Raw genomic sequence first — 72089 nt, 5'->3', positions numbered from 1 at the left:
AAGACAGTATAGTACCTGCATAAAAATACACACATAGATTAACGTAACAGATTGTAAAACCCAGAAACCGACCCATAACTATATGGTCAACTAATCTTCGACAAAGCAAGAAAGAGTATCAAATGGAAAAATGAGAGTCCCTTCAACAAGTGGTGTTGAGAAAACTGGACAGCAACATGGAATTGTAATGAAACTGGACCACTTTGTACAATACACACAAAAATAAATTCAAAATGGATGAAAGACCTAAATGTGAGACAGGAAACCATAAAAATCCTAGAGGAGGACACAGGCACCAACGTCTTTGACCTTGACCAGAGCAACTTCTTACTAAACATTGTCCCCAGAGGCACGGGAAACAACAGCAAAAATGAACTATTGGGATCTCATCAAGATAAACAGGTTCTACACAGCAAGGAAATAATCAACAAAACTAAAGGCAACTGACAAATGGGGGAAGATATTTGAAAATGACATATCAGATAAAGAGTTAGTATTCAAAATATATAAAGGACTTATCAAACTCAACAACAACAACAAAAAATCCATCATGGATAAAGAAGATGTGGTATATCAATACAATGGAGTATGACTCGGCAATCAAAATGAATGAAATCTTGCCATTTGCAACTATGTGGATGGAACGGGAGGGTATCATGCTAACTGAATTGAGTCAGTCAGAGAAAGACAAAATCATATGACTTTACTCATATAAAGTCTTTAAGAGACAAAACAGATGAACATAAGGGAAGGAAAACAAAAATAATATAAAAACAGGGAGGGGGACAAAACAGAAGACACTCATAAATATGGAGAACAAATTGAGGGTTGCTGGAGAGGTTGTGGGAGGAGGAATGGGCTAAATGGGTAAGAGGCACTAAGGAATCAAATCCTGAAATCATTGTTGCACTATTTGCTAACTAATTTGGATATAAATTAAAAAAAATAAAAAAACCAAACACGTTAATGAAAGAAAAAAAAGGAGAAGAAAATTACCTCCAGATGATCATGTCCACTATGAAAGCCGACATCTGACAGCATATTGAACAGAAAAATACGAAAACCATTCCTCCTACATCAAGATCAGACAATGATGATCACCCCCAACATAAGTATTCAACATGATAACGTGAAGAATAAACATGCTGCCTCAAACCATATCAACGTGTCACATGGCTGATTTGGATGAAAGTCACATGAGAAACAGCCAGTCCAAGGACACTCAGACCATCCTTTGTCCCTTGACAGCACGAAATAAATCTCCCTTGGGAAAACTCCCTTACCTGTTCCAGGAGGGAAGAACTATCCTTAGCACCAGAATAAGGAACACAGGGACAAGAAGGCTGTGAAAACAAACCTAGTTACTTGTTGACCAATTAAATACCCCCAAACCCACACCTTTGCCTTAACTCTTGCCAAATCGAATGTTTTGTTGTCTGAAAGTCACAAGTGCCACCTGCTTTGTACATTCTCTGGGTGTCATATCATTAGGAAGGCCATGCACTTGCAAAATGAAATTTATCCTCCCCTTGAGATCAGTCTTATGTCAATTGAATCCTTACACCAGGTAAAACCCCAGAAGAAGGGAAAAGCATTCTTCTCCTACAACTGAAAGAATTACTCACAAACTTTGGCAATAAAAAGAAATAAAAGACATTTAAAACAGTGAGAAGGAAGAAAAATTACCTGTTTGCAGATGACATGATCTTAAACATAACAAAAGCCTAGAGATACCACAAAAAATATTAGAACCAGTTTTTAAAAATGAGGACAAGTGCAGGATACATAATGAACAAAAATAAATAAATAAAAAATAAACCACCCGTGATTCTACAAAACAGCGTGGAAATATATGCAAAACAAATAACCAAATTATAGAAGTGAAAATTTCACAGAAAAAAGTATTTGGGATTAATATCAAAAAGGATGTAAAATAATTGTAGAGCGAAAATGACCAATGTTGATGAAAGACATGTAAAACTGCACACGTGCCTGCAAATATACCTGTGCTCACCAATTAAAATTATTCATATTTTCACAGCACCATCCACACAAACTAATGTAGAAATGCGTCCCCAACCCTGTCGTTCACTTTTACAGAATCAAATCTAAGTCTGAATCTTGATATATATGTCAGAGGACATGCAAATAGTGCCCTCTCTGTAGCCCTCGGTAGGCCCTCTGCCGCCTGCAGCTGGGAGAGGAGCCCCAGCCCCCGGAGTCCCAGGTGTTCCCATTCTGTGATCAGCACAGCAGAGACACCTCACCATGAGGTTTGTGCTTGGCTGGATTTTCCTCGTTGCTCTTTTGAAAGGTAAGTCATGGTGAATTAGAGACACTGAGTATGTGAGTGGACATGACTGAGAAAGAGTGGATGTGTGACAGTTTCCTGACCAAGATGTCTGGTGTCTGCAGGTGTCCAGTGTGACGTGCAGCTGGTGGAGTCTGGGGGAGACCTGGTGAAGCCTGGGGGGTCCCTGAGACTCACCTGTGTGGCCTCTGGATTCACCTTCAGTGGCTACGACATGAACTGGGTCCGCCAGGCTCCAGGGAAGGGGCTGCAGTGGGTCGCATATATTAGATATGACGGAAGGAGCACAAGCTATGCAGATTCCGTGAAGGGCCGATTCACCATCTCCAGAGACAACGCCAAGAACACGCTGTATCTGCAGATGAACAGCCTCAAGACCGAGGACACGGCCACATATTACTGTGCAAGAGACACAGAGAGGGGACCCCAATGGAAGCCCAGACACAAACCTCCCTGCAGGAGGGGATCAGCACAACCAGGGGGGCACACACTATGCACAATTCTGGTTTGTGTTTCCAGAGGCAGGTGCAGATGGAGGTTACAGGCAGGTTTCCTGTCAGGGTCAGGGGCTTCCTCTCCACACAGCAGTTTCGCCAGGGAGGCTCTCTGGACACAGGATTCTGTGTTTACCTACTAACTCTCTGAATTAGCAACTGTGTTGTCATAGGAAAACTACACTAACGTGCACAAAAGACACAGTTCTTTGCATTGCTTACTCCTGTCCCTCAATATGAGTGAATTGCAGATATCCTGAGGCACAACAGCTGAACATTTACAGGGGTCCCAGATGCACTCCCAGTGCAGCCAGGACCACAGGATCCCACAGCTCCTCCTTATCCTCACCCAGCCATTGTCCCAATAAAACAACATGACACTTCCCACCTGGCTGTTGCTACGCAGGACTTTAAATGAGCTACAGCTTTATCCAATTCCTCTAAAGAAGAGATAATTCATCTCCATTTATTAGGATTCTCCCGAGGCACAGGGCCCAAAGCACATTGGTTTACATGATTGAATACATTGAGAAGCCCCACCTTCCACTCTCACATGCTGGAGACCCAGGAAAACCAGAGGTGTAATTCCCGTCTAATTCTGAACTACTCTCTAGTCTCACAATGTGGAAAGCTGATGATGTAACTCTCAGAACAAGGGCCAGAGGAGACCACTGTTCCAGTTCAAACAAGCACATGGGAAGTAAAAATGACGGAATTCTTCCTCCCTCTGCATCAGATTTTCTTCAGAACCTTAATAGAGTGGGTGATGCTGAGGCAGACAGAAAACCATGGATAGAAATGCCAGTGTCTTCTGGAATAGTTAACAGACATCCACAGAAACAGTGGGGAAACTGGGCACCCATGACGCAGTCAAGATGACACATAAAGGTAATCAAGACAAGTCAACCTTCTGTAAATGTGCAGTTCAAAGACTGAAGGTTTAGAAGTCCATGCCATCACTGGGGTGGAACCTGGTGGGCATAGCAGTGCTCCTGGGGAGAAGCATCCCCGTGGCCCATAGGGAGTGCTACAGTTTGAGGATCCCTGAGTCACATCCGGTGAGACAGTTACCTTCTTGGAGTGCATTTTCATGGGGCAGGAGAGCTGACAGGCACCATTGCACTGCCCTGGTCATTAGCATAGGAGCCTCTGCTGAGAGCAGCTAAATGGACGCTGCTTCTTGTTGTTCTTCACCATGAACTCCAAGCCCTAGTGTTCATGCAACTGCCCTTCTGGGATAACCAGCTCCAACCACAGCATAGCGAGATGCTCTCCCAGAGGATCAGTGAGATCACTGTCATACTGAGTTCATACGATGTGGTGTATTCAAACCCAGCTAGAGCTCCTGAGATAAAACATAAGAGCCCTGAGATGCCAGGAGGGCCAATGGTTTCGACACAGACAGGATGAAGGCAGGGTTGTGGTGTGTCCTTGGCGTACCCTGATGACTTCCATAGGCAAGATGGAACCCCATGCACTGAAGAGGGATGCTGCTATCATGGGAACTGCACTGACCGCACTATGCGCTGCCAAGAAATCTTTGCAAATTCTGGAAAGGTGAAGATGTCTGCTATGCCATAAATCAAAAAAGCAGCCGATATGGACACTGCAGAAGACCCTGGGGAATTCAACGCTGAACCCTGTTCCCACACAGACGAGCCGTGTGGAAGGCTGCAGTGTAGGATCGTCACACATCTCCCTCAGCTGCAAGAGCATGTTGGATTCCATCCATCTGAGATCTCAGGGTTCTGGTGTTGGCGGCTGAATTCACATAGTAGCACAGGAACAACCGAGATTGGTCATGTGAGAACTGGTACCCCCTATGCTTCTGGAAAGCTCTGTCAGGACACCTACTGCACTGGCAGTGTGGCTCAGCTGAACTATGACTGTATCCCGGAGAAATGCAGTCACAGAGGGTCGTGTGACAATGACAGGAACTGCCATTGCCACATAAGCTGGGATCCTCCATGGTGCACTGGACGAGGCACTGTTGGGAGCACAGGCAGTGGACCCCTCCAAGAAGAAGGCGGCCAGTGAGGCAAAGTCATGAATCCCTGTTATATCTCAGAGCGGTTTTTGGTCCCATTTAAGCCATAATAGCTTCTTTCCTTGTGGTGTCGCCACAAACGTCAAATTATCAACCCCGAGAAAGTTAAGGGACTGATTGTTGCTGACGACAATCCATAATTAGCCTCCTGACTGCTGAACAACTATAGACAATCCAACTGGCACATGTGTGAAAATACAGTAATGAGGCTGCAGAGCTGACATCCACGTTTCGGGGGTCTGCAGGAGACACAGGGGTCCACAGGCACATCACGGCTCTGACACACATCTCTCATGGCTCACTGACCAGAACGCTGAAATAAAACTTAAACACTGCATGCTTGTGGCCTCTACGTATATATCTAAGCTTCCAAGAGCCCAAACTGAGCCCGAGATTATGTGCAGAGGACCTGAGTCAGCTTCTGGGCCTTGAACTGAGGTATATGCTTCCAGAATTAAGAGACGTTCACACAAGCTCTTTCAGGGACAAATTCATGAGTTGTCTCCAAAACTGTGCGGTTGCACACTGAACATTTTCTCATTCTCCAGGTAATCTGTCTTCCCCCGGTCCCAATGTGGGTTCAGGATAATGGAGGGCTACCACCCACCCACACTGCCTGTTCCACACTGGGGTGTCTGTGGCTGTGAGGGAAGGGGACTGGCATTAGGTTCCACCTAGCACAAGCTGTGCCTCCCTGGAGAGCAAATTTCAAATGTGGGAGACTGAGACCATGAGGTTTAAAGGAGCACCAAATGAAATGAATCAGAAAGGTAGGCACAAGTGCCTATGGATGACTCTGGCATCCAGTTGGAGCCCGATCAATGTGAATCCCTGCTCTCTTTCTCTTGCCTACTTTTCAGTGAGTTTAACCTTAGATAAGGATCTGCCTAGGATTCCCACTGGTTTTCTGAGAGCCTTCTCAAATAACCACACAGAGGTGAGCCTGTGAAAAGTTAGGGACTTCAGCCCCATCCATTCTCAAGTAATCAGGTACTTGCTACCCTGTTTTCTGTGCCCTGATCACTGGGACTGTGTGAAGGAGGCATGCCCTTCCCAAGGTCCTTGTGTACCCTTGCTTCTGGGCCCTGTGAGTCATAAATCCTGTGCCTCCATTTCCTTTGTTGGGGGTGCACGGAAACCCCACCTTGAGTCAGGAGGGCCCCATGCATCTCATGTATCCAAAGCCAGAGCTCAGATGCCTAGGGAGCTGCCTATCCACCCCCTGAGCAATGGCTCTTCCCTATTCCTTCAGCACGATACAGTCTACATGTTCTTAATTTTGTACAACAGCTGGGGTCCCCAACACATTTGTCCCCAGGGATGCGATTGGGGGCCTAGGTGGTGCCCTCCAACAATGTGTTAGCACTGAAAATGGCTCACTCGTTTCTCACCCCCACATCTCAGCTGCTCTGGGAAGGAGCTGGAGCTTGCCGGTGGTCTGTAGCTTTGCTTTGGGCTGATGCCACGTGTTGCCAGAAACCCCTACCCTAAGTTACCAGTGCCATAAAAGGTCAGACTCCCTGCAGAGACCAACAATCAGGCACCATCCTGGGGTTCCAGAGGTGTGTATTTCCTACTCATCTCCAAGTGAGATATTGCTGGACACCGAAGACCATATGCCTAGATTAGTGTCGAAGAAGACGCCAGCTGCTGGGTCCACTGTGTTGCAGCCAGTACCCTGGTGTTGTGTTTGCTTAGCCATGCCTACCTAGTGACAGAGGCAACTCTACCAGGAGCATCATGTCTCTCTGGGTGGAGGACACGACCAAGGCAACCTCCCCCTACTGGCTGTATTCGTCACTGCTGTTGACAATGGCTCCCTATTTGACAGGTGTTGAGGGGGACAGTGCAGCGTGGGAGGCCTAATCACACGTGTCTGGGAAGAGTTAACTTCTATCCCAGGTCTTCACTACACCAACATATCCACGGACCAGTGTGAAAGAGAGAAATGGTGACAGGCACTACACCATCATGAAAATGCAAGGTTTCCTGGAATCATTTATCCAAAGGGAGGGAGACAAGGACATTGATTGGCTCTAGTGGGTCTTCACAATTGGCTTCAAGCTGTTGCTTTAAGCACTTGACATACTACAGCTGTCTGGATTGGTCCAAGTGCCCCAGATTCATAAATCACTGAAAAGCTCAAAGTATCAGCGGCCTGTTTACTTAGAGACAACCTACAGAGCTTCCAGTCTTTTCACTGTATCAAAAGGCTCTGACAATCACCCCAAGGCACATGGCAAGAGACACACACCAAGGAAAAAGGGGAAGGCTCTGAGGAAGAGGCTCCCTAGGGCCCCAGAGCCCACAGAGGTAGGAAGAAAGAAGCTCTGATTCTCCGGACTTGGATTTTTATGGCACGACAGCACAGGCCCACTGGGAGAGGTCAAGCCCAGGTGATGCAATCCAACTCTAAGATAGAATGGGGACAATTCAATGGGTGTGGGTTTTGGGTTTTGTTGTGTTTTGTTTTGTTTTTGCCTTATGTCATGCGCCCATGAGCCCTTGTCCATTTCCACCTGGAGGAGAGGCACTTGACAATAGAATCTAAGGAGTTCTTCTTGAAGGACTACTCTGATCTTAAGCCTTGTGCCAATACAGTTCATGGAAATACCAGCTGTAGTGTAGCAGGCATTAGCATGCATGCCATAGTCAGATGTGAAAAGGAGAATTTTCAAGAAACCCAAGACTTCTTTTCTGCAAAAGCTGATGGGATCACCACCTCCATAGATAGGAGCCCACAGGAGGGTCCCAGCAGTGCCCCATTCAAGGGGTGGAACTTCAACCCAGATCTCTTGCTCTAGAGATGATGCCCACACTTCTCTTTATGCACAGCTCTGAGAAGAGGGGTCCCTAGTGACTTAATCTCAGGACAGCCTGAACACAAGTCAGAAACTTTGATCAGACTCTTTGGGATCTTCGAGAGAATGCTGTTCCTACCCTTCGGGTGGGTGCCATCACATCTCTTGACAGGACAGCCCTGGTAGTGGGGAGCTGGGATCCCAGTGGGTGGGGAGATGCCAAGGCCCCTGCCTAGGGACCTGGAGGTTTGTGGAGTATGTCCTTCCTCCTGGGACAACTGCCCCTACACTTCTGTAATTACCGTGTAGGACACAGACACAGAGAACACTTTATTTCTCTCATTGACCCTGAAGCCAAGGTACAGTTCTTCCCAGGAACCCCTCCAAATAAAAGTGTGGTGCCCTTTAGCTTACTAGGTATAAAGGGAGGGATAGTAGAAGGGTCTCATCATTGCTTTGATGTCACTATTGGAAGAATCTTTACTGAATCTCTTTTAGCAACTGTGGCCCCTTTGACCGTGCATTGTCTTGTTAATGATGTGGATGCCCTCACATGCCATCAAGGCCAGTGGGAACAAACCCAGTGCCTGGATTTCCTGGGGGGAACTACATATCAGGAGTCTGTAGGACTGCAAATTGCAACCCCCCCCCACATCCAATTAAGACAGTATATGCACATCAATATTGTGCGCAATAGAGGACTGAGTAATTGAACCCCATAATTCAAGATTTACTGAAGGAGGGGGGACATTAAACACACCATTTCTCCTTTCAGTCTACCCACTTGACGGGCATTAAAGCCCCCTCCTAACAGGTGGCGCTTTACAGTTGACTACTGAAATGTAAATTCCCAGCTGTCCATAAGATGGCTCACATTCCCAAGACTGTCTAGGCAGTTGAGGGTATCTAAAGGGCCACAGGGGAGACTCTGTCATGACTGAGCTAGCCAGTATGTCCCATTCAGCATCGATGACCAAGGAGTCCCAGCCACAGTCTGCTCTCAACCTATACATCTCTACCCTGCTGCCTTGGGAATTCCTAACAGTCCAAACAGTGCCAAGATGTTAGCCTGACCAGCTCATGTAGAGCCTGTCATGTGTTCCCACTGGTCTGGGCAAGTGAGGGTCACTGTCACTGGTCAATTAGCATGCATTCCTGAAAGTTTGTGAGACACGGGAGGCCTGCAGCCCTTCAGCAGCTATAAGGTGGGTTTTGTCACCTGACTGAGCTACTCCAGAGTTTCGGTCTACTCTCATATGACTTGTGCTGTTAGGAAGCCTTACCTGGAAGTGGCTGAGCTATGTCACTTGATGCACAGGTAGTCTGAGTGCCAATGAAACATTTTGTGATCTGGAAAGTTTTTGTGCCATGGGGGTTATGCTGGAGCACCTTGTGACCACCTGGCACCAGATTGCCTTGCTATGTCACCGAGAGAGAGAACCTAGCACCATGACTTCATACAAAGGAAATATTCTCTCCCAATACTTCACCTGAGCAAAGGACCATCCTGAAGCTTCCATCAAAGTTGTGGTCCCAATCAATGCAGTGGAAGGAAAGGCAGAGTGACATTGTCGTTCTGGTTGTGGATACCACACCCTTCCATTTGTCCATCCACATGGTGCATTCACCTGCTTGCATTGGCAGGAAATAACACGACTTTGGGGGCTTACTTGCTATCCTGATGTCAAAACAATTGACAATCAGACTGATTATTTACTGTAGACAGGACTTGGAAAACTGGTGTAAGGGTCTGTGTCTGACCTGCTGAGATAACTACACAGGTGAATGGGGCAGATGCAGTCTGAAGACAGACAGACATAGAGGTTCAGAGGGAGAGCAGGAAATGTAGTCAGTCTTTTAATAGTGGGGGAAAGGGTAGGCTCCATTTTAAAAAGTTTTTTTTTTTTTCCTGACAGGAAAGAGCCGGAAAATGAAACTCGGTGGAAATGCAGTTTTTTGATCCATGACCTACTATGTGATGCCATGTGTTTCCGGAGCCTGGGAATTGGCTCTGGGAATCCTTACCTATGGTCGTTGTGGGGATGGCCATCCAGGATCTTGACGATGGCATTTTCTGGAACTATTTTGTGCAGCTGGCATGAATCCAGAAGAATCTTTCCCTAATTCTGATGGCAGTGTAGTCGGTTAGCAGTTCGTCATAAGGTCCTTCTCAGCGAGGTGGCACTGGGTGCTCTCTGAAGACTTGATGAGCATCCCATATTCTGTAGAAAGGGTTGCATGGCTAGGCTGTGGCAGAGGCCATGTTCTTATTGTCTATGGATGATATAACCCAAGTGCACCTGTTACTTCTTGGACATGGCTATGCATGGCATCAACTTGGTCATATAAGTTATCATAAAGTTCACTCAATCAGGGAAGAAAGGGTTAAGGACTCCTTTCTAAAATACTGTTGCAAAGGGGGTCAGTCCCTGCCTGCTATTTGGAGCATTCCAAATCTCATTAAGGGCCAAGGACAATGATTCTGGATGTTCCAGGCCAGTTTCCAGGTGGATTTTTCCTGAAGGAATTTTGTGTCTAGTTTTTCATGTTCCATATCTGTTCCCCTAATCCACATATCCTCATCGTCTGCTTCTGTGATGATTAAGGATGATGTGGGGTAGAAAATTCTAATTATCACCCCAAGTCTTTGCAAGTACGTAGTTTGTCTATGTGCTGAAGTGAGTTCCTTGGTCTGGCTAAATCCATAATGGAATGGCAAATCCAGGAACCATTTCAGGCATTACATTCTTTACCACAGTCGTGGCAATGGCATGTCCAGTCAGTCAGCATCAGTCCATCCACCAAACAAGCAGCCATTTACCAATGAGGAACCCAATTTGTCAAATCCATCTGGAGAGCCCCAGTGGGCAGGGAGGGGCTACCCGCCCATAGACTTCCTTCTAGCTCTACAAATATTTGCTTGCCCCTTTTCTAGTATGGTGTAGCCCCCCTTGCATGCTTTGTTCTCTGTGACTTTGCTTTTATATCAAATCAATCATTCTGAAGTGAATGTCATCATATTCATCTTTCATGTTTTCTTTGAAGGCATTTAGGTTCAAGTGTTCTTCTTAATCCTTCATCCATTTTGAGATTTTTTTTGTGTCGACGTATATGTATGAAAAAAGATTATGGCCAAATGTTATTATTTTGCATGTATGTATCAATACTATTTTTTAATTCTTACTTTGTTTTTGAGGGAGAGAGACAGATCATGAGTAGGGAGGCACAGAGATAGAGGCAGAAACAGAATCCATGCCCTGAGCTGTCAGCAGGAGCCTGATGTGAGGCTCGAACCCACAAACCATGAGATCATGACCTGAGTGGAAGTGGGATGCTTAACCTACCAAGCCACACAGGTGCCCCTAGTCAACACCATGTTTAAGAGACACTATCCTCCCCCCACTGTGCATTGTTGGAAATCTCGTGCAGGATTTGCTGACTGCATCTGCAAACTTCTACTTCTGGGCTCCGTAATGAGCTCCACTGGTCTAAATATCTCATTTGATGCCAGAATCACACTGTTGTGGTTAATGTACCTCTGCAATATATTTAGAAAGAGAGAAGTGTGATGTCTCCAGGTTCTCTCGACGTCATGATTGTTTTGTTGCTTCCATGTGTTGTGTGCTTTCATATGAATTGTATATTTTTCAGGTTCCTTAAAAAACCCATTGGCATTTTTACTGACATAACAAGATAAACATAAAAATACCATAAAAAGATAAAGCAGACAGAAAATAGAGACTATCACAAATTCAGAAAACAGATAAATTACATAAAAATTTGTATTTGGAAAAGTAAGTAAAATTTGAAACAAATAGGTAGCCTGGGGAAACAGGGAAGACTCAAACAAATGCAATCAGAATGGAAAGAGGAGACATAACTGAACTAAAGACATGGAAACGATCATTAAAGAAAAACTTAGGTATTTACAGGCCAACAATTAGATCACCAGGAACAAATTACACATTTTATGCCATAAGGCAGGCCACCAAGACTGCTTCATGGAAAAATACAAAAGGAACAAAAGAAAAATTAATAAGATTTCTCTATCTAAAACCTCACCCTGCAAAAAATCTGCCTAGGAGTCCATGGCTTTATCAAAACTTCTACTAAGTATTTAAAGAGGAATTAATGCCAATATTTCTCAAACTATTACAAACCACTGATAAAAAAACAGCACTCCCAAATGAAATTTGTGAGGACAGCATTGTTTTCACACCAAAACCAAAGAAAGACACCACAAGAAGGGAAACTACAGGTCACTATCTCAAATGAACATACATGCAAAATTCCTTCACAAAAGGTGAGCATACTGAATTCAACAGAACATTGAGAGGATCATACAACATAATCCAGTGGGATTCACTCCAGGGATGCAAGGATCCTTCAACATACACAGATGCATAAATGTGACGTTCTCCATTAACAGAGGGAATGAGTGAATCAAAGCCATCATTAATTGATTCAAAAAAACATTAGACAAAATTCAACACATGTTCATCATTTAAAAAGAACCCAATTAAAAAGGGACTGAAGGAAATTACCTCCACATGATCATGGCCACTATGAAAAGCCCACACCTGACAGCATATTGAACGGTAAAATGCTGAAGGCTTTCCTGTCAAATCAGGAGCCAGGCAATGATGGTCACCCCTAACATAAGTGTTCCCCATGTAACGTGAAGAATACATATGCCACCTCAAACTATGTCATCTTGTCACACTGCTTATTTGGGTGAAAGTCACTTGAGAAAGAGTCCAAGTACACTCAGACTCTCCATTGTCCCTTGTCAGCAGGATATAAATCTCCCTCCCATGTACCAAGAGGGAAGAACCATCGTTACAACCAGAATAAAGAATACAGGGACAAGAAGGCTATGCAAACAAACCTACTTACTTGGTGACCCCAAACTTAACTCTTGCCAAACCCAATGTTTTTTTTGTCTGAAAGACACAAGTGCCACCTGCTTTGTCCTTTCTCTGGGTGTCATGTCATTAGGAAGGCCATGCACTTACAAAATGAAATTTATTCTCTCCTGTAGATAGGTCTTAGGTCAATTGAATCCTTACACTGGCTAAATCCCAGAAGAAAAGAAGGGAAAAGCTTTCTTCTCCTACCATTGGAAGACATAACCAGAAAAAAATAGGGAATAAAAAAAATAAAAGACATTTAAATCAGTAAGGAGGAAGGAAAATTACATGTTTGCAGGTGACATTGATCTTAAACATAACAAAACCCTAGAGATACCACAAAAAATATTAGAACCAGTTTTTTTAAATGAGGAAAAGAGCAGGATGCAAAATGAACAAAGAAAATAAATAAAAACAAACCACCTGTGATTCTACACACCAGCATGAAAATACATGCAAAATAAATAACAAAATTATACAAGTGAAAATGACAGAATAAAGTATTTTGGGTTAAATTTCAAAAAGTATGTAAAATACTTGTAGAGTGAAAATGATCTATGTTGATGAAAGACCTGTAAAAATGCACACAGGACTGCAAATACACCTGTACTCACTGAATACAATTATTCATATTGTCAAACACCATCTACACAAACTAAACTACAAGTGCGTCCCTAACCCTGTAGTTCACTTTTAAAGAATCAAATCTAAGACTGGAGCTTGATATATATGTCAGAGCACATGCAAATGGGGTCCTCTCTGTGCTGATAAAACCAGCCCATCCAGACTCTGCAGCTGGGAGAGGAGCCCCAGCCCCGGGAGTCCCAGGTGTTCCCATTCTCTGATCAGGACAGAACAGACACCTCACCATGGAGTTTGTGCTGGGCTGGGTGTTCCTGGTTGCCCTTTTAAAAGGTAATTCATGGTGAATTAGAGACACTGAGTCTGTGAGTGGATAAGAGTGAGAAACAGTGGATGTGTGACAGTTTCCTGACCAAGATGTCTGGTGTCTGCAGGTGTCCAGTGTGACGTGCAGCTGACGGAGTCTGGACGAGAACTGGTGCAGCCTGGGGGGCCCCTGAGACTCACCTGTGTGGCCTCTGGATTCACCTTCAGTAGATATGGAATGAGCTGGGTTCGCCAGGCTCCAGGGAAGGGGTGTAGTGGCTCACATATATTTATGATGATGGAAGTAGCACGTACTACGCAGACTCAGTAAAGGGCCGACTCCCCATCTCCAGAGACAACTCCAAGAACACGCTGTATCTGCAGATGAACAACCTGCAGGCCGAGGACAAAGCCACATATTACTGTGCAAGAGACAGGGTGAGGGGACCTCGCTGGGAGCCCAGACACAAACCTCCCTGCAGGAGGCGATCAGCACCACCGGGGGGCGCACACTATGCACAATTCTGCTTTGTGTTCCCAGGCGCAGGTGCAGATGGAGGTTACAGGCAGGTTTCCTCTCAGGGTCTGGGGCTTCCTCTCCACACAGCAGTTTCTCCAGGGAGCCTCTCTGGACACAGGATTCTGTGTTTACCTATTACCTGTGTGAATTAGATCATTGTTTTCCTAGGAAAACTACCCTAACATGCACAAAGACACAGTTGTTTGCATTGCTTTCTCCTGTCCCTCAACATGAGTGAATTACAGATTTCCTGAGGCACAATAGCTGAACATTTACATGAGTCCCAGATGCACTCCCTGTGCAGCCAGGCCCACAAGCTCCCACAGCTCCCCATTATCTTCACCCAGCCCGTGTCCCAATCAAACAACGTGACACTTCCTTCATGGCACTTTGCTACTCAGGACTTTAAATGAGCTACAACTTTATTCAATTCCTCTAAACAAGAGATGAATCATCTGCATGTATTAGTCAGGATTCCCTCAAGCAACAGAAGCCAAAGCACATTGGTTTCCATGACAAAATATGCTGAGAAGTCCCATGATCTACTGTCACAAGTTGGAAAGCCAGGAAAACCAGTGGTATAATTCTCGCCTGATTCTGAACTAGTGTCTAGTCTCAGAACCTGCAGAGCCTATGATGTAACTCTAAGAACAAGGGCAGGAGGAGACCAATGTTCCAGTTCAAACAAGCACATGGGAAGTAAAAATGAGGGAATTCTTCCTCCCTCTGCGTCGGATTCTACTCAGAACTGTGATGGAATGGGTGATGCCCAGGCAGAAAGAAACCATGGATGGAAATGCCAATCTCTTCTGGAAACTCATCACAGACATACACAGAAACAGTTGTGAATCTGGACACTCCCATAACGCAGTCAAGATGACACATAAAAGTAATCATGACAAGTCAACCTGCTGTAAATGTTGAGTTCAAAAACTGAAGATTTAGAAGTCCATGCCATCACTGGGATGGACCATGGTGGGCATAGCAGTGCTCCTGTGGAGAAGGAGCCCCGAGGCCCATAGGGACTGCTGCGGTTTGAGGATCCCCTGGGTCATATCGGGTGGGACAGTTACCTTCTTGGAGTGCATTTGGGAGACAGGGCATTGCCTCTCATGGGGCAGGAGAGCTGACAGGCACCATTGCACTGCCCTGGTCATTAGCATAGGAGCCTCTGCCGAGAGCAGCTAACTGAACGCTCCCTTCTTGTTCTTCCTCACCATGAACTCCAAACTCCTAGTGTTCATGCAACTGCCCTTCTGGGATAACCAGCTCCAACCACATCACAGCAACACACTGTCCCAGAGGATCAGTGGGGTCCCTGTCACATTGAGTTCAACAATTTGGTGTATTCAAACCCAGCTAGAGCTCCTGAGATAAAACATAAGAACCCTAAGCTGCCAGGTGTGCCAATGGATTGGACAAAGGCAGGGTGAAGGCCGGGTTCTGAAGGAAGCCTGGGACCCATGAGTACAGATTGTTCTCTCTATGTGAGGGCTTCCTGAACAGGGGTGGCTGGAAACTCCAACTGCAGGGACTAGAGAAGGAGTTGATGCCAATATTTCCTCCCACCAATTATCATGGACAGAATTCAGTGAGCAGCCCAACACCCCCCAGTAGATACTGAGCCACTGACACCAAGACATACCCACCTTTCCTTCCTCAGGTGCTTCCTTACTAGGGAAAGAGTGCCTACAACCCAGATCACCATTGCACCCCTCCCTCCAAAGACCACCATATACCCCCACAGGCACCAAGTCTACTGACCACAGAGTGAGGCATAGCTTCACCTCTAGGGGAAATAGGAATTAGCCTCTTTTAATAAGGAGACCAAACTCACCTAGTTAAAACTCACAACACTATGGACAAAGTTGAAAAAATCTCCCCTGGAGGCAAGGAGATCTCTGCAGAGGACTGACCTGAGGGACAGAGCAGCCAATACAAGACAGCACAGTGCACACAGCACATGCAAGAAATGCTTCCAGAATGTCAGGTTGTTAACAGTATGTAAACATTTCTCAAAAAAGACACTACTCTAGAAGCAGAAAACATAACAGGATTTTCCTAAAACACTTAAGAAAGAGGAGACATGGACATACAGAGTGATAGAGGAATTCATGCCAAAAGAAAAAACCATAAAAGGACATTGCCAGGGATATAATTGAAACACATATAAATAATAAGACTCAAACAGAATTTAATACCTATCATAAGGAAACAGAACTTTTAAAAACTATCATAAGGATACTACCTGTGCTTGAGAAAGCCTAGAAGACATGAGGATACCCTGAGTACAGATGGAAAAGACCTAAAACCAGGTCAGGCTGAAACTTTTAAAATGCTGTAACCAAGATGTGAACCTGATTGGATATAATGAACTCATGGCAAAAAGAAGCAGACGAATGAGTAAGTGCCATGGAAGATAAAATTTTGTGAGAAATGAAGCAGGAAAGAAGAGGAAAATTAAAATATTGCATCACAAACGTATACTTAGGGAATCAGCAACTCCATAAAGTGTAATAAAATTCTTTTCAAAGGAGTCCCAGAAGAAGAAGAGAGGGAGAAAAAAAGGGGAGAAGTTTTGTCTGAGCGCATTGGAGTGGAAAATTTCCACTAAATGGTGAAGGAAACAGACGTCCACATCTATGAGCCACAGAGAATTCCCATTAAAGTTAAAAAAAAAAAAGCAGGCCAACTCTGAGACATAACATAGTAAAATTCACAAAATACACAGATTAAAAAAACCCTATAAGCATGAAGTCAGAAGAGTTTGCGAACGAATACGGGAAGATAAAAAAAGATTATGGCAGAAGTGTCCAAAGAAACCTGCAGGAAAGAAGGGAGTGGCATAATATCCTCTCATGTTCAATTGAAAATCAGGCAGTCAATGGGGGAGGAGACAAGATGGCGGAACAACGTGGAAGATTTTTGTGTGTCTCGCGTCCATGAAATACAGCCAGACCAACACTAAACCATCCTACACACCTAGAAAACTGATTGAGGATTAACACAACAATCTGCACAACCTGAACCACAGAATTCAACAGTACGTGGCGTGGAGAGGGGACCTTGGGGAGCATGAAGCTGCAGGAAGGGAGGTGCTTTTGCAGGCGGAGAGAGGACGGAGACTGGGGAGTGGGGGAGAATAAAGGAAAAGCACCCCTCCCCAAAAGCAGCTGGAGAGAAAGTGGAAAATTGGAAACAGCCACAGGGACTAAACTAAAAAGGGAGAAAGGAGAAAGGAGAGTATGTAAATTCCACTAAGACTGTAAACAAGGGGAGTGCAAAGGCTGCAACTCCACAGCTCGATACCTGGAGGTGCTCTGGTGGGAAGGGAGAATCCCAGGAACAGAGTGGGGTCCGGGATGTTCTCAGGCCACACCGGGAGAGGCAGTTGCACTGCTGGAAGGACATTTGGAGGAGACTGCCAAAGCCCTCTGGTCCCAGCAGACCCCGGAAAACGGCCACATTCGCTGCTGCTGGAACAAGGTCGTTTAGGGTGAAGCCTGGTGCCAGACGTGTGTTGTGATTTTCCATAATCCATGAAACGCTGCTGCTACACTCTCTCGCGAACTCTTTCTGGGGCGGGCTGGTACCTGGCCAAAGTCTCGGGGCACCGACAACAACAGGGTCCAGCAAGCATTCCTAGGTGCTACTGATACTCGGCCATTGCTCATTGGGCCATTGCTAGGTGAGACCCTCCCACAGAGGGGCAGAACAGGTCAAAGCCGAGGTCCTTTGGACGTAAGGGACCGGGGAAAACAGCCGCGTCTGTGACAAAACTTGGGACAGAGGTGCGGCCTCGGGCCTGGTCACGGAGAGTGAAGGAGCAGGGAGTGGACAAGGGCTGAAGACAGAGGATGGGTGCGCAATTGGTGATCCAGGAGAACAGACTGGGTAGCTGGGTGGTGCCATTTTCACCTCTCCCGGCATGTGCATTCGCACCTACAAGCACCACAACAATCCACCCCAGGAGCCTAAAATCGCCATCTAGTGGAGAGCGGAGCCATTACACTGAGCCCCACCCAACTGGGCCAACAGGGCTCTTCAGGAACACAAGTCTCACTGCCGCTTACTTTATAGACTATAAAGAGCTACATAGACTGACATCTAGGGGATAACAAAGTAATTTCAGTCCTACTTCAATCTGTTAGCAGGTTCACCTAGTCAATTGTCTTTCTTTTTTTTCTTTTTCTCTTTTACACTTCTTTTCTTTATCTTCAAGGCAGAAACAGAAAAAATTATTTTTCTTATCAAATATTATTAAAAATATTTTTCTTTAATTTTTATTACTATATTTTTTACATTTCTGTACTTTTTTTTCAAATTCTATTTTACTTCCAACATTTTTTTTACTCTACTTCAGTGTATTCCCGTTTTCAAACTTCCAGTTTCCCTTTTATTTTTTCTTTCTTTTTTTTCTCTTCTTGGTTTCTGTAGTTTTTCTTGAATGCAGAATGAGAAAAACTTCATTTTACTTTCAATTTCTATTAACAATATTTTTCTTTAATTTTTTTACTACATTGATTGCTTTTATGTAAATTTTTTTCAAATTCTATTTTACTTCCATCATTTTATTTTAGTCTACGACGGTGTATTCACTTTTTGAATTTTCAAATAATTTCCTTTTTTTTCCTTTTTGTGTCTTTTTTCTCTTTTTTGTTTCCTCTCTTTTTTCTAGAATACAGAAAAAGAAAAAAATCACATTTATTTTAATTTTTATTAAAAATATTGTTCTTTATTTTTTCTACTATGTTCTTTACTTTTCTGTATATTTTTTCAAACTCTATTTTACTCCCATCCTCTCATTTTAGTCTACTTCATTGTATTCATTTTTTCAAATTCTCAAATTATTTCCTTTTTTTTCTCCCCCTCCCATTTTTTTCTCTAATCTGTCAATCCACTTTCAACACCCAGAACAAACACACCTAGGATCTAGCATATTCCGTTCAATTTGTGTGTGTGTGTTTAATTTTTAATTTTAATATTTCTGTAATTTTATCTTTTAATTTCAATTTTGTGACCTCATTAATTCCTTTTCTCCCTTCAAAATGACAAAACGAAGGAATTCACCCCAAAAGAAAGACCACGAAGAAACGACAGCCAGGGATTTAACCAACACAGAAACAAGCAAGATTTCCGAACCCGAATTTAGAATCACAATAATAAGAATACTAGCTGCAGTCAAAAATAGATTAGAATCCTTTTCTGCAGAGATAAAAGAAGTCAAAAATAGACAGAATGAAATTTAAAATGCTATACCTAAGCTGCAATCACAGATGGATGCAGCGTTGGCACGGATGGATGAGGCAGAACAGAGAATCAGTGTTATAGAGGACAACCTTATAGAGAATAATGAAACAGAAAAAAAGAGGAGATTAAGGCAAAAGAGCAAGATTTAAGAATTACAGAAATCAGTGACTCATTAAAAAGGAAAACCATGAGAATCATAGGGGTCCCAGAAGTGGAAGAGAGAAATAGGGGTGGAAGGGTTATGTGAGCAAATCATAGCGGAAATCTTTCCTAACTTGGGCAAAGACACAGACATCAAAATCCAGGAAGCACGGAGGACTCCCATTAGATTCAACCAAAACCGACCATCAACAAGGCACATCATAGTCAAACTGACAAAGTACTCAGGCAAGGAGAGAATCATAAAACCAACAGGGAAAGTCCATAACTTACAAGGGAAGACAGATCAGGTTTAGCAGACCTATCCACAGAAACTTGGCAGGCCACAAAGGAGTGGCGGGATGTATTCAGTGTGCTAAATCAGAAAAATATGCAGCCAAGAATTCTGTATCCAGCAAGGCTGTCATTCAAAATAGAAGGTGAGATAAAAAGATTCCCGTAAACAAAAATTAAATGGGTTTGTGACCACTAAACCAGCCCTGCAAGAAATTTTAAGTGGGAATCTCTGAGGGGAGAAAAGATGAAAATATATCTGTATAAATAAATAAATACCAAAATCAACAAAGGTTAGAAAGACCAAAGAACACCACCATAAACTCCAACTCTACAAGCATCATAATAGCAATAAACTCCTATCTTTCAGTACTCACTCTAAACGTCAATGGACTCAATGCCCCAATCAAAAGACATAGGGTAACAGAATGGAGAAGAAAACAAGATCCATCTATATGCTTTTTACAAGAGACCCACTTTAGACCTAAAGACGCCTCCAGATTGAAAATAAGGGGAAGGAGAACCATCTATCATGCTAATGTTCAACAAAAGTAAGCCGGAGTAGCCATATTGATATCAATCTAGACTTTAAAATAAAGACTGCATCACGAGATGCAGAATGGCATTATATCATTCATAATCAAAGGGTCTATCCACCAAGAAGACCTAACAATTGTAAACATTTATGCGCCAATTGTGAGAGCACCCAAATATAGAAATCAATCACAAACATAAAGAAACTCATCGATAAGAATATCATAATAGTAGGAGACTTCAACACCCCATTTACAACAATAAACAGATCAGCTGATCAAAAAATCAACAAGAAAACAATGGCTTTGAATGACACACTGGACCAGAAGTACTTAACAAATACATTCAGAACATTTCATCCTAAAGCAACACAATATGCACTCTTCTCCAGTGCACATGGAAATTTCTACAGAATAGACCATACACTGGGACACAGTTCAGCCCTAAGTAAGTACACAAAGATCGAGATCATACCATGCATATTTTCTGGCCACAATGTCATGAACTCAAAATCAACCCCAAGAAAAAATTTGGAAATGTAACAAATAATTAGAGACTGAAGAAACTACCAAAGAATGAATGGGCTAACCAAGCAGTTAAAGAAGAAATTAAAAAGTATATGGAAGTCAATGAAAATGAAAACACCACAACACAAACCTCTAGGATGCAACAAAGGCGGTCATAAGAGGAAAGTATATAGCAATCCAGGCCTTCCTAAAGAAGGAAGAAAGATCTCAGATACACAACCTAACCTTATGACTAAAGAGCTGGAAAAGGAACAGCAAATAAAACCCAAAACCAGCAGAAGGCAGGAAATACTAAAGATTAGAGCAGAAATTAGTGCTATCGAAACCAAAACACAGTAGAACACATCAATGAAACTAAAAGCTGGTTCTTTGAAAGAATTAACAAATTTATAAACCACTATCCAGTTTGATCAAAAAGAAAAAGGAAAGGACCCAAATAAATAAAATCAAGAATGACAGAGGAGAGATCACAACCAACACAACAGAAATAAAAACAGTAATAAGAGAATGTTAGGAGCAATTATATGCCAATAAAATGGGCAATCTGGAAGAAATGGACAAATTCCTAGAAACATATACACTACCAAAACTGAAACAGGAAGAAATAGAAAATTTGAACCGACCCTTAACAGGTAAGGAAATCGAATTAGTAATCAAAAATCTGCCAAAAGACAACAGTCCAGAACCAGATGGCTTTCCAGGGGAATTCTACCAAGCATTTAAGGGAGAGTTAACACCTAGTCTCTTGAAACTGTTCAAAAAATTAGAAATGGAAGGAAAACTTCCAAACTCTTTCTATGAAGCCAGCATTACCTTGATTCCAAAAACAGACACAGACAACACTTAAAAAGAGAACTATACACCAATTTCCCTGATGAACATGGATGCAAAAATCCTCAACAAGATATTATCCAACCAGAAACAATAATACATTAAAAAATTATTCACCACAACCAAGCGGGATTTATACCTGGGATGCAGGGCTGGCTCAATATCTGTAAAACAATTCACGTGATTCATCACATCGATAAAAGAAAGGACAGGAAACATATGATCCTCTCCATAGGTGCAGAGAAAGCATTTGACAAAATACAACATCCTTTCTTGATAAAAACCCTCAAGAAAGTAGGGATAGAAGGACCATACCTCGAGATCATAAAAGCCATCTATGAACGACCCAATGCTAATATCATCCTCAATGGGGAAAAACTGAGAGCTTTCTCCCTAAGGTCAGGAACAAGACAGGGATATCCACTCTCACCACTGTTATTCAACATAGTATTGGAAGTCTTACCCTCTGCACTCAGACAACACAAAGAAATAAAAGGCATCCATATTGCCAGGAGACGGTCAAACTTTCACTCTTCACAGATGACATGATACTCTATATGGAAAACCCAAAAGACCCCACCAAAACACTGCTAGAATTGATTCATGAATTCAGCAAAGTGGCAGGATATAAAACAAACACAGAGATATCGGTTGCATTCCTATACACCAACAATGAAGCAACAGAAATAGAAATCAAGGAATCTATCCCATTTACAGTAGCACCAAAAACCATAAAATACCCAGGAATAAATCTAACCAAAGAGGTGAAAAATCTTTATACTGAAAACTATAGAAAGCTTATGAAAGAAAGTGAAGAAGACAAAATATGGGGAAAGATTCCACGCTCCTGAATAGGAAGAACAAATATTGCTAAAATGCTGATAGTACCCAAAGTAACCTACATATTCAATGCAATCCCGATCAAAGTGATACCAGCATTCTTCACAGAGCTAGAAAAAATAATCCTAAAATTTGTATAGAACCAGAAAAGCCGCCGAATAGACAAAGAAATCTTGAAAAAGAAAACCAAAGCAGGAGGCATCACAATCCCAGACTTCAAGCTATACTTCAAAGCTGTAATCATCAAGACAGTATGGTACTGACACAAGAACAGACACTCAGGGGCATCTGAGTGGATCAGTCTGTTAAGCATCTGACTTTGACTCAGGTCACGATCTGGCAGTTCGTGAGTTAGATCCCACATCAGGCTGTGTGCTGACAGCTCAGAGCCTGAAGCCTGCTTGGAATTCTGTGTCTTCCTCTCTCTCTGACACTCCCCCGCTCATGCTCTGTCTCTGTCTCTGAAAAGTAATTTATAAATGCCAAAAAATATTAAAAAAAAAACAAGAACAGACACTCAGATCAATGGAACAGAATACAAAATCCAGACATGGAACCACAAATATATGGCCAACTAATCTTTGACAAAGCAGGAAAGATTATCCAATGGAATAAAGACACTGTCTTCAGCAAGTGGTGCTGGGAAAACTGAACGGCGACATGCAGAAGAATGAACCAGGACCACTTTCTTACACCATACACAAAAATAACTCAAAATGGATGAAAGACCTCAATGTAAGTCAGGAAGCCATCAAAATCCTCGAGCAGAAAGCAGGCAAAAACATCTTTGATCTTGGCCGCAGCAACTTCCTACTCAACACGTCCCCAGAGGCAAGGGGAAAAAAAGCAAAAATGAACTACTGGGGCCTCATCAAAATCAAAAGTTTCTGCATAGTGAAGGCAACAATCAGCAAAACTAAAATTCAACTGACAGAATGGGAGAAGATATTTGCAAATGACATCTCAGATAAAGAGTTAGTATCCAAAATCTATAAAGAATTTATCAAACTCAACACCCAAAACACAATCCAGTGAAGAAATGGGAAAAAGACATGAATAGACACTTCTCCAAGGAAGACATCCTGATGGCCAACCGACACATGAAAAAATTCTCCACATCACTCATCATCACGGAAATGCAAATCAAATCCCTAATGAGATACCACTTGACACCTGTCAGAATGGCTAACATTAACAACTCAGTCAACAACAGATGTTGGCAAGGATGCAGAGAGAAGATCTCTTTTGCATTTTGGGGGCAATGCAAGTTGGTGCAGCCACTCTGAAAAACTGTATGGAGATTCCTCAAAAAACTAAAAATAGAACTCCCCTATGACCCAGCAATTGCACTACTAGGCATTTCTCCATGGGACACAGGTGTTCTGTTTCAAAGGGACACATGCACCCCCATGTTCATAGCAGCACTATCAACAATAGCCAAAGTATGGAAAGAGCCAAATGTCCATTGATGGATGAATGGATAAAGAAGAAGGGGTAAATATATACAATGGAGTATTAATCGGCAATCAAAAAGAGTGAAATCTTGCCATTTGCAACTATGTGGATGGAACTAGAGGGTATTATGCGAAGTGAAATGAGTCAGTCAGAGAAAGACAAAACTCATATGACTTCACTCATATGAGGACTTTAAGAGACAAAACAGATGAACATAAGGGAAGGGAAACAAAAATAATATGAAAACAGAGGGGACAGAGCACAAGAGACTCATATATATGGAGAACAAACAGAGGGCTACTGGAGGGGTTGTGGGAGGGGGGATGGGCGAAACTGGTAAGGGGCACTAAGGAATCTACTCCTGAAATCATTGTTGCACTATATAATAACTAATTTGGATGTTAATTTTTAAAACTAAAAATAAATACTAATTAATAATAAAAAAATTAAAATATTTTAAGAGAAAATATTGCGTGATCATGCTGTTGAGGTAAATGTTTCTTAAAGATTATGCGAAGCCTCCATTAATAAAGGTAAAAAACCAAAACTGAAAAAAAAGAATTCTTCATATTGTCACACCGCCATCCACACAAACTAATGTAGAAGTGCGTCCCTAACCCTGTCATTCACTTTTACACAATCAAATCTAAGTCTGGAGCTTGATATATATGTCAGAGGACATGCAAATGGGGCCCTTTCTGTGCTGATAAAACCAACCCAGCCCGACCGTGCAGATGGGAGACGAGCCCCAGCCCCGGGAGTCCCAGGTGTTCCCATTCTGTGATCAGCACAGAACACACACACCTCACCATGGAGTTTGTGCTGGGCTGGGTGTTCCTGGTTGCTCTTTTCAAAGGTAATTCATGGTGAACGAGGGACACTGAGTCTGTGAGTGGATGTGAGTGAGACAGTGGATGTGTGACGGTTTCCTGACCAACATGTCTTGTGTCTGCAGGTGTCCAGTGTGACGTGCAGCTGGTGGAGTCTGGGGGAGACCTGGTGAAGCCGGGGGGGTCCCTGAGACTCACCTGTGTGGCCTCTGGATTCACCTTCAGTGGCTACGACATGAACTGGGTCCGCCAGGCTCCAGGGAAGGGGCTGCAGTGGGTCGCGTATATTAATGCTGATGGAAGTAGCACAAACTACCCAGACTCCGTGAAGGGCCGATTCACCATCTCCATAGACAACGCCAAGAACACGCTGTATCTGCAGATGAACAACCTCAAGACCGAGGACACGGCCACATATTACTGTGCAAGTGACACGGTGAGGGGACATCACTGGGAGCCCAGACACAAACCTCCCTGAAGGAGGGGATCAGCACCACCAGGGGGCGCACACTATGCACAATTCTCCTTTGTGTTCCCAGGCGCAGGTGCACATGGAGGTTACAGGCAGTTTTCCTGTCAGGGTCTGGGGCTTCCTCTCCACACAGCAGTTTCCCCAGGGAGCCTCCCTGGTTATATGATTCTGTGTTTACCTATTAACTCTCTGAATTAGCAACTGGGTTGTCATAGGGAAACTAGACGAACATGCACAAAGACACAGTTGTTTGCACTTGCTTACTCTGGTCCCTCAATATGAGTGACTTACAGATTTCCTGAGGCACAACAGCTGCACATTTACAGGATTCCCACATGCGCTCCCTGTGCAGCCAGGACCACAGGATCCCACAGCTCCTCCTTATCCTCACCCAGCCCTTGTCCCAGTCAAACAACGTGACACTTTCTTCATAGCCCTTTGCTACTCAGGACTTTAAATGAGCTACAGCTTTATTCAATTACTCTAAAGGAGAGACAAACAATCTCCATGTATTAGTCAAGATTCCCCAGAGGAACACAACCCAAATGTCATTGGTTTCCATAACTAAATATGTTGAGAAGACCCATGATCTACTGTCACAAGCTGAAGACTCAGGAAAACCCGTGATGTAATTCTTGTCTGATTCTGACTAGTGTCTAGTCTCAGAACGTGGAGAGCTGATAATGTAACTCTCAAAAAAAGGGCCAGAGGAGACCAATATTCCAGTTCAAACAAGCACATGGGAAGTAAAAATGAGGGAATTTCTCCTCCATCTGCATCAGATTCTATTCACAAACTTAATGGAATGGGTGGTGCCCAGGCCGAAAGAAACCATGGATGGAAATTCCAATCTCTTCTGGAACACATCACAGACATCCACAGAAACAGTGGTAAATCTGGGCACCCATGACACAGTCAAGATAACCTATAAAGTTAATCATGGCAAGTCAACCTGCTGTAAACATGGAGCTCGAAGACTGAAGATTTAAAAGTCAATCCCATCATTGGGGCGGAGTCTGGTGGGCACAGCAGTGCTCCTGTGGAGGAGGGCAGAGGCCCATAAGGGGAACTGTGGTCTGAGTATTCCCTGGGTCGCATGGGGAGAGAAAATTCCCTTTGTGGAGTGCATTTGGGAGACGGGGCATTGCCTCTCATAGGACAGGAGAGCTGACAGGCACCATTAAAATTCCCTGATCATTAGCACAGGAGCCTCTTCTGAGAGCAGCTAGCTGGACGCTGCCTTCTGGTTGTTCTTCACCATGCACTCCAAGCCCCTAGTATTGATGCAGCTGCCCATCTGGGGTAAATCAGCTCCAGGCACAGCACATCAAGACCCTCTCCCAGAGGATCAGTGGGGTCCCTGTCATATTGAGTTCACACAATTTGGAGTTTTCAAACCCAGCTAGAGCTCCTGAGATAAAACATAAGAGCCCTGTGCCACCAGATGGGCCAATGGCTTGGACGCAGACAGGGTGAAAGCAATTCTGACGGAAGCCTGGGACCCACAAGTGTTCTCGCTGTGTGAGGGCTTCCTGAACAGGGGAGGCTGGGACCTCCAACTCCAGGGACTAGAGAGGGAGCTGATGCCAATATTTCCTTCCACCAATCAGCATGGACAGATTTCACTCAGCAGCACAGCATCCCCAGTGCAAGCTGAGCCACTAACACCAAGCTCCACCTACTCCAGCCCCCATCAAGTGCTTGCTTACTAGGAAAGAGTGCCTGGCAACCAGACCACCACTGCACCCCTTCCTCCAAAGACCACCGTAAACCCCCACATGCACCAAGTCAGCTGATCATACAGTGACGCATATCCTCACCTCTAGGGGAGATAGGAATTAGCCTCTTTTAACAAGCAGACCAAACTCACCTAGTTAAAACTCACAACACTGGGGACAAGGTCCAACACTCGCCACTGTAGGCAAGAAGAAACTCTGCAGAGGACTGTCCTGAGGGACAGAGCAGCCAAAACACGACAGCACAGTGCCACGGAACATAAAACAAATGCTTCATGAAGTGTCAGGCCGTGGACAGTATGTGAACACTCCTCAATAAAGATACTACCCTAGAAGCAGAAAAGATAACAGGATTTTCTAAAACATTTAAGAAGGCAGAGACATAGACAACAACATGATGGAGGAATTCATCCTAAAAGAAAAAACGATAAAAGGTCATTGTGAGGGATATAATTAAAACACATAAACTAATGTGCCTCAAACAGAATTTCTAAAAACTCTCATAATGAAACAGGATTTTCAAAAAGTATCATAAGGATACTAGCTGTGCTTGAGGAAAATATATGAGACATGAAGGATACGCTTACTGCAAACAGAAAAGACCTAAAAACTAGTCAGGATGAAATTTTAAATGTTGCAACCGAGATGTGAAACTGATTGGATATAATGACCTCAAGGCGGAAAGAAGCAGATGAATGAGGAAGGGACATAGAAGATAAAAGTATGGGGGAAATGAAGCTGGAAAGAAGAGGAAAAGTAAAATACTGCATCACAAACGTACACTTAGGGAAATCGGCAACTCCATAAACTGTAATAACATTCTTTTGAAAGGAGTCCCAAAAGAATAAGAGGGAGAAAAAGGGGATACATTTGAGCTGAGTGAATTATAGTGAAAATTTCCACAAGCTGGGGAAGGAAACGGACGTCCACATCTAGGAGGCAAAGAGAACACCCATTAAAATAAAAAATTAAATAAAAAGCAGGCCAACACTGAGACATATCATAGGAAAATGGCAAAATATCCAGATAAAGAAAAACCATAAAAGCATCAACACAAAAGAAGTTGCCAACTAACAAGGGAAGATTAAAAAAAAAAAAAAAAACTATGGCAGATGTCTCTACAGAAACCTTCATGCAAGTAGGGAGTGGCATCATATCCTCAACATGCGCAATTGAAAATTATGCAGCTAAGAATACTTTCTCCAGTAAGGCAATCATTCAGATACAAGGAGTGATAGAATTTCCCAGACAAACAAAACCCAAGGAGTTCATGGCCTCTAAATCAGCCCTGTGAGAAATTAAAGGGGACCCTTTGAGTGGGAAAGGAAGACTAAAAGTAACAAAGACTAGAAATAAGCAGAGAAAATCTCCAGAAACAATGACTTTGGAGGTAACACTATGGCACTAAGTTTATATCTATCAATAATTACCGTGAATGTACATGGGCAAAATGCTCCAATCAAAAGACATAGGATACCGGAATGGATAAAAACAAATACAAGATCCTTCTACACACTGCACACGATTGACTCATTTTCAACCTAAAACACCTGTAGATTGAAAGTGAGGGGAGGGTAAATAATTTATCATACTAATGGACGTCAAAAGAAAGTTGTAGTACCACACTCATATCACACTACCCAGTTTTCAAACCAAAGTTTGTTACAAGAGATCAGGAAGGCAGTATATCATCATAAAGGGGTCTATCCAACAAGAAGATCTGAAGCTTTAAATATTTATACCCCCAAAATGTAAGCACTGAAATATATAACTCAATTAATAAGAAACATAAAGAAACTCATTGATAATAGACAATAGTAATAATAGAGAACATTAACACTCCACTTACAACAATGGAAAGACAATCTAAGCTGAAAATCAATAAGGAAACAATGGCTTTGAAAGACACATGGACTGAATGGACTTAACAGATATATTCACAATATTCCATCCTAAAGCACCAGAATACACATTCTTTTTGAGTGCGCATGGAACATTCTCCAGAACAGATCACATACTATGTCACAAATCAGCCCTCTACAAGTACAAAAAGACTGAGATCATTCCATGCGTATTTTCAAACCACAACACTATGAAACTTAAAGTCGACCACAAGAAAAATTTGGGCAACACCACCAAAACATTAGGTTAAAGAACATTGTAGTAAAAGCTGAATGAGATTTTCAGGAAATTACAGAAGCAATAAAAAATACATGGAAGCAAATGAAAATGAAAACATGCCAGTTCCAAACCATCTGGATGCAGCAAAGTTGATGGAAGAGTGAATTATATAGCAGTACAGGCCAAACTCAAGAAAGAAGAAAAGTCTCAAACACACAACCACTTTACAACTAAAGAAACTAGGAAAAGAACAACAAATGAAACCTAAAGCCAGCAGGAACAGGTAAACAAAAAAGATTAGAGAAGAAATAAATGATATAGAAACAAAGAAAAACAGTAGAACAGATGAATGAAACTATAAGCTGATTTCTGTAAGAATAAATAAAAATGAAAACCCATGGGCAGACTTGGCAAAAACAAAAGAGAAAGGACGAAAGTAAATATAATCAGAATTTGAGAGGAGACATCGCGACTGACACCACAGAAATACATCTATGAGACAATAGTTTGGAGATTTATATGCCCACAAATTGGGCAATCTGGAGGAAATGGATAAATTCCCAGAATAATGAAGACTACCTAAACTGAAAAAGGAAGAAATAGAAAACGTGAACAGACTGATAATGAGCAAAGAATTTGAATCATTAATCAAAAATCTACTGACACACAAAAATCCAGGGCCAGATAGGTTCACAGGTGAATTCTACCAGATATTTAACAAGAGTGTGAAATATTCTATTTAAGTAGAATAGAATATTCCTGTCTTCACAAACTGTTCCAAATAATAGAAATGGAAAGAAAACTTCCAAATTCATTCTACAAGATGAGTATGATCACAGTTTTAAACCAGATTAAACCCCACTAAAAATGAGACTTACAGGCCACTAGCCCTAATGAGCAAGAATGCAACAATTGTCAAGAAAATACTTGCAGGGGCGCCTGGGTGGCTCAGTTGGTTAAGTGTCCGACTTTGGCTCAGGTCGTAATCTCACGTTCCGTGAGTTCGAGTCCCACGTGGGCTCTGTGCTGAGAGCTCAGAGCCTGGAGCCTGTTTCAGATTCTGTGTCTCCCTCTCTCTGACCCTCCCCCATTCATGCTCTGTCTCTCTCTGTCTCAAAAATAAATAAACGTTAACAAAAAAAAGAAAGAGAATACTTGCAAATTGAATCCACCAATACATTAAAAGGATCCTTTAATGTGACCAGGTGGGATTTATTCCTTGGCTGTAAGGGTGGTTCAATAGTCACAAATAAATCAATGTAATACATACCATCAATCAGAGAAAGGATACGAATGATATGACCCTCTCAATAGATGAAAAAAAAAATTGACATAGTACAGCATCCATTCTTGATAAAACCCTCAACAAGGGGTAGAGGAAACACACCTCAACATCATAAAGTCCATACATGAAAACCCCACAGCTAATATCCTCAGTGGGGAAAAAAACTTTTTCCTCTACTATCAGGAACACAAGAGGGACGTCCACTCCCATCATTCTACTTAACACAGCAGTGAAAGTCTTATCCTCAAAAACAGACAACAAAAATAAATAAATAAATAAATAAATAAATAAATAAATAAATAAAGGCATTCAAGTTAGAAAAGAAGAAGTCAAACATTCCCTCTTCACAGATAACATGACACTGTATATAAAAAACTCAAGACTCCACCAAAATATTGCAAGAACTGATACACAAATTCAGCAAAGTCACAAGATACAGTATCAACATACTGAAATCGGCTGCATTTCTACACAGCAATAATGAAGAAACAGAAAGAAAAATAAAAAAACTATCCATGCCGTTTACAACTGCACCAAATATAATAGGTTACCTAAAGAGTTAAAATATCCATAATCTGAAGACTCTAAAAACGGTGAAAGAAACTGAGGATGACACAAAGAAATGGAAACACCTTCATGTTCATGGATTTAAGGAGCAAGTAGTGTTGAAATGTCTCTGCTACACAAAGAAACGGTGGCTTCATGATTATGGATTTCATGCTATATTACAAAGCTGTACTTATCAAGACAGTAAGCTACAAGCACAAAAGAGACACATAGATCAAGAGAACAGAAGAGTAAACCCAGATATGGACTCACAAATGTATGGCCACCTCATCTTGGATGAAGTAGGAAAGACTATGTAATGGGAAAAAAGACAGCCTTGTCAACAGAGGGTGTTGGGAAAACTGGACCAGAACATGCAGAAGAATGAAACTGAACCACTTTCTTACTCCATACACAAAAATAAATCCAAATGGGTGAAAGACCTAAATGTGAGACAGGACACCATCAAATCCTAGAGGAGAACAGGCAGCAACCTCCTGGACTTGGGACATAGCAACTTCTTACTAGACATGTCTTGAGAGGCAAGGGAAACAACAGCAAACTTGAACTACTGGGACCTCATCAAAATGAAAACCTTCTGCACAGCTAAAAAAACAATCAACTAATCTAAAAGGCATTCTACAGAAATTAAAAAGGTATTTGCAAGCCACATATCTGATAAAGGCTTACTATCCAAAATCTATAAAAAAAAACTTCTCAAACTCAACACCCAAAATACAAAGAATCCAGTGAAGAAATGGTCAGAAGACATGAGGAGATACTTTTCCAAACAAAGCATTCAGATGGCTAACCGACACACGAACATTCGCTCAACATCACTCATCATCAGGGAATTACAAATCAAAACTACAATGAGAGATGACCGCACACCTGTCAGAATGGCTACAATTAACAACTCAGGAAACAACGGATATTGATGAGGATGAGGAGAGAAGGGAACCCTTTTATACTCTTGGTGGGAATGCAAAGTGCCCGGACCATTCCAGAAAACAGTTTAAAAACTAAAAATTAAACAACCTTCCACTCCAGCAATTGCTCTACTAGGAATTCATCCAAAGCATACAAAACTTCTGATTTGAGGAAGTACATGCACCCCAATGTGTACAGCAGCATTAACTATGACAGCCAAACTGAGGAAAGAGACCAAAAGTCCACCATGTGATTAATCTGCTATATGTATAGAATGGCATATTACTCAGTCATAAAAAAGAATGAAATCTTGCCATTTGCAAAGATGTTGATCCAGCTACAGGGTATCATGCTAAGCAAAGTAAGTCAGTCAAAGATGACAAACACCATATGATTTCCTCCTATGGGGAATTTAGATCTAGGGAAAGGGGAAAAAGAGCAAGAAATCATAAAAATAAACTCTAAGGTTAGAGACCAAACTGACGGTTGCTGGAGGGCAGGTGTGTGGGGGATGGGATAATGGGTGTTGGGGATGAAGGAGGCCCCATGTTGTGATGAGTACTGGGTGTTAATGTAAGTGATGAACCAATAAATTCTACTACTGAAATTAATATTACACAATATGTTAACTAACAAATATTTAAACACAAACTTGAAAAATTTAAAAAGTGGAAAAAAGGAAGGGAGAATTGTTGTCACAAATTGTCATGAACATGGAATCTAAGGTAGTGAGTCTAACGTCTTGCATTTACTCATTATATCCCTAACTGATGGTGGACATAAATTAACATACTCATGAATTTTCACAGCAGTGCCAGGTGAGCTGGAATTCAAACCACAGCTGCCCTTCCCAACTCCACTGTGCCCACACATCATGGGCAGCTTGTCCATACACCTGCACAAGAACCCAGGTTGGGCCTCAGCAGGGACCCACATCTGCAGAACTGGAAAGTGTGGACAGTTGACGCTTCCTGAGAAGCTCTGGGGTTCCTTCCCCGACTTGCTGTCTCAGCTCCCTTGTCTTCCTTTCCTGTCTCTTGAAGAGAACCATGTCCCCTGTTAGTGGTTCATGAAAGTGAGGGGCTATATGTTCTATAAACATTCAATATGACAGGTAACATACAAGGGGACAAAAAAAAAAAACATATGATGCAGCCTCTCTCGCGGCTCCTATCACCCAATGTGGTAGAGTACAAATAAACCTAAGTATTCATTTGGTCAAAAATTGCACAGCACGTTGGGAAAGTATTAAGAGATGAGAAGCCTGGAAGAATTCCACAAATGCAGATATGAGCTCCCCTTGGAAGGAAGAAGAAAAATTACAGTCCCAAACACGCAAGAGTAAAATAATTTTAGGAAATGATACAAGAGCTTCAATGCATTCTATTCATGAAGTGTCTAAAATTGGCAATGCAAAAAATGGATTTTGAGGGTTTCACATAGAATTGCGAAGGAAAAATTGTGACAAGAACTCAGTTGTGTGCACAGAGCTCAGCGGCTCCTGAGACATATAGAAAGCCCACCACCTGAAAAGTTAAACGTGATTTTTGACCCCAGGAGCATATCTATCTAATCTGATGAGCAGTCTGGCCAAAGAGGCACAGAATGGCAACTCTTGTGAAATTTGAACTTCAATTTCCTATATTTCCACTTAACTTCCATATATTAGGAAAAACCATGCCACGAAAATGATTTGCTAGAGTCTATAAATTTAAAAACAAACGACAAAACTCTAAGTCACCAGAGACCAAATAGGGAACATGTGAACATTGAGAGAAACCAGAAAAAAAAAAACAAGACTTTTAGTACATTGTAAGTCAAGAAATCAGTGGGGTGCCTGGATGGTTGAGTCAGTTAAGTGTCTCACTTCAGCTCAGGTCTCGGTGTCACAATTTGAGGGTTTGAGCCCCGTTGTCAGGCCCTATGCTGACAGCTCAGAACCTGGAGCCTGCTTCAGATTCTGTGTCTCCCTCTCTCTCTGCTTTTCCCTGCTCACGTTCTGTTTCTCTATCAACAATAAACATTTTAAAAAAATATTAGTCATAAGCAATCAATCATCAAGAAAATGAAAACTATAGCTAAGAACACAAGACCCATAAAAAGAAATGGTATAAATAGACTTTGTGAAAATCAATTCCGCTTATCTGCCCACGTGAATACCAATAGTAAGATAAGTTACAGAGTAAGAGACAACATTCACAAATTGCATAACCACCAAGGGACCTGCATCTTGAATATGCTAAGAACCCTCAACAGTCAATAGGAAAAAAGGAAACAAACCTCCATCAAACAAGCACAGCCTTGTGTAGTAGACATCCTATCCTTGAGGTTATAGACACATTAGTTACTGACTGGAGAAGACTCTTCACACCATCGACTGTCAGGGAAATTCAAATCAAGAATGGAACAGATGCCCTATACACACATCCCAATGGCTCAGTTATGAACAACTCAGACAACAACATCCAGGTGAGAATCCAGCATACGTGGGGCCTCAAACAATGCAGGAAGGATTGACAAACAAACACCAGCTCTGGAAAACCGTTGGCTGTTGCTTATGAAATTATACATGGATGACATAAAAAGGAACCTGGAAATACCACTCCCGAGTATTTGTCCCTGAAGAATGAAATCCCATGCTCAGAAAATAAATGGTGTGTAAATATTTACAGCATCTTTCTTAGTGTTAGGAGCTCAGAATAAGGCAAAACTCTTTCTATATATAAAGGAATAAACCAACTATGAAAATTCCATCAATGGGATGCTTTGCCAGAGAACTGTGACACTACTGATGCACACCTGAAATCAGGTGAAACTCAAAGACATGATGTGGAGGGAAGGGCGGTAGTCCCATAATTACAGAGGTGGTGTGACCTGGGACATTCACACAGCCAGACCATGGTGACAGTGGTTTGGTTGGGCATTCCTTATCTCTTTCTTTCCCAAACCACATGATGAGATACTCTGCTTCATTTGACAGCACTCCTATGTTCAACCACCCTCTGATGTATGGAGTCTCCACAGACTGAACCCTACAACCTCGGACTCCTCTGAATGGAGAGTAGTTGAGACCATAGTCTGATATGTGTTCTGACAGGAGCTGTTGCCTCCACTATCCCTGACTCTGGCTCTCTCCTGCAGGTGAGGGGGAGTAGGTTAGGAATCCTCCACTGAAACCATCTGTCTCCTGCACCTCACTCTCCCACAACATGAGGCCCAGACCTTCTTCCTCACACTTAGCTGGAAATGAAGTCAGTTCTATAGGAACAGATTTGCTCCTTGGATTAGAGGATTACTCCATCTCCCCCTTACCCTGGGCAATACTCTGGGCAAAGGTCTGCAGCTGCAGGGCGTGTCGGGGACAAACAGGATTCCAAACAGTTTGGAAACTGAGGGCTCTGTTTAGGGGTGGCTGGCAGCTTCACTGCCTTGTGGCTTGCTTGTCCTGGTGGCATGAGACTCCTGCCATACAAGTCAGGTCTGGGGTGATCAGGTTCCCAGCATCCCTAGTGGACTGTGCCCAGGGCAGAGCTTCCTTCCTGGGAGTGGGGCTGCCAACAATGAGTGAGTCGCACATCTCAGTGGCACCTGCTGGGGCTTGGCCTCATCAGCAAACAGCTTAGGGTCACTGACATCCTGTCCCTCTGGGAAAGAGTCCTCTGAACAGGAGCTGGTCACCAGGAACCGTGTGTATTGGCTACAACAGTCTGGAGGGGAGGTTGCAGTCAGGCTCAGGGGCACATGCCTATAGTCACAGTTACTTGCACTGGAGTTTCTTCTTGCTGATCTGGGGTGGGAAAGGAAAAGAACATACCTTAGTTCAAATAGTCTAGGTATTCTTTCTGGTAGTATATTTTCTGCAATAAATGCTTCTTCATGGGCTGTATGCCAACATGGCCATTTGCAGGCACTATAAATACATTATTTGAGTTTTTCTTCAAATTCCAGTGAGTTAACATGCAATGTACTATTACTTTCAGGTGTAAAATATAGTGATTCAACATTGCAATACAGCACCCAGTGTTCGTGACGAGCGCTCCCCTTAATCCCCATCAACTACCTCCCCATCCCTCCACACACCCTCCCCAGGGTAACCATCAGTTTTTCCCCTATAGTTAAGTATCTGTTTCGTGGGGCTTACGTGGTTCCATGGGTTAGGCCCACGACTCTTGATCTGGGCTCTTGTCTTGATCTCATCATTCCTGAGACCGAGCCCCACTTTGGTTTCTGCACTGACAGCACGACGTTTCCTTGGGATTCTCTTCCCATCTGCCTCTGCCCCACCTCCCATTCTCTCTCTAAATAAATAAGTGAACATTGAAAAAATCGCCTATTTCTTGGTTTGCCTCTTCTCTCTTATTTGTCCCTTTCCCCATTTGTTGTTTCTTAAATTCTACATATGGAGGAAATCATATATTTGTCTTTCTCTGACTTATTTCCGTAAATATAATACTCTCTAGGCCCATCCCTGTCCTTAACAATAGCTAATGTCATTCCTTTTACGGCTGAGAAATATTCCAGTGTGCGTGGACGGGGTTATGTAGATATACCACGTATTCTATACCCATTCATCAATCAATGCATACTTCGGCTGGGTTGTTTCCATAGCTGGGCTGTTTGTGACATAGCTGCTATAAACAGAGAGGTACAATTCCCTTAAATTAGCATTTTTGTATCCTTTGGGTAAATACCTAGTAGTGCATTTGTTCTATCGTAACGTAGTTGTATTTTTAGCTTTCTAAGGAACCTCCATGCTGTTTTCCATAGTGGCTGTGCCAGTGTGCATTCCCACCAGCACCTCCAAAAGGATCCTCTTTCTCTGCATCCTCACCAACACCTGTTGTTTCTTGTGCTGTTGAGTTCAGCCTTTCTGACCAGTGTGAGTTGATATTTCATTGTAGTTTGGATTTATATTTCCCTGATGAGGAGTGATGTTGACCATCTTTTCATGTGTTTAGTGACAATCTGTAGGTCACATTTGGAAAAATGCTTATTCATGTCTTGTGGCCATTTTTTAATAGGATTATTCAGTTCTGGAGTTGAACTTTATACCATATATAGAAACCTTAAAGACTCCACCAAAAAAAAACCCGCTAGAACTGCTACAATAAACCTGTAAATTTGTAGCATACAAAATCAACATATAGAAATTTGTTACATTTCTATACACCAATAATGAAGCAGGAGAAAGAGAAATCAAGGAATCAATCCCATTTAAAATTACACCAAAACCATAATATACTAGAAATAAACCTAAGTAAAGAGGTACAAGATCTGTACTCTGAAAAGTCTGGGACATTTATGGAAGAAATTGAAGAAAACACAAAGAAATGGAAAAAATATTCCATGCACATGGATCAAAAGAAAAATCATTGTTAAATGACAATACTATCCAAAGCAATCTAGACATTCAATGCAAATAATTCAATTTCCTGTCAAATAATACCAGCATTTTTCCCACAGCTAGAACAAATAACTCTAAAATTATCATGGAACCACAAAAGACCCCAAATAACCAAAGATCTTGAAAAAGAAAAAAACCTGGAGGCATCACAATTCTGGATATCAAGCTATATTACAATGCTGTAGTCATCAAGACAGGATGATACTGGCAAAAAATAGACACATACATTGATGGAAAAGATTAGAAAACCCTGAAATGGACACATCACTATATGATCAACTAATCTTTGACAGAGCAGGAAAGACTATCAAATGGAAAAAGTCCCTTCAAAAACTGGTGTTGAGAAAACTGGACAGCATCGTGAACTTGTAAGGAACCTGGACCACTTTCTTACAGTACACACCAAAATAAATACAAATTGAATGAAAGACCTAAATGGGAGACAGGAAACCATCAAAATCCTAGAGGACGACACAGGCACCAACCTCTTTGACCTTGGCCAGAACAAGTTCTTACTAGACATGTCCCCAGAGGCAAGGGAAACAATAGCAAAAATAAACTATTGGGATCTCATCAAGATAAAAAGCTTCTGCACAGCAAAGAACAAATCAACAAAACTAAAAGGCAACTGACAAAATGGGGGGAGATATTTGTATGACATCTCAGACAATGGGTTAGTATCCAAAATCTATAAAGAACTTACCAAACTCAACACTCAAAAAACAAATAATCCAGTGAAGAAATGGGCAGAAGACATGAATACATATTTTTCCAAAGAAGACATCCAGATGGCAAAAAGACACGAATAAAGATGCTCAACAACACTCTTCATCAGTGAAATATAAAGCAAAACCACAATGAGATACCAACTCACACCTGTCACAATGACTAAAGTTAACAAGTCAGAAAACACAAAATGTCAGCAAGGATGCAGAGAAAGCGAAACCCTTTCGCACTATTGATGGTAATGCAAACTGGCGCAGCCACTCTGGAAAACAGTGTGGAGATTCCTCAAAAAATGAAAAACGGAACTATCCTGTGATCAAGCAATTGCATTTATCCAAGGATACCAAAGGTATCCAAAGGATACCAAAATGCTGATTCGAAAGGGCACGTGCATCCCAATCTTTATGGCAGCCTTATCAACAAAAAACAAATTGTGGAACAGCCCAAATATTCATCAACACATGAATGCATAAAGAAGAGGTGGTAAATATATACAATGCAATATTACTTAGCCATCAAAAAGAATGACATCTTGCCAATTACAATAATGTGGATGGAACTACAGTGTATTATGCTAAGTGGAACAAGTCAGTCAGAAAAAGTCAAATATCCTATGATTTCACACATTAGTGGAATAGAAGAAACACAACATACAGAAAGGATAAATAAAATAAATCAAAACAGAGAGAGAGGAAACCAGAAGACACTCTTAAATACAGAGAACAAACTGAGGGGAAGTGGGGGAGGTGGGCTAAATGGCATGTGGCCATCAAGGAGGGCACTGGGTGAAATGAGAACTGGGTGTTATATGTATGCGATGGTTCTCTACATTCTACCCCTAAAATGAGTACTACGCTGTATGTTAACAGATTGAATTTACATTAATATAATACAAGAAAATTATATAGAGAGAGAGACTGCCTCAAAATAGCAAGCTTCTGCACAGTGAAGGAAACAATCAACAAAACAAAAAAGCAACCTATGGAATGGAAGAAGATATCTGTAAATGACATATCCTCAGGGTGAGTTTTCAAAACATATAAGTTTTTTTTAATTGTTTTCAAATTATCAGTAGAGAGTGTGTCCATGGAGTTCAGCACACTGCTGTGTGAGAAGCAAAACTCGTGTCTTCCACTTTTTTTTTTTAAATGTTTATTTATTTTTGACACAGAGAGAGACAGAGTGCAAGTGGGGGAGGGGCAGAGAGAGAGGGAGACACAGAATCTGAAACAGGCTCCAGGCTCTGAGCGGTCAGCACAGAGCCCGACGCGGGGCTCGAACCCACGGACTGTGAGATCATGACCTGAGCCGAAGTCGGACGCTCAACCGACTGAGCCACCCAGGCGCCCCGTGTCTTCCACTTTTATATTGTGGTAAGATCTCACTGAAAATGAGACCCACACTCTTCACAAAATTTTAACCATACATTACAGTATTGATAATTACAGGGGTAATGATGTGGAGACCCCTTTAAAACTTGTCATCTTGCATAACACAAAATCATAGCCCTTGAGATCTACTCCTCATTGACCCTCCCTGCCAGGCCCTGGAAACTGCCATTTCACTCTCCATTTCATTGGTATCAAAACCCAAATTCAGCTGCCTGTTGCTGGAAAGGTCAATGTTCAAAGTTTTAGTTTGGGTGGCAAAGGAATTTGAGCTATATTCAGAAGGCCAGCCACTGGGGAGAAGGCAAACTCTTGTCCAAACGTCACCTCTGAGGTTTCTCCCTGACCCAGGGCGTTTTAAAGCAGTAGAGGGTACTTAAACAAGGCAGTGCCATAGTCAATACCATCCTTTGATCATGGGCAGACTGCATGGTGCAAGCTGCCAAATTAACCTCAACTTCCCTGCATCTCCAGCTGAAGAGGGAACCAAACTACATGGGAGGAGACTGCCAGAGGCCAGGAAAGAACCCCCATAAGGGATTAGAGGAGAAAACCCCTGGGGCTCACACATGGTCAGCAGTACTTTCTGTTCTCCCCAGCTGGCATAAGAAAATACTAAAATACAACCTTGTAGTTCACCAATCATCACTCAGAATACTGACAAATGTTTTCCTCAGTGAACTCAGAGGAACCTTCAAAGCAAAAACCAAAAGGATCAAATGGCTTACAAACTAATAGCCAAGGAGAATAAGACACACAAAACTACAAAGAGATTTTTGCATCACCCATAAAGGTAAAATTGACAATGTTTACCTCCGCATCACAAGGAAGCAAAAGCAGTGGTCTCCGTAATGAGGAAAAGTAGTCATCCAAAGAAAGTGAGCCAGCAGTACCACAGGACATGGAATTGGTAGAGAAGTTAAGGGTGATATAACTGCATAGCCCATATGCAAGTAGCTGGAGGAAAGATTAAAGGTGTTGACTAGAGCCATGCCTCTGGGTCCAAATCCCTACCCATGTCCATGTGACCACTCTTGACCATGGCCCACCTGCCCCTCCCATATCCTCCCCAGCCGAACTGATGTGCAGGGTCACCCAATGCCACACCGTGGGACTGTTGCCTAACCCCACAGGTGGCCCCCACGTGCAGGGTGCTGGCCACCTGGCACAGCCCTCTGTTCTCTCTGATGGTCTAGACCTGGCTTTGCTGAGGATCCTCCATTTATCCATTCTCGCTGGCAGATGTCCCTGAGCAGGGGCATGAGGCTGGCAGAGGACCAGGTCACCCTGAGGGCACCCCTCTTGCTATTTGCACTCTCGGCAGTGCTGGCTCCTGTGCAGGGTTCTCAAGGGCATCCCTCATGGTGCTACGTCTCCTCTGAGATGGTAATTCAAAGGAAGGAGCCACACCACAGCAAGGGCATTCAGAGGCCTGGCTGTCCGTCCTATAGCTTGCGTTTTAGGGCAAGAGACATGTTATGTACATGCGGCACAAGAAACTCTTTTGGTCCAGACTCTGCTGATGATGACTCAGGATGCTCAGGGAGCCTTGCAGGTGGACTAACCCTTCATGCCTCCAGACTGTTACTACCTCAGCTACCTGGAGGAGATTCCTTTTTCCATGGTCACAAGTGACACAGGCTATGGCAGCCTTGAAGATATCATGAAGTTGGATTCACTTGCCTATGAAATGAGACCCCTCGGTGATTTCCAATCATTTGAACACTTTGTTTCTCAGATAGCCGAGGACATCTGTGCAATGGGACCTACTTATAACCGGGGATATAAGGAGGACAGGGGACCCCCTGTTCCTCAAGGAAATGCCAGTGCAACCCCAAGGATCTCTAGTAAGTTCTGTTCATCCCATCACAGAATTTTCAAAGGACTTGCTTTCAGTTTCAAAACAATGTATAGTGTGTTAACCACGTGGAAAAAAGTGCCCAATTCCTAGTAAGGCTAGTTAGCTTAATTGAGTCCATATTTCATGCTATTGATGTAAGTTATTGGTTTCATGGTCATTTATAGTGAGAGACATCAAGCTCACACAGGCAATTATGTGTTGCATCAGAGCCCCTTTTTTTTCCTCTTCAATAGTATGAGTGAAAGTATTTTCGATTTCTTAAAACACATTCACCCTTAATGTGATTTGAGATGGGCCCCATGAAGTTCATGGCAGTCCAGTTGTATATTCTATATGCCATCCACCAATGGCTTATATGCCATCATTCTGGGTTATTAAGGCAGACATGATTTACTCTTTTCTGTCATACCAACACATCAGATGGCAATAAATTGTGGCTCGTGCATTGACACTGATGAATGTGCTTGCCAAAAAAGGTCCAGCTGCCTTAGGACCCAACTAACTGGTATAATGGAAGCTTTCAGTAACTGTTCCTTCATTCATATGCAGCACATAATGAATTGTGGAACAGGCAAGTGCATTTAAATGGTGCACTTGCACCATTAAATGGAAAGGGTGCATTTAAATAAAAGCCTGACCCACTATCATTATGGAAACTACATAGTGGATCCAGGAAGGCAGTGTGACTGCGGCTCATTCAACCAGTGCTACAGCAATCTAGGCTGTATGCGTGATTGTATCTGAACCCCTGGGGGCAAATGGAATACAGGCAGATGCTATACAGACTGCACCAACTCCGCTGCTTGGACACCCTGCAGACCAATCCAAAATATACGTGATCTTCCAGAGTTCTGCCATGGGGTGACCTGGCGTACCCTGTGACTTCCATATGCAAGATGGAACCGGGTGCACTGAAGACGGCTGCTGCTATCATGGAAACTGCACTGACCGCACTATTCACTGCCAAGAAAGCTGTGGCAGAAATTCTGGGAAAGGTGAAGATGTCTGCTATACCATAAATCACAAAGGCAGCCGACATGGACACCGCAGAACACCCCGGGGAAGTCAACGCTGAACCTGTTCCCCTACAGGCGTGCCGTGTGGAAGGCTGCAGTGTAGGAATGTCACACATCTCCCTCAGCCGCAAGAACATGTTGGATTCCATCTGTCGGAGATCCAGGGTTCTGATGTTTGGGGCTGGATTCACATCGTAGCACAGGAACAACCCAGATCGGTCATGTGAGAACTGGTACTTCCTGTGCTTCTGGATAGTTCTGTCGGGATACCTACTGCACTGGCAGTGGGGCTCAGCTGAATTATGACTGTATCCCAGAGAAATGCAGTCACAGAGGGATGTGCAACCATAACAGGAACTGCCACTGCCACACAGGCTGGGATCCTCCATGGTGCACGGACAAGGCACTGGCGGGAGCACAGACTGTGGACCCCTCCCAGAAGAATTCAGCCAGTCAGGCAAAGTCATGAATCCATGGTATATCTCAGAGTGGGTTTTGGTCACATTTATGCCATAATAGCTGCATTCCTCTTTGTTGTTTCTGGAAATGCCAGAACTATAAACACAGAGAAAGTTAAGGAAGAGATTTTTGGAGAAGACAATCCATAATTTAGCCTCCAGACCCCTGAACAACTATAGACAATGCATCTGGTGCATCTGTAAAAATACAGTATTGAGGCGGCACAGCTGACATCCACGTTTCCAAGGGTCTGCGGGAGACACAGGAGTCCTCAGGCACATCACAGCTCTGACACCAGGTCTCTCATGGGTCACCGACCAGCACTCTGAAATAAAACTTGAAAACTGCATGCTTGTGGCTTTTATGGAGTTTTTAGGCCTGTAAGAGCCCAAACTGAGCCTTAGTTTCTTGGAAGAGGACCTGAGTCAGAGCTGTGTCTTGAGCAGAAGTGTTTGGTTCCAGAATTAAAAGAAGTTGACACAAGCTCCTTCATTGGCAACCTCATGAGTTTTCTCCAAAACTACGCTGTTGTGGACTGAAAAGTTTCTCATTCTCCGGTAATCTGTCTTCCCCCAGTCCCATGTGGGCTCAGGATAATGGAGGACTACCACCCACCCATACTGCCTGTCCACACGGGGGTGTCTGCGGGCTGTGAGGGAAGAGGACTGGCATTAGGTTCCACCTAGCGCAAGCTGTGCCTCTCTGGAGAGCAAATTTACAAATGTGGGAGACTGAGACCATGAGGCTGAAAGGAGCACCCCATACATCAATCAGCAAGGTAGGCACAAGTGTCTATGGATGACTCTGGCATCCAGAGGGAGACTGGTAAATGTGAATCCCTGCTCTCTTTCTCTTGCCTACTTTTCTGTGAGTTTAACCGTAGATAAGAATCTGCCTAGGGTTCCCACTTTGGTTTCCCAAGCACCTTCTAGAATAACACAGAGATGAGCCTGTGAAAGTTAGTGAATTCAGCCCCATCCGCTCCCAAGAAATCCTGTACTTGCTACCCTGTTTTCTATGTCCTGATCATGGCGAATGTGGGATGGAGGCCTGCCCTTCCCTGGGTCCTTGTGCCCTCTTGTTCTGGGCTCTGTAAGGCATAAATCCTGTGCTTCCATTTCCTTTGTTGGGGGTGTACTGAAACCCCACCTTCAGTCACAAGGGGCCCACACATCTCATGTACCCCAAACGAGAGCTCAGATGCCTAGGGAGCTGCCTGTCACCCACTGTGACTTGCTGTTGCCACTTCCTTCAGCAGGTCACAGTCTTCATGTTCTTAATTCAGTCCAGAAGCTGAGGTCCCACAATACATTTATCCTCAAGGATGGGATTGGGAGCCTAGCTGATGCCCCCCTACAATGCCTTAGACCTAATAATGGCTCACTCATTCCTCACCCTCACGTCTCAGCTGCTGTGGGAAGGAGCTGGTGCTTGCTGGTGGTCTGTAGCTTTGATTTGGGCTTATGCCAGGTGTTGCCAGAAACCCTCACCCTAAATTATCAGTGCCATAAAAGGTCAGACTCCCTGCAGAGACCAACAAGCAGGCACCAGTCTGGGGGTACAGGGGTGTGTATTTCCTATTCACCTCCAAAGGAGGTGGACACCGAGGACAGTGTTCCTAGATTAGTGTCGAAGAAGAGGCCAGCTGCTTGGTCCACTGTGTTGCGGCCAGCACCGTGGTGTTGTGCTTGATTAGCCAGGCCTAGCTAGGGATGGAGGCAAATCTACAAGGAGCATCATGGCACTCAGGGTGGAGGTCTTGGCCAAGGCAAGCTCCCCCTAGTGGCTGCAATCGTCGCTGCTGTCGCCAATGGCTCCCCACCTGTCAGGTATTGGGTGGGACACCTCAGTGTGGGAGGCCACAGAACACGAGTCTGGGAAGAAATAACTTCTATCCCAGATTTCCCCTGTCACGATCCACTACACCTACATGTCCAAGGACCAGCGTGAGAGACAGAAATGGTGACAGGCACTATACCATCATGGAAATGCAAGGCTTCCTGGAATCATTTGTCCAAAGGGAGGGAGACAAGGACATTGATTGGCTTTTGTGGGTCTTCGTCATTGGCTCCAAGCTGTTGCTTACAGCACTTGACATGCTGCAGGTGGCTGGATTGGTCCAAGACCGCCAAAGTCATCATTCACTGAAAAACTCAAAGTATCCACAGCCTGTTTACAGAGACACCCTAGAGGAGCCTCCAGACTTTTCACTCTATCAAAAGACCATGACAAGCACACCAAGGCACAGGGCAGGAGACACAGGCAAAAAAAAAAGGGGGGGAAGGCTCTGAGGAAGACACTCCCCAAGCCCCCAGAGCCCACAGAGGTAGGAAGAAAGAAGGTCTGATTCCTGGGACTTGGATTTTTATGGCATGGCAGCACAGGCCCACTGGGAGAGGTCAAGCCCAGGTGACGCCATCCAACTCTAAGATAGAATGGGGACAATTCAAAGAGTGTGGGGTTTTTGTTTTTTGTTTTTGCCTTGTGTCATGCGCCCAAGACCCTTGACCATTTCCAACCTGGAGGAAGGCCCTTGACAACACCATCTAAGGCGCTCTTCATGAAGGACCACTCTGACCTTAATTCTGTGCCATTACATGCACAGTGGGGGAACAGGACGACATAGGTTCCTGTCCACGTGACAAGAACCTGATCTCAGGACCCACTGTGGAGACTTCCGGCGGAGGAGGGCATGCATCCATGCTGATAAGAACCGGTTTCGTCAGGACCCCCTGTGGAGGATTCCAGGGGACGAGGGCCCAGGTCCACACCGAAAAGAACCCGGTTTCGTCAGGACCCGCTGTGGAGGATTCGGGAGGACCCAGGCCGGCTTCCACACAGACAAGGACCCGGTCTCCTCAGGACCCACTGTAGAGGATTCAGAGGGACGTGTTCCTGCGTCCACACTGGGGGACGTGGCCCCGCGTCCACACTGACAAGAACGCAGTCTCCACAGGACCCGCTGAGGATTCGGGAAGACGAGGGCCCGCGTCCAAACCGACAAGAACCTGGTCTCCTCAGGTCCCGCTGTGGAGACTTCAGGGAGACGAGGGCCCGTGTCCACACCGACAAGAACCCGGTTTCGTCAGGATCCGCTGTGGAGGATTCGGGAGGACCTGGGCCGGTGTCCACACAGACAAGAACCCAGTCTCCTCAGGACCCACTGTGGAGGATTCAGGGGGACGTGGCCCTGCGTCCACACTGGGGGACGTGGCCCTGCGTCCACACTGACAAGAACCCGGTCTCCTCAGGACCCGCTGTGGATACTTCGGGGAGATGAGGGCCCGTGCCCACCCCGACAAGAACCCGGTGTCGTCAGGACCCACTGTGGAGGATTCGGGAGGACCTGGGCTTGTGTCCACACAGACAAGAACCCGGTCTCCTCAGGACCCACTGTGGAGGATTCAGGGGGACGTGGCCCCGCGTCCACACTGACAACAACCCGGTCTCCTAGGGCCCACTGTGGAGGATTCAGGGGGACGTGGCCCCGCGTCCACACTGGGGGACGTGGCCCCGCGTCCACACTGACAAGCACCCGGTCCCCTCAGCTCCCGCCAAGGGAGGAGCAGGCGAGGAGAAAGCCAGGCCCCGGGAAGAGGAGCTTCCGGAACCTGGAGGCTGAGGGGGGCGCTGTTCGCCAGACCCTGGGGGGAAAGGACCCCGCGCGGCTTCGTGCGCGGTGACACTGTGTCCCCCGCGGGGCTTACCTCACCGGCGCCGGGCGGCGGGGCCGCGCGGCCGTCTTCCTGCTCCGCGCCCACTCGGTTCCCGCCGCTGCCTCATGCGGTTCGCGGTCCAGGAGCGGGCTCCCCTGGCGGAGCTCGCACTCCCGCCGCTCTGGCCTCGCGGGTCCCTTCGGCCTCCGCGCGGGGCGGGGTGTCCCTCCCGAGTCTGCCACGGCGCCGTGGGGACTTCTGTGCGACACCCCTGAGCTGCAGATGGCTCCGGGCAGGACAGACGTGCTCACAGGGGCGGTTCCTCCGCGGCCAGGAGCACAGAGCAGCTCTCCGCCCCCGTGCGTCTTCCTGCGTTTCTGTCCCCAGTGCCCTGTCCTGGGACAGCAGGCCTGCCACCTCCTTGCTCAGATTTCCTCTGGGGCACGTCGTTCCTTCCGCCGCGCTTGCAAATGGCACCGTCTCTTCCTTTCTCTTTCCGACGGGTCGTCAGGAGCGTGCAGACGTGCACGTGGTGTGTGTGTGCTGCTCTCCTATCCTGCGAGTGTCCTCGTTGCTCCTTCCGTTGCCCTTGGAAATAACCCGCCAGTTATGTTACCAGCCAAAGTGGGTTTCTTCAGGAGTAGCGGAGAATTGCCGTCCGGGCCCAGCAAGCTGTGGCAAAACCGCGGCCGAGCGGGGAGCACACGGAGAGGAGCGCTGTTTGGCGGAGAAGAGGAAGTTGGGAGCGTGGTTTTGAAGCGAAGTCCGCAGGAGGAAAGCAGGGCTGCAGGGCGAGCAGGCGCCTCCCGGGCCCAGCTGCAGGCGCGGTGGGTTTCCTGCAGGGGCCGCAGGGCACAGCTTCCCCTGGTGGGGCCTGAGCCTGGGGCTTCTCTCCGCGGAGGGTTCTAATCTTGGGTCTGTAGCGGTGGGTTGTTCCCCAGCCTGACCCTGGGTGGTGGGCTCCGCCTTCCAGCCTCCCCTCCCCGCCTCCGAGTCCACTTCCGGGAGATGTCCCTTCATTGGCTTTCGCAGTTCTAACAGCTTTTTAGTGGCGTCTTGTGGACAACCGGAATTCCAAATCCCACTGCTTCCGCTGCACCCAAGACACGTGGCCACCAATAGAACCCTCCCACGTGCCTCTGGCTCACGTGCTGCCTCCTGCAGGGCCCGTGGCCTCTCCGCCTGGGTGAGCTGGGTCTGGGCGTGGGCCTACGTCACAGCGTTTGACCCCTCTCTTGCTTCTATCGTGTGGGGCTGACACTGTTGTTTGCAGGAGCACCTTACTCTGTGATTTCAGACGTGCACTGAACGTGTCACAGCAGCGCAAATACCCTCACCTGGACGCTCGTTTCTTTACCGCGTTTGCCACTTCACACGAGATACTTTGGTGCGTTTTACCCCAAACAGGGACACCCTCCCGAGAAACCACCACAGAACCCCAAATGAGGAAATCCCTGCGTTTCCACATTAGACCCCAGACCACAGGCCCACTTCAAGTGTCCCCACCTGCCCCACTGTGAAATGTCTTTTTCCAATCTGATCTGGCTTCTTTTGGGGAAGTGCTCCTGAGACTTTCCCCTATCTGTGTAACCTGGGGGGATTTAAAGAGCAAGGTGGTTCCTGGGGCTCCTGGGGTCTCAGTCTGCTAAACGCCGAGTTCACATCAGGTCGTGATCTTGAAGTTGATGGGTAGGAGCACCTGCTTCTGGCTGTGTCCTAACAGCTCAGAGCCTACAGATGGCTTGAGATTCTGTGTCTCCCTCTTGCTAACCCCTCCCCCTATCATGACCTGTCTCTGTCTCTCTTTTTCAACAATAAATAATAAATGTTAAAAAAAAAAAAAAAAGAGCAAGATGGTTCCTGAGTGGCCTTTTCTGGATGGCTTCTGTCACTGAGGATGTTTTCTGCATTCACCCATGTTGTGACGTGTATCAGTCCTTCCTTTTTAAATTCTGATTGAATGTATGTAACATAACACTTACCACGTAAGTCACTTTAAGCATAAAGTTGTCTGGCATTAACTGCATTCACACTGTTGTACATCCATCTCCAGAACGTTGTCATGTTCCCCTAGGGAAACTCTGTATCTATTAAACCCTAAATCCCAATTCCCCTTTCCCCTCGGCCCCTACAGCCACATTCTACTTGGTGTCTCTGAGTATGACTTTTCTGGACACCTCACTTAAGTGGAACCATAGTGTATTTTCCTTCTGTCACTGGCTCATTTCACTCAGCATAATGACTGCCAAGTTCAGTCGGTGTGCAGGTGTGTGTCAGAACTCTCTTCCTTGTGAAGGCTGAATTATATTCCATTGTGTATATACTACATTTTGTTTATTTACTCACCTGTGAATAGTTACTTGGGTTGCTTCCATCTTTTGGCTGTTGTGAAGAAGCTGCTATGAATACGGGAACATGAATACCTGCTCAAGGCTTTGCTTTAAATTTCCAGATGTAAGTGCAGATGTGGAGTTCTGTGATAGCTTTCTGAGAAACCAGTATTCTCTACAGCCACAACATTTTCTTTTATTTCTTTGTATGACAGAATAATATTCCTGCTTAAGGGTCTGCCCCAGGTTGTTTATCCATTCACACACCGACAGGCATTTGCATAGTTTCTACAATGTGGCTATTGTGAACAGTACTGCTATGTATGTGCACATACACTTTGTTTAAACAACTGTTTTCAATTCTTCGAGATATACATCTAGGAGTAGTATTGTTGGGCCATATGGTAATTCTATGTTTTTATCTTTTTTAGGGGGGGGAATTGTCAAACTCTTTTACACATAGTCTCCACCATTTTACATTTCCACAAGCAAGGTTGAAGGGTTCCAATTTCTCAACATCTTTACCAACATTTGTGATTTTATAGTTGTATTGATTAGAGCATTTTTAGTGCGTGTAAAAGGGTATCTCACTGTGTTTTAAATCTCCATTTCCATAAGGACTATTGATGTTTAATATCTTTTCAAGTGGTATTCACCATTTGTATGATTGCACTGGGGAAAGATATATCCAAATCCTTTGTCCATATTAAAAATTGGGTTGTCTTTTTGTTGATGAGTTGTAAAAACTCTTTATACATTTTGCATAACAGGCTCTTACCAGCAAATACTGTGCAAATATTGTCTTCCATTAGGGTTTGTCTTTTCACTTTGGGGATAGCATCTTCTGGTGCACAAAGGTTTCTAATGTTGAGAAAACTAAATTTATCTACTTTTCTTTCCTTGCTTGTGCTTTGGTGTCATCTCTAACAGCATTGCTAAACCCAATGGTCATGAAGATTTATCTCGATATATTGCTTCCAGAGGTCATAATTTTACATTTAAACTGTTGATCCATTTTGATTTGATGTTTGTATATGGTGTGAGATATGGATGCAATTTCATTCCTCTGCACATGGATAGCCAGCTGTCTAGCACCATTTATTAAAAAGACCATTTGCTCGCCAATGTCATGTTGTCTGCTCTTGTCAAAATTCAGTTGACTAAAGATGAAGGGGATTATTTCTGGGTTCTCCATTAAATATCACTGACCTGTACGTATCTTTATTTTGTAATGTTTATTTATTTTTGAGACAGAGAACATGCAAGGCCCAGAGAGAAAGGGAGAGATAGGAAACTGATTGGTGTGCAAAGGAAAGGGTTTGGATAGACCTGAGAAGGATACATTTCTTTGACCTGTGGTTACTCGGTTGTCCTGTAACTTGATTATGTTCATCTAAACTCATAGAATCTTATAATAAACATGGTCATTTACCATATTTAACTTACTTCTGTAAATATCTCATTACTTTGATTATTAGATAAAATTTTATAAAATTATTTCATAAATACTTATGTCTTCACACTCTGTATTGTGTTCCTTCTTAGCTTGGTGGTTGTCTGATGACCATATAGATTAGATAGATAGGATGGACCAGTTGTGTAGGGGGGACAGATTTAGTTCAGTTCATGAAAGTGACAGTTTCTAATGCAAGACTGTGGGGTCAAGGGGCTGAGATGGGGTGCAAAATAATAACATCATGGGAATGAACTCAAGGCTATTGTGGAGAGAGTCTGTCATGTTTTACCTATACAGTTCTTTCCTCAATGCGAATTATTATTAGGAGACCTGCCAACCTAATAAACTGTTGTTAAATCCACAGGAAATGAATGGAAGAGTCCAGAAGGAGGCTGGCAGGTGGTGGATGCAGGCATGGAGCCTGGTGGGCAGAAGCCTGGTGGTTGAGCAAGGGCCTGGAAGGAGCTGTAAATGTTAGGCCAGAGGGACGATGGTCCAGATCCAGGACAGAGCTCTTGTCCCTGCACATCCCAGAGCTCAGGACATCCTGGGAAGGGAGACCCTGGGAACAAATGGGAATGGAAGCCAAAGCCCCAGAGGGAGGAGGAATCTACAAGCAGGCATGTGCTACCCCATGTGGAAGCTGTATTCAGAAAAAATTGAAGTCATAATTATTTCTTTTGTATATCTCAAGTTGGTGTCAAATATTCTTTTCCGTATGAAATTATGGTCTTTTAAAAAATATTGCCAGTAGTGGATAATTTCATTATAATACATTCATAATGATGTGAATCCTCTATAATGACTTTAATATAACATAAAATTATCTATCTATCTATCCTCTATCTACCCTCTATCATCCATCACCTATCCTCTTATCTATTTACTATCTAGCATTCTGATCTCTATTTGAGGTCTATTCAGCTAACTCAGCATTTATCCTCTTGGCACATGCCTTCAGGACTATGAACACATTTTCTACAATTTCTTTAGGCTCCGGATTTTTAGATTCCAATGATGTCCAGGTCAGCCAATCCATTTTCATTAATGTGGTTGTTTTAGTGCCATTAACTTCTTACCTCAGATACTGATGGTCTATGTCCATATCAGTGAAGAGTCCCCCACTTTTCTGTGACATCTGTGCCTCCTCCCTGAGTTAACAGCCCCTTGTGTTGGATGGGGATTTCTCAGGAGATGGAGACACCAGCCATGCATGGGAATCATATCTGCAGGTGACAGAAAGGTGTCCATGTCTTGGTGTCTGTGCAGTTAAAGATGTTGGCACTGCTTCCAAGCTTTGCAGATGACTGAGGAAGCAAACCCCCTCAGCAGAGAACCATCAAGATCAGAAGTCTCCAGGTGTGCCCATGCTTTGCAGGTGGTTGTCAGGTGAGGTTAATACATCAGTGTGGAAACTAAAAGAACTATGATCCTGGGAACAAGTGTCCTTTGCTTGTTATATTTACACCAGACTGGACATCAATATAGATTTTTCCTATGCAGTTATGTGTGGAATGACTGTTAAAATTGAATGTATTTAAAGACTTGATTTGGAAAGTTTTCTGGAGAAAGTATGGATCCCTTCAAATATCTTTCGGACAGATAGAGTATAGTGAATTGTGGTCCACTCATTTGTTCACTATCTGATCAGAAAGGTGAGGCGATCACTTGACCTGCCTCCAACACAATTCATAGACCAAGTGTTGCCTTGACCGAGGACCAACAAGCCTGCAGATCCACAAAGAGATGCCCACAGGTGGACCTGGAAGGACCAGGGGAGCCTGACTCAATTTTTGTCCACTTATCAGGACATGCTTCCTCCCACACAGGCAAACTTCTCAAGATCTAGAGTAAACTCCAATCTCAGGGTGTGGGAGCCCACACTGCTCTCTCCTCAGACAGTGCTGAAGTCCCTAAGGAAGGCAGAACTGTATTCGAGAAACAGAAGAGACTGCAGGGCCTTCCTTGTGCCTGGTGAGAGGTCCCAAAGATGAGGGTTTCAGATGTCAGATGTGGGATGATGGGAATGGTTGTGACTGCTGGTGACTGGCCCAGGCTGAGTCTCCTTGTCCCCAGGGGTCCTGTCCCAGGTGCAGCTGCAGGGGTTGTGCCCAACTGGTGAGTGCCTTGCACACTCTGCACCTCACTAGCAGCATCTTGGGGTTCTCCATCTCAACCAGTAATTTCTGGTGGAATTGGATCCACCGACCCCAGCAGAGTGGATGCAGTGGACGGTTCACATACTATCATATATTCTATATCACATACTAGGGTCCAGACCACAAGAGCCACATGTCCAAGAGTTAGGAAGTTTGTTAGGCAAGAGGAAGAGGGATGAAGCAGGTGCTGGCCACCCCCTTGGAGGTTCCCCCAGGATTAACAGCCACACAATCAGAACCCCCTCTAAGGGTGAACAGGACAGGATAGGCCTAGCCACAGAGCTGGCTCAAACACCACAAAGGACTTCTGAGAGCTGAGCATCGGCCCAAAAATTGCGATTTGCCCTGAGGTTACCTAAAAGTCACGAGGGGGCATTCAGGACAACAGAGGTAACTGAGATCTCCTGGGGTGCTCAGGTTACCAGGGGGAGCTGAGGACACCAGGGTCGCTCAGTTCTGCATGGAGCACTCAGACCACCAGGGGGATGCTCAGGTCTCCATAGGGCATTGAGGTCACTAGCTGCCACTCAGTTCACCTGGGGGCACTCAGGTCATCAGGAACACACAGGACACCAGGAGCCACGTAGGGAACCTGGAGGTTCACAGGTCTCCAGGGGGCACCCAAGATCTCAGAATTCATATCCAGAACCAGAGTTACAGGGTCAGGTTTCCTGTGAAGCATCTTTCTCATCAGGCCCTGCAAACTTCAACCTGACCAGCAAACAGTACACACTGTTTCCTAAACCATTTACAAACACAGATGTCTTCTAACATTTAGAGTGAACAGTCATATAGTAGTGTCGACCTTGACAGAGACCAAGCTCGGGGATAAATCAATTCATATACAGACCTGTGCCTCACAAGTACACGGGCCACCATTTAAAATAGATGTAAGTGATTTTCAAACAGAGGACACTGACTCATTCAAGTGATCTAAATTTAATATACTTGAGCAGCTCCTCTCTCCTTTTATTTTCCTTAAGGTTTTCCTTTGATGCCCATGAAGAGAGACCATGAGTAAAGACCCTTGTGGTTGTCGAAACCCCACAGCATCTTCATCAACTCCACGACTTTCTCTCAAGGATTCTCAGTATATACACGTTCCTGTGAGAGAAAAGAGTAGTTTCTACTCTTCACTGCTTTTTTTCTCCATCCAGTTCAGGAAGCCAGAGACAACCAGTGGGCAGGCACACTGAGTCAAGTCTTACAAAACGGTCAGCCAGGGGTCCATTCTACTGAAGTAGTTAAGGAATCATCCACTGGATCCACCTGTCTCTGCACCTGCCTCTCCACAGAACATGAGGCCCAGACCTTCCTCACACTCAGCTGGACATGAAGTCAACTGTATGGGAGCAGATTAGGAACTCAGTTTAGTGGGTTATTTCACCGCACTTTTCCATAGTAGCTACACTATGTTGCACTCCCATCAAGTGAATTCTAGGATTGCCTGTTCTCCACATCCTCAGCAACACTTGAGATGTTCTGGTTGTGTTTGCCTTATTTTATAATAGCCTTGCTATCAGTTGTGAGGTGATATCTCAGTGGATCGGGGGTGGAATTCTCTGATGATTAGTGCATCTCTGCATCATCTCTGATGATTAGAAGTGAATCCCTAAACCTGCCATTCACTTTTAAAGAAGCAAATCTAAGTCTGCAGTGTGATATATATGTAAGAGGACATGCAAATAGGGCCTTCTCTGTGCTGATAAAACCAGCCCATCCTGACCGTGCAGCTGGGAGAGGAGCCCCAGCTCCAGGCATCCCAGGTGTTCCCATTCTGTGATCAGGACAGAACACAGACACCTCACCATGGAGTATGTGCTTGGCTTGGTTTTCCTTGTTGCTTTTTTAAAAGGTAATTCACGGTGAATGGGAGACACTGAGTATGTGAGTGGACATGACTGAGAAAGAGTGGATGTGTGACAGTTTCCTGACCAAGATGTCTTGTGTCTGCAGGTGTCCAGTGTGACGTGCAGCTGGTGGACTCTGGGGGAGACCTGGTGAAGCCTGGGGGGTCCCTGAGACTCACCTGTGTGGCCTCTGGATTCACCTTCAGTAGTTCCAGCATGAACGGGGTCCGCCAGGCTCCAGGGAAGGGGCTGCAGTGGGTCTGACGGATTGATACTGATGGAAGTGGCACAAGCTACGCAGATTCTGTGAAGGGTCGATTCACCATCTCCAGAGACAACGCCAAGAACACACTGTATCTGCAGATGAACCTGAGGGCCGAAGACATGGCCACATATTACTGTGCAAGAGACTGGGTGAGGGGACATCACTGGGAGCCCACACGCAAATCTCCCTGTAGGAGGGGATCAGCACCACCAGGGGGCGCACACTATGCACAATTCTGCGTTGTGTTGCCAGGAGCAGGTGCAGATGGAGGTTACAGGCAGGTTTCCTGTCAGGGTCTGGGGCTTCCTGTCCACACAGCAGCTTCCCCAGGGAGCCTCTCTGGACACGGGATTCTGTTCGTACCTATTAACTCTCTGAATTAGATACCTGTTGTCATAGGAAAACTGCACTAACATGCACAAAAGACACAGATGTTTCCATTGCTTACTCCTGTCCCTCAACATGAGTGAATTACAGATTTCCTGAGGCACAACAGCTGAACCATTAGAGGCGTCCCAAATGCACTCCCTGTGCAGCCAGGACCACAGGATCCCACAGCTCCCCATTAATTTCACCCAGCCCTTGTCCCAATCAAACAACGTGAGACTTCCCTCCTGGCACTTGCTACTCAGGACGTTAAATGAGCTACAGCTTTATTCAATTCCTCTAAAGAAGAGATAAATCATCTCCATGTATTAGTCTGGATTCTCCTAAGGAACAGAACCCAAAGCACATTGGTTTCCATGACTAAAGAGGTTGGGAAGTCCCATGATCTACTGTCACAAGCTGGAGACCCAGGAAAACCAGTGGTGTAATATGTCTGATTCTGAACTAGGGTCTAGTCTCAGAACGTAGAGATCTGATGATATAACTCTCATAAAAAGGGCCAGAGGGGACCACTGTTCCAGTTCAAACAAGAACATGGGAAGTAAAAATGAGGGAATTCTTCCTCCCTCTGCCTCAGATTCTATTCACAACCTTAATGGAATGCGTGATGCCCAGACAGAAACCATGGAAGGAAATGCCAGTCTCTTCTGGAAACACATCACAGACATCCACAGAAACAGTGGTGAATCTGGGCACCCATGACTCAGTCCAGATAACCCATAAAGTTAATCATGACAAGACAACTTCCTGTAAACGTGGAGCTCAAAGCCTGAAGACTTAAATTTAAATTAAAACTAAAACAAGAAAATTAAATACATACATATATGAACTATTGGGACTACCTCAAAATAGCACGCTTCTGCACAGTGAGGGAAACAATCAACAAAACTAAAAGGCAACCTATGGAATGGAAGAAGATATTTGTAAATGACATATCCTCAGGGTTAGTATTCAAACTATGTAAATGCTTTTAAATTATTTTCACATTATCAGTAGAGAGTGTGTCCATGCAGTTCAGCATACTGTCATGTGAGAAGTAAAATTCGTGTCTTCCACTTTTGTTTTGTGTTAGGATCTCACTGAACATGAGACCAACACTCTTCACAAAATTTGAACCATACAGTACAGTACTGTTAATGACAGGGGTAATGTTGTGGAGACCCCTCTAGAACTTAATCATCTTGCATAACAGAAAATCATAGCCCTTGAGATCTACTCCTCATTGCCACATCCTGCCAGCCCCTGACAACTGCCATTCCACTCTCCATTTTATTGTTATCAAATCCCAAATTCAGCTGAGTATTTCTGGAAAGGTCAATGTTCAAAGTTTTAGTTTTGGTAGGAAAAGAAGTTGAGCTTTATTTAGGAGACCAGCCACCCGGAGCTAAGGCAGACTCTTCTCCAAAAGCCAACTCTGAGGGTTTCTGCCCAACCCAGAGGATTTTAAAGGACTAGACGGTACTTAAACAAGGGAGTACCATGGTGGATACCATTTTCGGTCATGTGCAGCCTCCATGGTGCAAGCTGCCAAAGTAACCTCAACTCCCCTGCATCTATCTCCACCTGAGGAGAGAAACTCACAGGCATGGGAGAAGACTGCCAGAGGCCAAGAAAGAACCAGAATAAGGGATTAGAGGGGAAATCCCCTGGGGCTCACACATGTTCAGCAGTACTTTCTGTTCTCACCAGATGGCATAAGAAAAAACTAAAATACAACCTTGTCCTTCACCAGTCATGACACAGAATACTGGGAAATGTTCCCTCAGTTAACTCAGAGGAAGCTTCAAAGCAACAACCAAAATTATCAAATGGCTTGCAAACTAATAGCCAACCAGAATAAGACATGTTACATTACAAAGCGATGTTATTCAATACGTACAAAGGTAAAATTGACAGTCTACCTCCATATCCCATGGAAGTAGGAAGCATTGGTCTCCATAATGAGGAAAATCAGTCATCCAGAGAAAGTGACCCAGCAGTACCACAGGACATGGAATTGGTAGAGAAGTTCAGTGTGTTATAATTGCATATCCCGTATCCAAGTAGAAGGAGAAAAGATGGAATGTGTTGAATAGAGCCGTGTTTCTGGGTCCAAGTCCCTACCCATGTCCATGTGAGCACTGTTGACCATGGCCCACCTGACTCTCCCACATCCACCCCAGGTGAACTGATGAGCAGGGTCACCCAATGCCACACCCTGTGACTGTTACCTAACCCCACAGGTGGCCCCGAGGTGTAGGGTGCTGGCCACCTGGTACAGCCCTCTGTTCTGTCTGATGGTCTAGACCTGGTTTTGCTGAGGATCCTCTATTTATCCATTCTCAGTGGCAGATGTCCCTGAGCAGGGACATGAGGCTGGCAGAGGACCAGGTCACCCTGAGGGCCTCCTCTTGCTGTTAGCACTCTGGGCATTGCTGGCTCCTGTCCAAGGTTCTCAAGGTCGTCCCTCATGGCGCTACATCTCTTCTGAGGTGGTAATTCCCAAGAAGGATTTGCACCACAGCAAGGGCGTTCAGATGCCTGGCTGGCTGTCCTATAGCCTGCATTTTGGGGGCAAGAGCCATGTTATCCACATAGGCACAAGAAACTCTTTTGGTCCAGACAGTTGCTGATGATGACTCAGGATGATCAGGGAGCCTTGCAGATGGACTACCCCTTCATCCCTCCAGACTGTTACTACCTCGGCTACCTGGAGGAGATTCCTCTTTCCATGGTCACCATGGACACGTGCTATGGGGGCCTTGAAGGTATCATGAAGTTGGATGACCTTGCCTATGAAATCAGACCCCTCAGCCATTCCCAACGTTTTGAACACGTTGTTTCTCAGATAGTGGCAGACACCAATGCAACGGGACCTACTTATAACCTGGGATATAAGGAGCTTAGGAACCCCCTGTTCTCTCAAGCAAATATCAGTGCAGCCCCCAGGATCTCTAGTAAGTTGTATTCATCCCATCATGGGATTTTGAAAGGACTTGTTCTCGGTTCCAAAACAATGTATAGTGTGTTCAACAACGTGTCAAAATGTGCCCGATTCCTCATAAGGCTTGTTAGTTTGACTGACTCAATGCTTCAAGGGATTGATGTAAGGCACTATATTTGATGTAAGGCCCTCTTGCACTGTTGGTGGGAATGCAAACTGGTGCATCCTTTCTGGAAACTAGTGTGGATGTTCCTAAAAAATTGAAAATAGGTCTACCCTATGACCCAGCAATAGCACTGCTAGGAATTTACCCAAAGGATACGGGAGTGCTGATGCATAGGGGTACTTGTATCCCAATGTTTATAGCACCACTTTGAACAATAGCCAAATTATGGAAAGAGTCTAAATGTCCATCAACTAATGAATGGATAAAGCAATTGTGGTATCTATTCAAAATGGAATACTACCTGACATTGAGAAAGAATGAAATGTGGCCTTTTGTAGCAACATGGATGGATCTGGAGAGTGTTGTGCTGAGTGAAATTAGTCATATGGAGAAAGACAGATACCGTATGTTTTCACTCTTATTTGGATCCTGAGAAAGTTGACAGAGGACCATGGGAAAGGGAAAAAAAAGTTATAGGGAGGGAGTCAAACCATCACAGACTCTTAAAAACTGAATAAACTGAGTGTTGATGGGGGTGGGAGGGTGGGGAGGGTGGGTGATGGGTATTGAGGAGGGCACCTGTTGGGATGATCATTGGGTGTTGTATAGAAACCTATTTGACAATAAATTTCATATTTACAAAATAATCTTATTTAATTGTCATTAGTATGTTTTTTTAGTTGTATGTAAATTTTTTCAAATTCCATTTTATTTCCATCATTTTACTTTAGTCTACTACAGTATATTCACTTTTTCAAATTATCAAATGATTTCTTTTTTTCTTTTCTTTATCTTTATTCTCTTTTTCATTTCTTTACTTTTTTCTTAAATACAGAACAAAAAATTCATAATTTTTATTAAAAATATTTCTATTTAATTTTTTCTACTGTATACTTTACTTTTGTCTATATTATTTTCAAATTCTATTTTACTCCCATCTACCCATTTTACTCTACATCAGTGTATTCATTTTTTCAAATTCTCAAATGATTTACTTTGCCCCCCTTTTTTTCCCTAATCTGTCAAACCACTTTCAACACCGAAACAAAACACACCTAGGATCAAGCATTAACTATTAGATTTGTGTGTGTGTGTGTTTAATTTTTAATTTTAATATTTTTGTAATTTTATTTGTTTTATCTCAATATTTCTACTTCATTAATTCCTTTTCTCTCTTCAAAATGACAAAACAAAGGAATTCACCCCAAAACAAAGACCACGAAGAAACGACAGCCAGGAATTTAACCAACACAGGTACAAGCAAGATGTCTGAACCAGGATTTAGAATCACGATAATAAGAACAATATATGGAGTCAAAAATAGATTAGAATCCCTTTCTGAAGAGTTAAGAGAAGTAAGAAAACAAATAGCCAGAATGAAATGAAAAATGCTATACCTGAACTGCAATCACGGATGGATGCAGCTGTGGTAAGGATGGATGAGGCAGAACAGAGAATCAGCGATACAGAGGAGAAACTAATAGGAAATAATGAAGCAGAAAAAAAAGAGGGAGATTAAGGCAAAAGGGCATGAATTAAGAATTAGAGAAACCAGTGACTCATTAAAAAGGAACATCAGAATCATAGGAGTCCCAGAAGAGGAAGAAAGAGAAATAGGGGTAGAAGGGTTATGTGAGCCAATCATAGCGGAAAACTTTCCTAACCTGGGCAAAGACACAGACATCAAAATCCAGGAAGCACAGAGGACCCCCATTAGATTCAACAAAAACTGGCCAGCAACAAGGCATATCATAGTCAAATGCACAAAATACTCAGGCAAGGAGAGAATCATGAAAGCAGAAAGGAAAAAAAAGTCCCTAACATACAAGGGAAGACAGATCAGGTTTGCAGCACACCTATCCACAGAATCTCAGCAGGCCAGAAAGGAGTGGCGGAGTCTATTCAATGTGCTGAATCAGAAAAGTATGCAGACAAGAATTCTTTATCCAGGAAGGCTATCATTCAAATTATAAGGTGAGATAAAAGTTTCCCAGACAAACAAAAATTAAAAGAGTTTTTGACCACTAAACCAGCCCTGCAAAAAATTTTAAGGGGGACTCTCTGAGGGGACAAAAGATGAAAATATAGATATATATATACATATATATATATATATGTATATATATATATATATATATATATATATATATATATATATATATAGCAAGAAAGATTAGAAACGACCAGAGCACACCATCAGAAACTCCAGATCTACAAGCATCATCATGGCAATAAACTCACATCTTTCAGTACTCACTCTAAACCTCAGTGGACTCAATGCCCCAATCAAAAGACACAGGGTAACGGAATGGATAAGAAAACAAGATCCATCTATATGCTGTTCACAAGAGACCCACTTTAGACCTAAAGACACCTTCACATTGAACATAAGGGGATGGAGAATCATCTATCATGCTAATGGTCAACAAAAGAAAGCACGAGTAGCCATACTTATATCAGACAATCTAGACTTAAAAACACTGTATCAAGAGATGCAGAAGGGAATTATATCATGATCAAGGGGTCTATAGATGAAGAAGACCCAATAGTTGTAAACATTTATGTGCCAAATGGGAGAGCACACAAATATATAAATCAATTAATCACAAACATAAAGAAACTCACCGATAGTAATACCATAATATTAGGAGACTTCAACACCCCACTCACAGCAATGGACAGATCATCTCAACAAAAAATTGACAAGGAAAAATGGCTTTGAATGACACACTGGACCAGATGGACTTAACAGATATATTCAGAATATTTCATCCTAAAGCAGCAGAATATGCATTCTTCTCCAGCGCACATGGAAGGTTCTCCAGAATAGACCATATACTGGGACACAAATCAGCCCTAAGTAAGTACAAAAAGATTGAGATCATACTGTGCATATTTTCAGAACACAATGCTGTGAAACTCAAAATCAACCACAAGAAGAAATTTCGAAAAGTAAAAAATACTTGGAGACTAAAGAACATCCTACTAAAGAATGAATGGGCTAACCAAGCAGTTAAGAGGAAGTTAAAAAATATATGGAAGTCAGTTAAAATGATAACACCACAACCCAAAACATGTGGGACGCAGCAAAGGTGGTCATAAGATGAAAGTATATAGCATTCCAGGCCTTCCTAAAGAAGGAAGAAAGATCTCGGATACACAACCTAACCTTACACCTTAAGGAGCTGGAAAAAGAACAGCAAATAGAACCCAAAACCAGCAGAAGACAGGAAATAATAAAGATTACAAAAGAAATTAATGCTATCGAAACCAAAAAAACAGTAGACCAAATCAATGAAACCGGAAGCAGGTTCTTTGAAAAATGAACAAAATTGATAAACCACTAGCCAGTTTGATCCAAAAGAAAAAGGAAAGGATGCAAATAAGTAAAATCAAGAATGACAGAGGAAAGATCACAACCCACACAACAGAAATAAAAACAATAAGAGAATATTATGAGCAATTATATGCCAATAAAATGGGCAATCTGGAAGAAATGGGCAAATTATAGAAACATATACACTACCAAACGGAAACAAGAAGAAATATAAAAATTTGAACAGACCCATAAACAGTAAGGAAACAGTATTAGTAAACAAAAATCTGTCAAAAACAAGACTCCAGGGCCAGATGGCTTTCCAGGGGATTCTACCAAACATTTAAGGAAGAGTTAATACCTATTGTCTTGAAGCTGTTCCAAAATATAGAAATGTAAGGAAAACTTCCAGACTCTTTCTGAAGCCAGAATTACCTTGATTCCAAAAGCAGACAGAGACCACACTAAAAAGGAGAACTATAGACCAATTTCCCTGACGAACATGGATGCAAAAATCCTCAACAAGATATTAGCCTACCACGTACTACAATACATTAAAAAAAATTATTCACCACGACCAAGTGGGATTTATACCTGGGATGCAGGGCTGGTTCAATATCTGCAAAGCAATTAACGTGATTCATCACATCAATAAAAGAAAGGACAAGAACCACATGATCCTCTCCATAGATGCAGAGAAAGCATTCGACAAAATACGGCATCCTTTCTTGATAAAAACCCTCAAGAAAGTAGGGATAGAAGGAGCATACCTCGAGATCATAAAAGCCATATATGAATGACCCAACACTAATATCATCCTCAATGGGGAAAAAGTGAGAGCTTCAATGTGCTTAGTGTTACTACAATAGTGAAGAACTAAGGTTTCTCTGCACAGCATTCTGGGGCCTAAATTCCTTTTTCTGGTGCTAAGGACATTTCTCCCCTCCTGGTACAAAAAGGGTGTATATCACATAGGAGATTTATATTCTGTTTAGGGAACAAAGGATGGTCAGTGCGTCTCTGCACTGGCTGTTTCTCAAGCATGTTTCATTACAGTGGCACATTTGGGGTGGCATTTTCTGCTCCCCTCCACCATGTAATGCTGGAGTAGAGACACGGGAATAAATGTCCCGTGAGTCTTGACAGGAACCTCCCTGCAGGGCCGGGCCTAGACTGCAGGGAGCTTTCAGTACTACCCAGCACCAGGCTGCTACCCCAGGTGAGTAGGTGCACAAGGGGTGAGGAAGGCTTTTCTGTAGAAGCCAGTGTTTCCTTTTCCAGAAAGCAATCTAAAATATGAGCAGGATGATGGATGCTAAAGGGTGTTTAAATATCCTGTTCCATCAGAGCATTTAATGAACTCAGGCAGTGAGAAGACACTTGACGCTGCTAGTCCAGGGCTTTTAGATATCTTCATCTAAGAGATGGAAGCCAGGATGCATATATTACCCCATTTTGTGCAACTGTTTGGAGTCATGCTTATCCAGGAATAAGACGTACAGATATCAGAGCCAACAACAGGTTCAGGTGGTCTCTGCCTCATTCAATACTGGTCCACAAAGGGGAGAATTTCCTGTAAGGTCTTATCACTCAGTGGCAGGAGCTCAGTCTGCACACAGTTCAGGAACCTGGCCAAGGACCCATGTCCTCAAACAAGGATTAGACTGGTGCTCTCTGAGTCCCAACGTACACGGTCTCTGGGACCGTCTCCAGATGGTTCTGGTCCTGTGTATGAAATACTCTGTCTCATGGCTATGCAAATAGTCCTCAGAGCACTAGGTTAAGTATGGGTGTGTCTGTGCCCTGAGAGCATCACCGTACAATGCCATCCTCTACCGGAGACCCTGAGACACATCCCCTCACAATGGACTGGAGCTGGAGAATCCTCTACCTGGTGGCAGTGGCGATAGCTAAGGGTCAGCCAAGTCCCTGGACACAGGAGAGGACCAGGACCAGTCAACATTGATTTCATCCACTCTTGTCCCCTCTGTACAGGTGTGCACTCCCAGGTTTTGCTGGTGCAGTCTGGGGCTGAAGTGAGGAAGTCTGGGGCATCAGTGAAGATCTTCTGCAAAGTATCTGGATACATCTTCACTGATTACTATATTCACTGGGTGCGACAGGCTCCTGCACAAGGGCTTGAGTGGATGGGAAGCATTGACCCTGAAGATGGTGCTACAAGCTATGCACAGAAGTTCCAGGGCAGACTCACTCTGACGGCAGACACATCCACAAACACAGCCTACATGGAGCTAAGCAGTCTGAGGTCTGCAGACACGGCCATGTATTACTGTGCAAGGACACAGTGAGGGGTTGTCATTGTGAGCCCAGACACAAACCACCCTGTAGAAGAAGATCAGGACCGCCAGGGGGTGCACACTATGCACTATTCTGTGTTCCCAGGAGCAGGCGCAGGTAGGGGTAGACCAATTGCCCAAGTGAACATGGATGCAAAAATTATCAACAACATACTTACAAATTGAATCTAACAGTACATTAAAAGAATCATTTACCAGGATGAAGTCGGATTTATTCCTGGGGTGCAAGAATGGATCAATATTAACAATCAATCAAAGTTATACACCATATCAATAATAGGAGAAGACCCAAATGATCCTTTCAATAAATGCAGAGAAGCATTTGATAAACTACACTATCTTTTCTTGATAAAAACCATCGAGCAAGTAAAGATAGATGGAAAATTCTTCAACGACATAAAGGCCATATACAAAACACGCACTGTTAACATCATCCTCAATGGGGAAACACTGAGTGCTCTCCACATATGGTCAGGAACATGACAGGGTTATCCACTGTCACTAATTTTGTTCAACGTAGTACTAGAACGCTTAGCCTCTGCAATCAAACAGTGAAAAGAAATAAAAGGCATAGACATTTGAAAGGAGTAAGTCAAACTTTCACTCTTTGCAGATTACATGATACTCTATGTGGAAAATCCAAAAGATTCCACCAAAAGACTTCTAGGGCGGAGACAAAACTCAGAAAAGTTGTAGGATACAAAGACAACATCAAGTTATTGGCACTATATACATACACCAAAAATGAAGCAGAAAAGAGAGACATTAAGGAATCAGACCCATTGACAATTGCACCAAAAATCATAACATACCTAGGAATAAACCTAACCAAACATGTTAGAGATCTGTATGCTAAAAACTATAGAAAGCATATGAAGCAAATTACACAAGACACAAAGGAAGAGCATTCCATGGTCATGGATTGGGAAACAAATATTGTTCAAATATCAATACTACCCAAAGCAATCTACACATTCAATGTGATCCTTACCAAAATAACACCAACATTCTTCACAGAAAAAGAACAAAGAATTTTAAAATTTGTATAAAACCAGAAAAGACCGAATTGGCAGAGCAATGTTGAAAAAGAAATCCAAACCTGGAGGGATCACAATTCTAGACTTCAAGCTGTATTACGAAGCTGTAATCATCAAGAAAGCATGGTACTGGCACAAAAATAGACACATACATGAATGGGACAGAATAGAGAACCAGATTTGCTGAAAAGTCTGTTCAGCAAATGGTGCTGGGAAAACTGGATAGTAACATGCAGAAGAATGAATCTGGCACACTTTCCTACAGCAAACACAAAAATATATTCAAAATGGATGAAAAACCTAAACGTAAGACCAAAAAGCATCAACATCTATAAGAGAAAACAGGCAGAAACCTCTTTGACCTCGACCTCGGCAACTTCTTAATACACACGCCTCTAGAGGCAAGGAAAACAAAAGCAAAAAATGAACTATTGGGACCTCATCAAGATAAAAAGCTTCTGCACAGTGGAGGAAACAGTCAACAACACTAAGTGGCAACTGACAGAGGAGTGAAGATATTTGAAAATGACATACATGGTAAGAGTTAGTATCCAAAATCTATAAGAACTTAACAAACACAGAACAAATAAATATCCAGTGAATGGTCAAAAGACATGAGCAGACACTTTTCCAAAGAAAACATCTGGATGGCTAAGAGACACATGAAAAGATGCTCAACATCACTCATCATTGGGGAAAATCAATTCAAAATCATGATAAGATACCACCTCACACCTGTCAGAATGGCTAAAATGAACAATTCAGGAAACAACAGATATGGGCAAGGATGTGGAGACAGAGGAACCTTCCTATACTCTTGGTGGGAATGCAAAGTGGTGTGACCACACTGGAGAAGAGTTTAAAAAGTTAAAATAGAATTACCTTATGTCCCACCAATTTCTCTACAAGGTATTTACACAAAGGACACAAAAATTCTGATTCAAATAGCTAAACGGGTGATGGAGATTATGTAGGTCACTTGTGATGCACACTGGGTGTTAATGTATGTGATGAATCACTAAATTTTATTCCCAAAACTAAAACTACACTACATGTTAACTAACAAAGATGTAAATAAATAAAATCTTCAGACATTAAAAAACAGGGGAAAAAAAGGAAGGGGACAAATGTTGTTACAAATGGTCATAACCAATGGGATCTAGGGCAGTGAGTCTAACAACTTGCATTTACCCATTTTATCCCTAACTGGTACTGGACATTAATTAACAAACATACTCAGGATTCCCAATGTTGGTGCCACGTGAGTGGGAATTCAAACCCCAGCTGCCCTTCCCTGCTTCTCTGTGACCACATCTCATGGGCAGTCTGTCTAGACAGCTGGCATCTATGTATTGCCTGTGTGTAGACGTCCTTGCTCCTGGACCAGGCTCATTCACCCAGGTCTGCTGGGTACTCAGAAAGCACAGACTAGTGTCACCCGGCATTCCTTGTACTTCCCATTCCTCACTAGGGAACAAGCTCAGCCTTGAGGATGCATGGTTACCATGTGCTGTTCCACTGGTCTACACCACCTGACACCACCCATGTATTCCAGTACTTGCTTCTGAAGGGAATTTCCAAACAGATGACAATTTCACTAGTGATTTACACCAAAAAAATAATTGGATCCAAGTGAGGGCACAATATTGGATTTTAGCTGCATGTTAAGGGGAACTTTGCTTTCATTCTTAGAAGACAGAGAAGAGGTTTATACCAGAGACAAGGTCACAAGGATGGATCCTCCCAGAACCAGCAGTGGTCTGTCGCCTTACTGAGAGAGGGTAAATTTCACATACAATAGAAGTTGTGAATGTATAACATCTGGAGGGAGTGACCTCAGAGGGTGGAGGGGCCACAGGGTGGCCAGAACATCTCTTTACCCTCAGGTGAGGGACCTCCCGAGTCATGTCACTTGTCTACAATACAGTCAGCTTTGGGGGTGGCTATGGTTCTGGTCTTACATCCCAGAGCCCAGTTTGTAGGGCTGCCCCCAAACTCCACTGGCTAGTGTCCAACATCGTCCAATCAAGGCTGCAGAAAACAGGATGCATGTCAGCCCCAGAAGTCCTCTCTCAATGGCAATGACACCTTTATGTGTCTTTCCTTGTTGTTATCTGTCTTTCTTCATGTTTCTTTCCTTACTGTTTCTCTTCACCTCAGAGCATTTTGGGGACATCCATGCATATCCACCTGGGTTCAGTCAGACACTCAGATCCAGAGGGAGACTTGAACTTCATGCAAGAAAGTGTCTGTGCCTGGTGATGAGGGGTTTCATCCCACAATTCTCAAGGTATTCCCTCCCACAGATGTGCTGTCTTCAGGACCTACTCAGCTTCAGTTCCGAGACGGACATTTGGTGACTGCCCATCTGTGTCCTGAACTCCAACCCCAGACTCATACACATGGCAGTAATATCAGTGTGTCAAAATTAATCTCATGTGACAAGTCCCTTTGGCCACATAAGTTATTCTACACAGGTTCAAGAATGACATAGATGACCACAGTCCACACTGATGTCAGGGAAAGTTCACCTCCATCCCACATGACACTCACATTACCACACCCCCAAATCCTGCAACATGTCAAATCATTACATATTAAGTCAAGTCCAAAACGTTCCTAAATTTCACTACCTCTAAAACCCCAAATCTAACCATGTAGCTTGGGTAGGGTGAGACTGTGGTACCTTCCATCCTGGGGTGAAACTCTCTCCATCAGCCGACCTGCATTTCTAGAAAACCATTTTTGTTTTCTGAATGCTTCTGCATGGTAACCATAACATAACAGGTACTGACATTCCTATCCCAGAAGAAATACAGTGTAATTTAGAAGTGCATCACCAACAAGAAACAATTTGATTATCAATCTTGGGAAACCCATTAGGTTCAAAGACAGAATGCTCTGAATCTCAGACTCCAACTTGTCTCTGGGATTGACACTTCCTTTTTTCTTAAAGGTGGTGCATGTTTGAAGCTGAGCACATTTATCCCAGTTTCATGAAAGTAGAATTTATGAGCCCAAAAATCTTTCTTTTCGTTCTCTCGATTATCAAATGAAAAGTTCTTCTGACTCTTGCCAGCTGATAAGGATAACTATTCAAGATTGTTGCTCATCAATGATTAAAGGAAATATAACTGTATATTTATAGGCAAAAAGCAGAGTGAAGGGTTCAAAGATGGAAAATATGTAGGAGGAGACATCCTGTGAACAGAAGGGTCTGCAGTGCTCTTGATGGAAGGGTCTCACCCTTGCCTGTTGCATAAATGGGGAGGGGAATAAAGGAGTCACTGTAACTCTGCAGGGGTCTGTGAAACAACAGGAGCACGGGGACCACTGGGGGCAATCACAACCACCAGGGGGAACTCAGAGACCAGGGAGCTCATGATCCACGACAAGAGATTGGTTGAGGACTGGTCTCCTCTCAAGGGCTTTCAGATCCAGGCTCTGCACACTTCCTCTGACATGAACACAGCAAAGAGTTTGTAAAAGTTGTGGAAACACACAAGTGTCCTCCCTCTTTAAATAAACCATGATAATGGGAATACACAAATTTTCCCAGGGTCAGACGCTGGGATAAATAAATCTTTGATCATTCTCACATTAACAAGAGTTTAGAAGAATAATGTTCTCCATTTCATAGATGAAGAAATATTTTTAAATAACATCATCCTTCCTGATCTCAGGTGTTTTGCCTTCAACATATTTTAATAAAATTCAACCATTTTAACGTTATTGAGGCTTTCTTTTTTTAATGTTTATTTATTTTTATGGGAGAGAGAGACAGACTATGAGCGGGCAAGGGGAAGAGAGAGAGAGGAGACACAGTGTCAGAATATGAAGCAGTCTCCAGGCTCTGAGCTGTCAGCACAGAGCACGACACAAGGCTCAGACTCATAAACTGTGAGACCATGACCTGAGTCAAAATCGGACACTTAACCAACTGAGCCACCCAGAGGCCCATTATTGAGGGTTTCCATTGATGTCCACATAGAGTTCATGTGTAAATGACCCCTTGTGTTTGTAGAAAACCCCTGGCATCTCCATCAGCTCTGTGAGTCTCTGTCGAGGCTTCTCACTCACTCCAATTGGTGACAGAATAGACCTGGCTTCCACCCATCACTCTCCTGGAACTTCTAAAAAGTCAGGAACCTTCAAACCTCAATGGGATGACCAGCCTTGTCCTGCATGTGGTTCAGGAGGCAGATGGGTCCTCCGATGGAGAGCACAGGTCCGGATACTGGGACTACTCTCACCTCATACGTGATCTTGGACACGCACACAATCCATCTCTGCCGCAGTGTATCTGTTAACCTGTACAATGGTGGTATACTGATTCTTACCTCAAGTGTTTGGGTTCATATGTGAAAATAAGGATTATCATGGGTACTTATAATCACTGCAGCAAAATCACAAATTAATAAATCACAATGTCCTGAAAGATATTGTGACACCAAACACTGCCCCATCCCTTACACCTGCCAAAGGTCACTGGCTTCTTGAGGATTCTGTTGCAAAATTTACTATATTGTCAAAGGACATCTGTATGCTGATTAAACCCTCCCATCCCTGAAACTGTAGCTGGGAGAAGAGCCCCAGCCCCTAAGTGTTCACATTCAATGATCAGAACAGAACACAGACATCTCACCATGGAGTTTGGGTTCACTTTGGTTTTCCGTGGTTCTATTTTAAACAGTAATTCATGACGAACAAGAAACACTGACTATGTTAGTGGATATGAGTAAGAGAAACAGTGGATGTGTGACATTTTCCTGAGTTGTGTCTGTAGATGTCTTGTGTGACGTAGAGCTGTTGGAGTCAGGGGGAGACCTGATGATGCCTGGCAGGGGAGGGGGTCCCTCAGACTCTCCTGTGCAGTCTCTAGATTCACCTTCAGTAACTAATTGATGAGGTGGGTCTGCCAGACTCCAGGGAAGGGGCTGAATGGGAGTCTACATATCTGTATGGTATAAGATAAGGACCAAATGTCATTATTTTACTCACTGGAATTCAAAACCATTTGTGAAAGAGGCCATTTTTTCCCTAATTTTAATTCTATGAAATCTCATGGAGGATATGCTGACTGCATCCAGACACATTTCATCCTGGTCTCTGTAACCTGCTCCACTGGTCTGTGTGTCTGACTGTATGCCAGCAGCACAGTGTGATAGACAATGTACCTCTGCAATATACTTAGAAAGAAGGACGTGTGCTGTCTCCAGGTTTGTTCTTCTTTCTCAGGATTGTTTTCTCACTTCCGTGTGCTTTGTGGTACCATATAAATAAGAATTTCCCAGATACATTCATTGGCATTTTTATTAACTCAACTAACATTAGAAATTATTAGAACAGATAAAAGGAATAAGGAGTGTAATAATACAAAAAATTAACAAATCGAAATTGATATCTGGAAAGCTAAATGCAATTGAAAAAGCATCTCTACTAGGAAATAAGTAAAACTCAAACAGATACAATCAGAATTAAGGAGGGGACATAACTGATACCAAAGAAGTGAAGAACAATAACAGAAAATGCCTAGATAATTATAGACCCATTATTAGATTACTAAGGGGCAACTAGGCAGTTTCTAGAGTTATACAATCCACAAGACTGTACATGAAGAAATAGAAAATTAACAGAATTAAAGCAAGTAAGATTGAATCTATATTCTAATCATATACCGCCCCTAAAGAAAAAAATTCAGCTTGGTAACAGAGGACTTTATCTATGAACTGTATCAAAATATAAAGCATATTTAATGCCAAAACCTCTCAGACTCTTACCAAAAACTGAAAAGAAAGGAATATGCCCCAACTCATCTACAAGACCAACCTAACTATGATGTGGAATCAAAAGACACCTTAAGAGAAACTAAAGGCCAATATCTCAGATGGACATACATGCAAAACTCCTAGCATGGTGAATGCAACAGCACAATGAAAGGGTCATATGTGACAATGCAGTCACATCTATTGATCACCTATATCATCATCTATTGATATATATAAAACTAGACCAAATTCAACAAATTGTCATTGTTAAAAAATCTCAGCAACTGAGGGAAAGAAAGAAATTACCTCCACAAAATTATGGCCGTACATGAAAAGCCCACAGCTGACAGCATATTTAACAGTGAAAAACTGACGCTTTTCCTGTCATATTAGGAGACGGGCAAGGATTCTCATTCCCTACATAGGTCCGCATGGTAACATGAAGACCAGTAAAATATGGCACCCAATGTATGTCATCTTGTCACATGGCTTATTTGGAGGAAAGTCACTTGAGTAACAGCTAGTCTAAGGAAACTGTGACCCTCCTTTGTCCCCTTGAGAGCAGGAAATAAATCTCTCTTAGGAAACTTCCTTTCCCTCTACCAGAATGGAAGAACCATCCTTACACCAGAAATGGGAACCTTAGCACCAAGAAGGCTGTGCAAACAAGCCTTGTTAATTCCTCACTAATTGACTTGCCCAAATCCAAATCTCTGTCTTGTTAACTCTTCACAAATCCATTGTTTTTTTTTCTAAAATGCACAAGTGTCACCTACATTCTTCATTCTCTGGGTGTCATATTATTAGGAAGCTTGTGCACATGCAAAATGAAATTTATTCTCTTCTCTAGATCTGTCTTATGTCAGTTGAATCCTTAGACCAGACAAAGAACACAGGAGCAAAGAAGGAAAACCCTTTCTGGTCCTAGAAGTTGAAGGTGTACCCATAAAAATTAGGTAAGAAAATGAAATAAAGACATGCAAATCAGTAAGAAGAAAATTATTTGTTTGAGAATCACATGAACTTATAGTGAAATCTTAGAAACTCCATAAAAAAAGTATTAGAACTAATAAACTCAGGAAAAGTTCAGGGTACAAATCAACATACAAAAATATGTTGTATTTCCACACACCTAAAACATAGTATATGAAAAAAATAACAAAATCACACAATTGAAAATGGCACAAAATGGAGCATCTGTGTGGCTCAATCCGTTAAGGGCCTACTGTTGATTTTGGCTCAGGTCATGATCTCCTGGTTCCTGAGTTTAGTTCTAAGGCAGGGTCTGCAATGATTGTGCAGAGCCTGCTTGGGATTCTCTGTCCCCTTCTCTCTCTCTGATCTCTCTCTCCTTCCCTCTATCTGTCACACAAAAATAAACACACATTAAAATATATGGCACAAAATAAAGTATTTAGGATTAAATTTCACTAAAAAGTAAAATAGCATACCAAACATGACGTGCTGGGAGAAAGACATGTAAAATGGCAAACACAGAGGAAAAGATCACTGTGTTCACAGATTAGAATTATTTATACTGTCACAGTCCCTTCTGCAAGAAGTGATCTAGAAGTGCCTCTCAAACACTGGTTTTAAATTTGAAACAAATCTAAGTCTGGAGCCTGATATATACTCAGAGGATATGCAAATAGGGCCTTCCCTGTGCTGATTAAACCAGTCCAGCTCCAACCCTGCAGCTGGGAGAGGAGCCCCAGCCCCGGGAGTCCCAGGTGTTCCCATTCTGTGATCAGCACAGAACACACACACCTCACCATGGAGTTTGTGCTGGGCTGGGTGTTCCTGGTTGCTCTTTTCAAAGGTAATTCATGGTGAACGAGGGACAC

The 72089-nt window shown here is 43.4% G+C and overlaps 2 pseudogenes and 1 gene segment (V, D, J or C); all 3 read left to right on the top strand.

Moving 5' to 3' along the window:
- Positions 1 to 2417: 2417 nt before the first annotated feature.
- On the top strand, positions 2418 to 4366 carry LOC128772864 (immunoglobulin heavy variable 3-48-like; the record flags this gene model as incomplete). The annotated part of the segment is given in 2 exon segments: positions 2418 to 2766; positions 4263 to 4366. Coding segments are annotated over 2 exon segments (453 nt in total), but the record flags the coding sequence as incomplete, so codon positions are not given.
- A 9066-nt stretch (positions 4367 to 13432) lies between these two features.
- LOC128772863 (immunoglobulin heavy variable 3-23-like) lies at positions 13433 to 14384 on the top strand (annotated as a pseudogene).
- Positions 14385 to 54024: 39640 nt separating this feature from the next.
- Positions 54025 to 57329, top strand: LOC128772861 (immunoglobulin heavy variable 3-74-like; annotated as a pseudogene).
- The last annotated feature ends 14760 nt before the right edge of the window (positions 57330 to 72089 follow it).

The sequence above is a fragment of the Panthera pardus genome, unplaced genomic scaffold (assembly GCF_024362965.1).
Source record: "Panthera pardus isolate Hobbes unplaced genomic scaffold, ASM2436296v1 HiC_scaffold_24, whole genome shotgun sequence".
NCBI classification, from domain to species: domain Eukaryota; kingdom Metazoa; phylum Chordata; class Mammalia; order Carnivora; family Felidae; genus Panthera; species Panthera pardus.
This window is presented reverse-complemented; position numbering and strand designations above follow the sequence as displayed.